The sequence below is a fragment of the Cheilinus undulatus genome, linkage group 15 (genome assembly GCF_018320785.1).
Source record: "Cheilinus undulatus linkage group 15, ASM1832078v1, whole genome shotgun sequence".
NCBI lineage: Eukaryota > Metazoa > Chordata > Actinopteri > Labriformes > Labridae > Cheilinus > Cheilinus undulatus.
The window spans coordinates 37,923,881-37,995,969 of record NC_054879.1 but is presented as its reverse complement, the minus strand read 5'-3'; the positions used below and the strand labels follow the sequence as shown (position 1 = coordinate 37,995,969).

The 72,089-nt window shown below is 40.7% G+C and overlaps 1 protein-coding gene across 1 annotated transcript; it reads right to left on the bottom strand.

Moving 5' to 3' along the window:
- Positions 1–35,287: 35,287 nt before the first annotated feature.
- Positions 35,288–53,432, bottom strand: irs2b (insulin receptor substrate 2b). The gene is made up of 2 exons (XM_041806725.1): positions 49,886–53,432; positions 35,288–37,697 (listed from the first exon to the last, which is right to left on the bottom strand). Exons 1-2 carry the CDS (start codon positions 53,211–53,213, stop codon positions 37,693–37,695), a joined length of 3,333 nt encoding a protein of 1,110 aa, XP_041662659.1. The 5' UTR covers positions 53,214–53,432; the 3' UTR covers positions 35,288–37,692.
- Between the last annotated feature and the right edge of the window lie 18,657 nt (positions 53,433–72,089).

Sequence of the window (72,089 nt, the reverse complement as noted above, 5' to 3'; positions counted from 1 at the left end):
GTAGCTAGTGTAGCTATGTAGCAAATGGAGATAAAGCTAAGCTAAGTTAGCTGATGCTACATTTGGGAAAGCTTGCATTTCTAAAACTAAACCATAGATAATGTAGCTTCATAGCTTACACACCTATATAGCTAGGGATGCTAAAGTTAATCCACAAAGCAGGTATTTAAGCTATGTAGATAGAAGATCTATGTTGCTACATTAGCTTTAGCTACATTTGCTAAAACTCATATTGCTTATGCTTAACGCGCTAAAGCTTACTTAGCTACACTGGCTTATGTAGTAACATTCATTAAGTAGCTAATGCCGCTATGTTAGCTTTGGCTTATGCTAATGAAGCTCACTTTGTGTAGCTACATCTATAACATGGGCCTGCACATAATTTAATCCTCTGTTTTATTTATGAAATGTTGCTTGGTCTGTAATGTTTGCAATGTGGTTATTTCATGAATGAGACTGCCAACCTTTGTTCATGAACAAAGTTGAATTAAAAAAAAAAAAGTCTAAAAAATATGTTGTTTAGGCAAATTACGGCATTTCCTCCCTGAGATATACGGTGTTTCAAATGAACATTCTGGCTGTTTTCGAATTCACCTACTATACTAGCAGAGCGTACTGATTTGCCCAAAATGTAGTATGCAGTATGCTAACACATGCGAAAGTTGCAGTATGCCAAAATACCCAGATGAGGTACTGATTCAGGAAAATTTCACAGTATGTATTGGACCAGTCTGCTTCGCCTACTGTTACCCACAATGCAAAGCTCCAGGTCAGAGTTCGTAATAGCGGAGAATGGCGGAAGTTTCACCGGAGTGGCTGACGGTTACAAAAAGTGCCATTAGCTTTTATCGTTACCTTTTTAACATGTACTATAGCGAAATAAGTTGTAATAAGGTCACTGTTGTTTTGTGTTTGTTGAAAAGCATTACCTTTTTAACATGTACTATAGCGAAATAAGTTGTAATAGGGTCACTGTTGTTTTTGTTTTGCCGTTATGGCTCGTAACAGCCAGAAAGGTGCTGTCAAGTGTGTCCTTTCACTGCACTATACATGCTAAGCTAAAAACAATGGATATAAAAATCCCAAAAAATCAAATAAAAACACTTCCCAGATTTTTTCTGTACATAAATGGATGGAAAACACTGTAGCGTCGTTTAATATTGACCAGGGTATGACATACTTCTGTACACCAGAAACCAGCTAAACCGGGCCAAGCGTACTACACAATAACGTACGACTGGCAGTCATACTGCATACTACTGTCAAACCCAGTATGCAGTGCGTTTGGCAGGAGTATGCAGTAGGCCAATTCGAAAACAGCCTCTGTGTGAGTGGCTGTCAGAAATGTACAGTCTGCAGACAGAACTCTCCCTTCTTAAATCCCTCCAGGATCATTATTTTAATGCTAAATAGCATCAAAAGGTGTTACACAGCACTAACAGCACTTTAGCACGCTTGAGTCTGATAGCACAGAAAATCAATGTTTTTTTAGAGTTCAAAAACATTTACATATCTTATTAGCTGAGAAACTTGTACCATTTTCTTTAGAAGTGTTAGCATCCGTACGTCATCCTCTACACTCTTGCTGACCGAATGGCTGACGTGAAACTCACAGGTCACCTTGCTCTCTTTGGATAAGGTGTTGGGAAGCTCTCGAACTCATGACTGCCATTGTAACGGGGGCCTCGCTGTTCCAAGGTTGGGAACAGAACGTAACGCAGCTAAAGACGGGTTTAATTTGGACTGTTTAGCACCCTGCATACCCCAGAGGTGTCACAGCAGTGTGGAGAACACACCTCTCTCTCAGTCATCTGAAGTGCAAAGAGTGAAAAGCATTTGCCACTCTCTCTCTCTCACACACACACACACTCACTCAGAGAGATTAAGCATAGACAGATTGTCCCTCCCTCAGTGCAAATACCAGCTCAAATTTAACAGGAAAGTCTTTGTCTTCAAGCAGAGACGTTTTTATTTTAGAACATTGACCTCTTACATCAGGCGACTGTGAGCTCAGTAACGTTTGTATTTCTCGTTGTATGATGTCCTTTTTTAATCTTTTGGAATTCTATTCATGCAGCCGATGACGCTGCTACCATTTACACTCAGATATAAAAGTACCCGTAATCACAGTCACATGTGTGCAAATACACGCGAAACCCAATTGTGGTACAACGCGTGCTCCTGTGCTTTCCAAAGCTGAGGGGAATGATAACGCACAAGCTTATCTGTTACCATGACAACACACTGTATCTTCAGTGGGCCCTCTGACGCCTGTTCTGAATGAGCAGAGTGTTGTGAATGGTGTCCAGATAGGAAAGGAAGCCTGCTGCTGTGGGAAAACTGGGAGATAGCAAGACCCTTGGTAATTCAGGAGATTTCTCGGTGCACTTTGTGATGACCTTGGATTGTAATGTTCCGGATGAATACCTTAAAAACATTTAAAAGGCAAAAATAAAGGCTGCATTCGTGATATGCAGCTGTCTGGCAGAGGCTGATTATGATTCATTTCTAGTGGCTTCATAGTCATAAAATAAATGTTTGGACCCTAAACAGTGTGGGTTTTTTTCAAGTGTGCCATAACAAGAAGAAAAATCCAACCCCCCACCGTCTGCCGTCCTCTACAGACTAAAAGGTCAGCCGGAGAGCACCATAAAGAGGAGCGGAGCGTGGTCATTGAGTTCCTCTAAAGTTCAATCAGATTCAACGGAGGTCCGCCCCTCTCCCTCCGTCTTCTCCTGCTCGGTCGTTATGTGTGTAAGAGAGGGAGAAAGAGGGGGAGCTAAAACAATCTCTAAGATTTTAAGATTGTGTTTGATAAGCAAAAGGGGGAGGGAGGTGACCCTGAGGCAGAGTGACCCCAGGGTCAAAACAACAGGAAGGAAGTCACATAAGCCATTCAAATAGAGAGAGTAGGGGGTTGTAGATTGAGAAACAGAGAGGGGAGACACATGCATAGAGGCAGAGAGGGATGAAGGGGTGGGATCTGTTTTTTTTCACTCTTGTTTTTGTCTGCTGGTCTGACGCAGGTGTCTGCAGACATGCTTGGCGCCTGTCCAGGTGTGGATTACAACATCAAGACCACTACAGGGAAAACAAGGAGCAGAGACCGAACAGGAGCGAGTAAAAGAGACAGAAAGAAGAGCATGATAGGGTTTGATGCCTCTATCATTACTCAAGTCTATTTTATTATTCGTTGTCATCATGAAATAGCAGTGTTTGCTACCAGGACAACTGGCACCATCAACAAAAATGAAGAGATGCTGCCTAGAGACGCTCCATAAACAAAAGAGTCTGAATGAATGTGTGGTGAAGCTCAGAAAAGGAAAAGAAGCTTGAAGCTGGTCCAGGAGTTGGTTGAAAAGGGAGGAAAATGGGTGGAGTTCAGTTTTTATCTCCCCCCTTTTACAAGAAATGTCCAGGTCAAGAGGCAGGATAAGCAGCGGACATTAATGACACAAGTTATTGGTCCCTAAAGTCCTAACAAAGTGGTGGCGGGATATTGGGTCATATGAAAGCAGGGTGTAAGGACTACTGGTTTATTGGTGGGTGGTTAAACTTTGGCCTTTTGATGTTTCCTGGGTGGGATGACCTCCATGAGAACACTTACAACTGGACAAGGGTAGTTCAAGACTTCTCAGTGTGTTTAACAGTTTATTATGTAAAACAAAATACTAAATTATGGTCAATCATTGGTCTTACTGAAAACATAAATGGTGTTTGCATATACAGTTCCAAAAAGAATTCAGCCCCTTGGATGTGTTTGTAAATCAAACATGGTCAATATAATTTGGCTTTTATGGCAAAAAAAAAACTCTTTAATGTCAAAGTGAACACAGATATCTACAAAATAATGTCAATTAAATAAAAATATGTAAGGTTAAACAGGTGATGACGGGGATATTCACCCCGTCAAGTCAGTATTTAATAGATGTCTGTGTGGATACTGTAGGTTTCAATCCGGCTTGCAATCTTGACGCTTCAATTTTACTCCATTCTTCTATGCAAAACTACTCAAGCTCTGTCAGTTTGCACAGGGATCGGACAAGAACAGCCCTTTTCAAGCCCAGCCACAAATTCTGTATTGGACTGGGGTCTGGGCTTTAACTCAGCCCCTCCAGAACATTCACCTTGTTGCCTTTAAACCATTTCTGTGTAGCTTTCTCCGTACGCTTCGAGTCATTGTCTTGCTGGAAAGTAAATCTCCTCCTAAGCAGTAGTTCTCTTGCAGACTAAAAAAGATTCTCCAGGATTTTCCTATATTTTGCCACATTCATTTTAGCCTCTACTTTTATGAGCCTTCCAGGGCCTGCTAGTGAGAGGCATCCCCACAGCATGATGCTGTCCACTGTTCTATTGAGTGGAGATGGTGTGTTTGTGTTGATCTGCAGTGTTTGGTGTCGTCAAAACATAGCCAGCGTCTTGTCTGATGGCCAAATACACCATTTTGGTCTCACCAGACCAAAGAACTTTCTCCCCCTTGACCATGGAGTCTCCCACATGCCTTTTGGAGAATTCTAGTCAAGATTTAAAGTAAGATTTCTTCTCTTTGCCACTCTCCCATAAACCAACAGTTGGTTTATGCAGAGTCACTCCCATCTCTGCTGCTGAAGCTTGTAACTCCTTCAGAGAAGTCATAGGTGTCTTGGTGACCTCTCTCACTAGTCTCCTTCTTCAATGGTCACTCAGTTTGTGAGGACAGCTTGCTCTAGGCAGATTTACATGTGTGCATACTCTTTCCATTTCTGATGATAAATTTAACTGTACTCCAGGGGGTGTTCAGGGCCTCAGAATTGTTTTTGTATCCATCCATCTTATACTTTTCCTTCACCTTTTTTCTGAGTTGCTTGGAGCGTTCTTTTGTCTTCATGGTGTAATGGTAGTCAGGAATACTGATCAACCAGTGACTGGAACTCCCAGACACCTTATACTACTATCACTTGAGACACATTCCCTGTTCTCAGGTGATCCCCATTTTACTAATTTTGAGACTACTAGCACTAATTGGCTGGACTTTTGTTGAATTAGGTCAGTCATTTTCAAGGGGCTGAATATTTGTGTATTTACTTACATTACCTTTTTTTATTTTTGTTTAATTGACTTTACTTTGTAGAAATCTGTTTTTACTTTAACATTAATGATTTTTTTTGCATATTTTTTGTTTACAAAAGCAAAATTATGTTGACCATGACTGATTTTTAAAATCAATAAAAAATTGTAAAACATCCAAGGGGTGAAAACTTTTAAGCCACTACATGTTAATATGGTTTTATGACTGAAAGTGCCTGTTACCCCAAGGTCATGAAAGTTAAACCTCTGTGTTGGGTCCCACCAGTTACTGTGTGTAATAAGGACCCAAGCTAACTCTCTCTCTTTCTCTCTCTTTACCAACTATGTAGGACAGACAGGGCCAACCAGCACTGCACTAGTGAATGGTCCCAGTGCAGAAAAACACGTCAGTCAAAACATGTTTTCCTTCAGTAGTATATAAATGTCCATTTGAATGGAAACTAAATCAGCACTTCAAGAAAAGATCAAGCATCTACTGCTAATGAAAAACCTCATGAGGCCAACACATTAAGCCAGTTTTAATCATTAAAACCTGTTGAAGGCAAATGTTGTTATCAAGCCAGCTGTAGTGCCCACATTCCTTAAAACTGTTCCCAAAAAAGGTCCCTCAAAATGGTCTTTTCCTAAGAAAAATGCCTCAGAAAGCCTTCAGGGAAGTTTTGACTCTACATGACCAAAACAGTTGCCATGGTTTCCTGTTCACAAAAAAAGCTAGGACAGTCTGGCAGTAGACTGTTCTGCTCTGACAGCCACTCTCACAGAATGTTATTCTGAGATGCTGTTTGATTTAAGATCGAGATACATGCTTAAAAGTTGAAAACCTGTCCAGCAAAACCTGATTACAAAACACTGAATAAAGCCGAGTAAGCAGTCTGCTTAAAGGAAAAAGAGAGTTCTCATGAAAACATTCCAACACAGCAAGCATAGCTTACGTTTCTCCTAAACTGCCTAAGCGAAGAAAATGTAGCTACATAGCTAACATAGTTATGTAGCTAAATATAGCTACATAATTAATACAAGATAAGCCAATGTAGCTCAATTAGCTTTAGCAGTATGAGCTTTAGCAAAGTAGGCTTTAATAAACATAAAGCTGACTTCGCTACATAGATACATAGCTTATGTAGCTTCTTTGTGAGCTCAGCTTTAGCTACATAGGCTGCGTAGCTACATTATCTACATAGCTTACACACGGAGCTACATGGCTTTTGTCTTGTGTACAGAAAAAAGCTTGTCTATAAAAAAACACAAAGCGTGGCTTACATAGCTGTGTAAGCTACATAGGTAACATAGCTTTGTAGCTAGCATAGCTAAAGCTAAACTTACAAAGCAGGTATGTAAGCTATGTAGATACAATAGCTACATAGCTACGTTTGTTTTAGCTATGTTTGTTAAAGCTCACCTTGTTAGAGCTAACCTAGCTACATTTTCTTATGTAGTAACTTTAATTATGTAGCTTGCATGGTTATGTTAGCTTTAGCTACAGCTAACAAAGCTGAAGCTATGAATAGTCTGTGAGAGTGGCCGACAGAGATGTATGGTGTGCAGCTAGAACCTGTTTCAAAATAGCAGGAAATGTGGCAGCAGGACCATAAACTGGCATAAAAATCATACTGCTGGGTAGCATTCGTGCAAAATATTGCAGTGCAATACAGACACATCGGCACTCAAGTATGTGGTTGTCTAGACTCCTACCATCCCCTTGGCAGGCTTGTTTGAAATAAGATGATACAGTTGGACCTGAAGAGAAACACAGCTTTGTGCCTTGACTAATAATTAAAGATTCTGCCTTCTGTACTACTTTTCGATTCTTCAGAAACCACAAAAAATGGCAGCTCACAAGGGGGGATAAAGGGAAGAGCTCCCTGGGGCCCAGCTAAACTGGAGGGGGGTGATGGAGGTCAGAAAAACCATGGTGACATGATCACCTTTTTTGGTTATGCTAATGTTGATGAGAACAGTGAAGTGAGAGATTAGAAAAGTAATGTCAGACACCACAGCTAAGCAAAATGGCTTAAAAAGGCAAATAGAAGAGGCAAAAATGTGGAGAAAAAAAGGTTAAAAGTGGCAAAAAAGAGGCAAACAAGGGTATTAAGTGACAAATATTGGTTAAAAGTGGCAAAAAGGTGAAGAAAAGTTGGTGAAACGTGTTTAAAGAATAAATAATGGACTTACTTTTCAGCACCAAAATGAGGAAACTGCAACAATACTACTGATCCAACACACTTGCACTGATATCATCAATAAATCACAACAGATCATGGCTAAGCCATGCTGTACACATACATTAGGATGCCAGATCATAAGGGAGAAAACATTGAGACAATTTTAAGTGTGAAAAGGGACCAAAAAAAAAGTGGTTGAAAAGTGGCAATAATGGGTTAAAGTGGCAAAATAGTACTAAAAATAGGTTAAAAAGTGGCAAAATAAGTGGGAAGAATGGGCAACAATGGGCAAAGAAGTGGCAAAAGTGGGTGAAGGAGGGCAAAAATGGTTTAAATGTGGCAAACACAGTGGCATTGTGGCAAAAGTGGCAATGTAATTTTAGTGTGGGGCAAATAAAAGGGGCAAAATGAGTAAAAGCTGCAAAAATGACCTAAAAGTGGCAAAAAGACTAAGGAGGAGAAATAAGGAGAGTCTAACAGGGGAAAAAGCAGCATTAATCAACTATTTCAATGTCAGAACCCAATAATTGTTTGACACACTTTTCAGCTCCAAAATGAGGTAACTGTTAGCCAGGATGCTAGCACCAATGCTACTGATCCAACACACACGCATTGATATCATAAAGCACCACTGGGATGGGCCCAACCATCTCTGTAGGCAGGCCTGATGGGAGCAGCATAAGATCTTTTCAGAGAAAATGGGCTATTGAAAGGACAAGCTGCTTTCAGTGACAGAGGGTCAAAAAGAGTGGAGTTAATTTGTTATAATACACCTGAAGGACAAATAGGATGAGAGGAAGAAGCTCATTTTCCACTTTCACTTTGTGGTGTTTCGTTTTTGCTTGTTTCAGCACATGCTCACATATACACACATGCACATGAGCTGGAGTATACACACATGCACAGACGAGCTCCGCCGGCCAGCACTTGAAACACAGGAAGGACATTATTAGCTTCCTGAGGAGGTGATGGGACTGGCGGTGGGTTAAGCAATAGACATGGTAGAGGACAGGATGAGGTCAGCAGTGCTATGGATTGGCTGGTCGGAAGCTCTCAGTATCAGCTATCACGAGACCTGAGGAGATTTCGAAAATGAGGGTTTGGGGAGGTTGTGACAAATGTAGTGGACAGGATGGATTAAGAGACAAAAATAGCAATGAATGATGGGAAGCGTCAAAAGCAGTCTCAGTTATGCTGGGAGAGTGATGGCTCGGTTAGAGGGAAGCGGGTGAAAGTGATATTGTTCTGGGCAGGATGTGGAGGTCAAGAGCGCTCTCTGACCAAGGATACACTACGGCCAAAACACTCCATTAAAATCAGGCTAGCCCTCAGCTTAACACTGTGTGTGCTTTAGTTGTACGCTCTGTGTCCCAAAAAAGGTCACTTATCATGAGAGCTGGAACAGCATACAGATGAGAGAGCAGAAAAATATAATAGCCAGCCAGACTGGATTGCAATTATGAGCAAACCAGAGTGTGTTTTCCATGTGTTTTACCCTCCTCACATTTGTATTTAAGTGTAGAGGAAAGTGGTCAGAGGATGTGCCGTGCATCGGTGATGGATTGGTAAGCACGTCACGCTGTCATTACCACAGGGAAAAACATGCACACAGATCAGTGGAAAACACACAAACACATCCCTCTCGCCGTCTCTTTCTCTTATGCACAAACACATTTGCCCAATCCTGCTCTCAGAGCAGCTTTGTTCCCGTGAGCAAGTGGGTTTAAAAACAAATGACGTGCTTGGCCTTTTATTATGTTCCGGACACTGTTTTTCCTGAGGCTGGAATGTAGAGAGGAATGTGTTGTTGCTCTGTTAGCGCTCAGAGGGAGAAAAACCTATCATGCTTGAAGGAAAAAAAAAAAGACAGATGTAAAGTAATGGAGAAGATAAAAAAGAAAGATGGGGAGAAAAAATATGTTGGAAAAAAAGGAGGGAAACAGTGCAAATTGAAAGCACTTGGTGAAAACAGCCCCTTCTCACTGATAGTAGTTTTTCTTCTTCTCACTAGCTTGCTCCGTCTCCTCTCCATCCCTGGCTTTCTTTACAGCTGTTATGATGCTCTGTGCTCAGGCCAGGCCAACGCTTGCATAACAGCCTGCCTGTTATTGGCCTGTCAGTATAAACTGTGCTGCTGCCAGCTTCTTTTTTCTTGTACAGTTCCAGTGTACTACTTACCCAGGCCTGGAAGTCAGCTGGAAGAAATGCTCAATTGCAGGTGCAAGAAGCATGCAGTCACAGACAGCTCAAGAGCTCGAGAGTGTGTTGCAACGTGTGTTTACAAAAAAGTGGGCTAAGAAACAACTAAACCTTGGTGGATCAGAGGAGAAGAAGTTAATATTCATCAGCAGCCTACATATGATATACTGTATGTCTGGCATGCATACTGATACAGACAGAGCCTTCTGCCTGAACTCTGAATTCATTTCATACATATCTCTCCACTTTTTCTGAAGCCTTACAGATAAATAATCTCAGATTGTACACGACCTGTTACCACAGGTGTACAAAATCTGGCACCTAGCCGTGAGTCTCCATTTGCAAACATTTGTGATACAAAATTAGTCATTCTGAGGATCTTAGTGATTTCAGAGATGCGACCTTTGCAATAAGATGGTTTGTGAAATTCATACCTGCAGGATATTCCACAATCAACTGTAAGTGATATTATTTGGAAGTGGAAGCCTTTAGTAACAACAGCAACTCTGCCATGAATCGAAAGACCATCGCAGGACTATGGTGCGTAAAAGTCACCAGCGCTCTGCTGATTCCATTGCTGAGGAGTTCTGACCTTCCACTGGCATTAATGTAAGCATTAAAACAGCATGTTGGCAGCTGAATGGAATGGCTTTCTATAGCTGACCAGCTGCATGCAAGCCTCACATCACTAAGTCTAATACCAAGCTTTCACATGGAGTGGTGTAAAGTACGCCAACACTGGACTGTGGAGTGGTCGAAACATGTTCCGGGGAGTGACAAATCACACCTCTGTTAATTCAGGTGGGTGAGTCTTGGTTTGGCAGATGCTAGGAGAATGTGCCTGAATGCATTGTGCCAACTGTGAAGTTTGGTGGAGGAGGGATAATAGTATGGGGCTGTTTTCCAAGGTTTGGGCTAGGCCCCTTATCTCCAGTAAGGGGGCTCGGACAATTTTAATGACCTGACACGCCAGATGGATGTATTTCACGCATCTATCTAGAAAACCTTCCATAGACAGTGTTTGGAAAAGGGCAGAGGCTTGGAAAAGAAAAACGCAGAGGGTGATTGGATGAAAGTTCTGTCTCGTATCTTTATGGGCCAGTCAGAGAAACAAAACGTGACGTCGTTGGTATGTGCTGCTACCAAGGAGTAAACTCCATAGAGAACTGCATTACGCAAACCATGGCGACTGTAGACATGTCAGTACACGACTTTTGTCGTTTTTGAAAAGAAAACAACTCACTGCTGTTCTTTGTTCTGCTTTTAACGAAGAAATGTCGTCAATTCTGATAAAACTTATGCTATTGCTAAAGAGATGCTGCATCCATGCAAATCTCTTCCTTCATAATTGCACCGGCCTCTTGTTGCTGCTTGCTTACGTCAGTCCGTCACGCTGGGAAGTACTGCATCTTACTCTTCAAACCATGCTGATTTGTCCTGTCACTTTTTTGCAGGGCTCAATCAGTTCAGACTGGAGATTTGCCAGTGAGAAACATGGAAATGGGCGAATCCATCTGCTTTGTAAGGTTACAATCTTAATGCTTCAGTATTCCAAGGCATTTTGGACAATGTTATGCTTCCAACTCTGTGGTAACACTTTTGGGAAGGCCCTTTTTTATTCTAACATGAATGTGACCTTGTGTACAAAGCATGGGCTATGAAGACATGGTTTGATGAAGAACTTGACTGGCTCACACAGAGCCCTGACCTCAATACCAGCTAGCACTTTGAGCCGAACTGGAACTTAGATTGCAATCCAGGTCTTTTCGTCCAACATTAGTGCCTGACCCCATAAGTGCTCTACAGAATGAATGATCACAATTAAACCAAAAAAAAAAAACACTCCAAAATCCTGAGGGAAGTCTTCCAATAAGAGTAGAATTTGTTAAAGCTGCTAACATGGGGTCCAACTCCATATCTAAGTAAATACTATATTAATATAGTCCCCAATGGTGTACTGGTCAGGCATATCAGCACCAGTGTTTGGTGGCCTTACTTTTAAAGCTAACTTGTTACATTACTCAGTTGCATACTGAGAAAAGAAAGCCAATGTTGCTGAGCTGCTGAAGCTTGTAACTCCTTCAGAGCAGTCATAGGTGTCATGGTGACCTCCCCTACTAGTCTCCTTCTTGCACGGTCACTCAGTTTGTGAGGACAGCCTGACCTGGGCAGATTTACACATGTCCCATGCACTTTCCATTTCTTGATGATGGATTTAACTGAATTGCTCATGGCTTTGTAAACTTTTCCATATCCATCCTCTGACTTATATTTTCAATAACCTTTTCTATAATTGCTGGGAGTGTTCCTTTGTCTTTGGGGTGTAATGGTAGCCAGGAATACTGATTAACCAGTGACTGGACCTTTCAGACACATGTGTCTTGAGACACATTCAGTGCACTCAGCTGACCCCTAGTTCACTAATTGTGAGACTACTAGCACCAATTGGCTTGACCGCTTAAAGAGTCATATTTGGGTTTTTTGCCAACATATATTGACCATGTTTAATTTCTAGAAATCAGTAAAAGGGTAAGACAAAAAAAGGTCTTTGACTAATTTGGTTTCTAATTTGACCTCTTTTAGCGCCTTGTTCTTCCAAAAATCTATACAAGTGCAGGTGCAGAACATGCATGCAGGCATTCAGCTGTTCGCTTTAAAAGAATTAAGTCTTTGGAGACAATGTCAGTACATACTGGCGACCCATTTAAGTAGAAATTAATTGGCCTGGGAAAACAGAGTCGTTTGCATGTCACATATCCTGCTTCATAAAGTAAACAGCAAACAAGGTCATGGTAGAACACAGTCTGAACACTTTGTTTTGTCACGGATGAAAAGCATTACTCACTCCACGTAGTGTCCATGTGCAGGTGGGATAAATTGTGTCGTGCATGTTTAACTAAAATATGCACATTTGTGTAGAAAATTGGAGGTATCCAAATACATGAGCGCATGCATGAGAGAGCAAGACACAAGAATTAGCAAGAAAAAAGGCAGATATGTGTGTAACAGGCTCATCCTTCAGCTGGGCCGCTCAGGGACCTATTTGTCCCTGCAGAGAGCGGCGGGTGAGGGATGAGGTCTAGAGCCCCTCAGCCTGTCTGGATCTCAGTGCAGGGCAGGAACACCCAAGATGGATGAGAGGGGGGCTAAACGAGAAAAGGTGGATCAAGGAGTGGGAGAAAACGGGAGGAAAGGAGAGCTGGGAGAAGAGAAGATGAACGATGGATGGACTGTCTTTCTTTTGATCCATCATTGAGTGACGCTCCATTCAATGTGTTGACTGAGACCACCTGGGGGACACCGGGGGAGGCTGTGTGTTTGTTTATTAGCGCTCGGGGGGGAGGGGTATCACTGGCGTATAGATGGCTGTCAGCCTCACAGCTCTTCACATTAGGGTGATTGAAGGAAACGGATGGCCCACTTCCAGACAGTGTCAGTGTCTTTGGAGCTCACAGTGAACCTGCTGTGTGATCTCCATGATGGAAAACAGCTTTCATTACGCTGATACAGAAGAAGCCAAACAAGGGAATCTTTTGTATCACCAATCCCATTTTGTTATTGTTGTCACTGAATAAATAGATGAGTCGAGGAGTCAATCCAGGCCTCTGTTTCCTGAATGTTTTTCTTACTTTGAGGAAGCCTTGTGTGGTTCCCTAATTATTTATTTATCTTCACTTCACCACTGCCAGCATCCATCATTCATATAATAATGTGGTAATTCCCAAATGAAACCCCCTTCCCCCCAAATGCTCCACCCACTCTTCACAAACTCCGCTTTCTACATCCCTCTTATCCAGCTTATGTATTTTTGTATGAGACGTGACCTCACATAGGGGTCAGCGCACAGACTGAATATGTCTTTTGTGACCGGAGGTGGTATAACTCCAAATGTAAATGTAAACACTGGCGGCTCCGTCCTTCAGGCCCCCCTCCACCATCCCTCGCTCTCAAATATAGAAACATTCTGAAAGACTGTGGAGTCAATCCGAGATTCAAGATACGAGGACATTGTCTCAGTGCTGCATAGAAAAAGCATGTCCTTGCCCAGCAATGTGCGTCATATGGAGAGCAGCCGAGATAAGGCACGAGCCCCCAGTATTCAGAGCTTTTATCAGCGATAAAGAAAAATGGCGACAGAGGCGACAGGGATTGGAGAAAGTGAAACATTCGTGGTCATCAGTCAGGATGACAATACATTATGAGAGCAGTGGCGAATAGCAAGAATATGGTTCATGATTAATGAGTGGAACACATTTATCAATATTCATTCTGAGTAAAAAAGAAAATCAACTGAGGAATAAATTCATAAAACTCATTACCAAAGACACATTTTTGTCTCCAAGATTACTTTGTTTGGTAGCTAAATTCCTAAGAGTGGTTTGGCTGCAGCTGTACATTTCTGACAGACACTCTCACAGACTGTTCATTTGAGACACCATCAATCTCAGAAAGAAAGAGCTGTAATTTGCTGGAACAAAATATGTCCAGTTTTAGATTTTTTTTGTAAAATTCAGCTTTATTCATAAACAAAGTCTGACAGTTACATTCATGAAATAAACACATTGTAAACAATATAGATCAAGCAACATTTCAGAATAAAATAGAAAAAAGGTCATAGGTCTAGTCTGGGATTAAATTATATGCCGTAGCTTTAGCTACAGCTAACATAGCTACACTATCTCATTAACTTTTTTATATAATTCAAAATAGCTCAATTAACTTTAGCAATGTGAGTTTGAGCAATTGAAGCTAAAGTAAATGTAGCTAAAGCTAATATAGCTATGTACGTATCTAAGTAGCTTACATGGTTGCTTTGTGAGGTAGCTTTAGCTACCTTTTTAAATGATGCCACATTTGTAAGGATCATGCATTTGTGGGATGAGCAGCAGAGCTGAGTATGTGGGTTGCACCCATGAAAAATGTGCCAAATCTTCTCTGCCAATGCCAAACAGCTTATTCTGCCATTGACTCTTGTTGGGTGTTTGGTGGATTGGATTATTGATGTTTGAAGAAACAAGACATACTGACAATTTAACAATTCATTAATTTAACAAACAGGAGCCTCAATAGTGTGTGGAAGAACCATATACAGCCACAACAGCCTGGCACTTCCTCCTCATGCTGGTCACCAGCCTGGTCACACACTGCTGTGGGATGGCATCCCATTCTTCACTTAGCATTTGTCGCAAGTCAGCCAAGTTAGTGGCTGTGTTGGTCACTCTGGCACGAACAGCACACCCAAGCTGATCCCACAAGTGTTCAATGGGGTTAAGGTCAGGACTGCTGGCAGGCCATTCCATCCTCTCCACTCCCAAATTCTGGAGGTAGTCTCTGATAAACCCCGCTCTGTGGGGGCGAGTGTTGTCATCTTGGAGGATAGAGTTCTTGCTGACAGGGTGAGAAAACAGTATTCTTAGGGTGTTGTCTTCTTGGGACACCTTCTTTGCGGCCTGTCTCTGACACTCCCCATTATATGGAACTTGGCCTTCAGTTTGGAGCTGGTTCTAGGGTTCACTCCAAACAATGCTGCAACTTGGTTTGCGGAACGCCAGCTTGAAGTTGCCCAACTGACAGGCCCTATCCAGATCAGTCAAACGTGGCATGCCGATTCTTGAAGCAGACATCTACTGACCACTGTAGCAGGGCCCATGCTCACAGATGATTGGCAGCACCTGGAGGTACCAGAAGCTCAAAACAAGAGTCAATAGCAACAGCAAAATAAGCTGTTTGGAATTGGCAGAGAAGATTTGGCACATTTTTCATGGGCGCAACCCACATACTCAGCTCTGCTGCTCATCCCACAAATGCATGATCCTTACAAATGTGGCATCATTAAAAGGGTAATAAACAGGCTTTCCAATGGTATAAGATTTATTACCAAGAAGCATTGTTACAACACAGAAATAATGTACCAAACTCAAATTGCCTTACTTTTTGTTTTAAGTTTATATTGTGGTGTTAACATCATTATACTTTTAGCTTTAATTTGAAGAACAATATAACCTATTGATAGAAGGAGGACAAAGGAACAAACATGGAATTGTGGTCAACATAATTCTGCCTTTAAACAAACACTGGAGTAACAGCGTTAGATTTTAGATGTAACAGTGGAGATGTACAGACAGTTAGCAAGTAGCATATAGTGTACAAACATTTAAGAGATCTGAAGAGACCCAAAGTCTCTAGGAGCTCTGCTATCTCTCTAGCAAGCATTATTTATCACAAAAGGTGAGAATCATTATTCAGGTTTAAGAAGCAATCTAGCTGCCTGACATGTGTTTGTCACAGTAGATGGATGCGTCACACGCTATGCTAACTTTCTAATGAAGAAACCTGAGTCTTTCTGTCAGAGTTGAAGAGTTAGATTAAAAAAAAAATGAAGAATTTATCCTCTTGAACCTCTCTGAGCAGCTTAGCAACTATGAGTTGCTGGTAGCTGATAGTGACTTTTTATTAGCTTTTGAGTAAGGTTGTACAACCTCTATGCTAATATGTGTGGTTACACTCTTCATCTACAGCCATGTACATAAGGTTTAGGACTGTGGGGCTCTAAGGATTCAATACAGGGCCTGATATACCACAAACCAGGCCAAGCTTGATGGCATTGCTTGTGTCCGGGCCTTTTCACCCATGGTAATAAGCCTAGAGACTGCCAATGGTTGTCGGGACCTTGGGACATCCACAGCACAACCAGGGACTTATGGCAACCATACTACCCTCCCGGACAGTACCCTAGGCCCTTGGTGCCCAACCTGGGGTTCCGGACCCACTTAGGGGGGTGCCAGAGATCTCGAGGGGGGGCAGGAGGCTCTGTCTGCCCTGAGATTGTTAAAATTAGATTTGCACATATTAACAGAAATCATGGTATAACACATAAATAATTCATACAATGGTTATTGGGTAAGATAATTTGTGTTTCGGGCTACTTTGTTTGGATTTACACAAAACTAATTTGAATTAATGTTAATTTTGGCCACAAAGTATCACTATTATTTTCTGTGTCGGCCCTGGGAGGGCTCAAGTTTTCTTAGACACAAGTCGGAGGGGCTCAAAGGAAAAAAAGTTGGGAACCAATGCTCTGGTCAGTGCTTACTATCACACCCACCCTTTACTCCCCTCTAAAGGTGTGGAAGTTTTTTTATATATTTGGACAGAATATTTTCCCATGTCCCTGGTAACACACAAGGACATCCAGAGCAAACTTAAGGTTGTGTCAATCCTGCATTCTACCTGGTGGTGCCCTCAAGCAACTTATCTACACCTTACTTCAAGATTTTATGGCCCAAATGTGCTTGAACGTTCTGCACAGTACTGTACACCCCACATCTTTGTTAGAGTGATATTCTAAGAAAGCTTTTATATATTAATAATGTATTATTATCATATAATTCTTTGCAGTATGTGACAGTTCTCTGGTAAATAGCTGGTATTTTAGCCCTCTCCCTAAGCCTGTAATATTGTGGAGATTATCTGGTATTTGCGTGGTATTTTACCAAGTAATTTCTCAGAAATAAGAAAATATTTTTCTAAACATGTTGTTTGGTAATTTATGGGTAATTTATTTATTTCAGCGGCTTTTGGTGGTTAGAGTAAGGGGATACAGGGTTAGAGTAGGGTTAGGGTTACTACCAAGGCAATGCCACGATATCGAATAACTCACTAAGGAATAACTTGATAATTGATCATTTATTACTTGGCAAATCCTTCCATAATATTACCATATTTCTGAGTTGTTACTTGCTAAAATGCTTGCTTAAGACAAGGTAAATGCCACCTTATTCTGGAGAAATTACTAGATAATTACACCTATTAGATAATTAGCACACACTAAAATAAACCTTGCTGTCCTGCTATGGTAGTTTAACCTTGATGCACAAAGTAGAAGGTCATTAATAAGAATTTAAAAAGATAATGAGGTAATTTTTAACCTTTATCTCATTACAATGAATGTGTTAACACTGATGGCAGTTCTTATGTTTTAGACATTGCACTATTTGTACACAGAATTATCTACATGGGTTCAACTATGCAGTGTTGGATATAAAAGCCAAAACTTTCTCCACATTTGACAGCATGTCCTGTTCTTTAAATTAGATGTTTAGGAACAGAACACTCCAAACTCAGGCCTCTCGTCCCTGCATTATTGCATTAGTGCTGTTAGGCAATCACCAGTGTTCCAAATCACTGAAATGTTGTTCTTGAGTAAGTCCAAGGGATATTGTGTACACACTAATTTGACCTTTTGTCCTCTGCAGTGTAGGCGACTTTAAAAAAACACCAACAAAGACATTTCCAGACTGACAGCCATTCAGAGTAAAATGCAAAAGAGGCTTGTAAAAGTTGGAATTACCACAATGTCTGTCAACTGGAATTTCACCAAGGCTGACCTTGTGCTGAAAGGGTGGATCGAGGGCAGGTTGGGATATCTGTGACAGAGTGTACTTTTTTAAAACCGTGGAAACAGTGCTGTTGTTAAATCTCTTGTAGTGTTTTATTAATATGGAGACCATTAGCTCTTTATAAAAAAACAAATTTCTCAGCTCATGCATCATTTGCATTAACACCCTTTTACTATCTTAAACACATGCACACAAAATAAAATACAAACAGATGCTCATCTGCACTCAGCTGCCAAAAAAGGCAGATGGCGTTTCCTTCTAAGGAGCTTGCGGCCGTCTGCAAGTCATGTGCCGTCTCCACTGGCCACATCCATCACTTTGAGGCGAAAGCAGGAGAACGGAGGACTTGCAGCAGTGAGGATGTGGTTACTTTCAAGGGAATGCAAACTCCAGAGTTTCCAAATATGTCCCCCTTACATCATTTGCTCAGCAGGGGCTACTGTTTGGGAATTTCACTCCCCAGAAAATGTGTTTCCAGAGGCCTTTCTTTGTTGCTCTAAAGCTCAGTGATGTGGTAATAAAAACTGTCGTAACTGTGTGATGAATAGCTCTACCTGTGCTTGAGGAAACATGTTCCCAAGCGGTGTTAATGGTGACACACCCTGAGCTGACCTGCAGCTGTAAACACACATGCAGACGCACCTGCAAAGCATGAGTCACGCAAAGTGGGCAGGGCTTAGGGGAGAGCATGATCTCATCCTGTAGGTTCCTGCACGTTCCCACAATCACCCCTTCATCCCTTGTTCTCCTTGTTTTTTCTCTCACTCTTTCTTGCCTGCTTCTTCCTGTTTCTCGCTCATTGTGTTTGTTTGTGATGGTGCTTATTTTCCTCTCTCATCTTTGTTGTGGCTGACTCTGTCATCAGAAGCAGGAAGGGGTGTGTGAGAGTTGGTGTGTAAAGGTGGGTTTTTGTTCATCTGGTGGCCAGGTAAGAAGGTGGGGCAGTGGGTACGTGCTGTGAGAGTTGAATGTGTGTGTGTGTGTGTTTTGGTAAGGATTACAGTCAAAAGGAGCCAGCGTGAGAAACAGGAGATGCACAAGAAGCGTGAGAACTCTACCTGGAAAACAGCTGGGAATGCCTTCCTCACAGAGCTACCAAACACACATGCATGCACTTAAACACACACACTGAGACATGCAAGTGAGCCACAGGCACTCCTACACTCACATTCCTGTAAAATACATGCTGGGTCAGACCCAACTGGGACTTGACTCATTCCTGAAGAATCATCATTGAACACTAGAAGCACTGTGGTAGCCATTCTAACTGTTTGTATTTCAGACAGTACAACTTTGCTGAATCAAAGTTAAAATGCTACTGGTTAACTGATGTTTCCTTTAAATCTCTGTATTTGACCTGGAAAGATCAACGGCAGTCATTCTGACTGAAAAGGAATTGATTAATTTTTCTTCAGTGGCAGCCGCATCTTTGATGCTTGACAGCATTCATTGTTTAGCACAGAGTAAGCTGCCTATTGGACCACTTTTGAATGTCCATCCATCCATCCATCCATCCATCCATCCATCCGTTCATCCATCCATAATATGTAATTAGCACACAAAGAAAAGTGATTGTCAAACAATAACAACAAAAAGCTATATTTGGAGCTCTGAACTTGGGCTGGCTGTTACAACATTCTAGAATGCCTATGGTTTCAAGTGGAGCTACAGGACAGATTTGAGCCCTATGAGGGAATTTGCTGTGTAATTTTCAGATTTCGGATGAGTTATATTATATATAGTATGGGCCTCCTGCCCTCCATTTAGGTTGTGACGCAGGGCTGCACAATTTTTGGAAGAGCGTCTGGTTGCAGTTTTTCTGACGACCTTTGCGAGTGCGATTCGATTTGTGATTTGTGTTTTGATGACAGTATTGTCTTCGAGATTCATATGTTGAACACGTCCAGAGAATTAACATTTGAGGGAGGACTGAGGTCTGAACTGTTTGGAGCATGTTTGTGGAGGTCTGAACTGCAGAATTTGTGCAGAAGGATACAGGATGGTTTGTTGTTTGCAAATGAAGTTATAATGCAGTTTGCTGGTTTTGATCATGAGGGGTTGCAATTATGACTCGATTACAATTTATTGTGCAGCCTTAGAGTGGCGTCCTGGGCTTCTAGACCATAAACGCAATCTATCCCCATCCCCCCTCCTCATTATTGTCTACGTTGTTTTGTTTTGTTTTTTGTTTGTTTTTTTTGTCTGTGTCAATGTGTATTTTTATTTATGTATCTATTGTGTTATGGTCTTGTCCAATGTCTTTTTATTATCTTGTGTATTAAAGGAAAAAAAAAATCCATACATCCATACATCCATCCATCTATCCATCTTCTGCTCCGTGGTCAGGTTGCAGTGGCAGCAGATGAAGCAAGTCAACCCAGACGTCCCTCTTCCACGCAATACTTTCCAGTTCCTCTTGAGGGATTCTAAGGCGCTCCCAGGCCAGATGGGATACATCCCCCAGCCAGTTCTGGGTCTGCCTCGGAGTCTCCTCTCAGTAGGGAGTGCCTGGAAGACCTCAACAGGAGGGTGTCCAGGAGGCATCCTGATTAGGTGCCTGAACCACCTCAACTGGCTTCTTTCAACGTGAAGGAGCAGCGGTTCTACTTCAAGATCCTTCCGGATCTCCGAGCTCCTCACCCTATCCAGTTTTGAATTTTAAGCATGTTAAGTATTATATAAGTTTAATTAAACCAGGCTGAGGAGGTTTTAGGCTGTTACTATCCAGGATAAATGTGCCACTCTGTGGTGCCGATCAAAGGCTATGCATGATCATTTCAGGGAGAACCATACTAAGACTTCCCCAGGCGTAGAAAAAGTACAATGCACTCCAGTGAGAGTACACTTACTTTGGTTAAATTATGTTGTTTTATACATTTAATCAAGTAAAAGTAAATTGTATTTCTTTTAAAATGTACTCAAAGTACTGATTGGCTAATGAGGAGTTTCCATTAGCCGGCATTTACTAGTCCTTGGCCAGTTTCACAGGCAAAGGTCCAACAGATAAAAATCTTAATGGCAGGTTCAGCTTTTAGATCATGCCGGATAAAACTAAAGTTATTTGCTCTCAGTGTCGGCGTGAACTGAGTCACCCAGAGTTTGAAGAGTTTTAAATAGCCCGTACCACTCGCTGGCCAAGGAGTGGCTTGTTGGGCATGTTTTGCTCTCAGCATGTTTTTGGAGCATTCAGTATCTTTGAACTTAAACTAGAGATCTTTTGGACATTATCTGTCATTGTTTTGGGTTGTTGCCATGAACAAACATTTGAATAAAGAAAGCATTTTTCCCCACTCTTGTTGATTAAATCTTGAGAAATATTCCTGTTTGGCATATTTAGAACAGATGAAAATGGTGCATTTAATTTGCGATTAATCGTGAGTTAACTATGAAAGTTGTAAGATGAATTGCAGTTAAAAATTTTAATCTATTAACAGCCCTACATATTATATATTGTGTTATCTAGAACAATGGCTTTTAACCTTTTCTTTCCCAAGGCAAACCTAAGATCAAGCCAAATCCATTTCCATTCAAACATATTATAGTATCTTCAGTTCAGACAGGCCCACTTAGTCACAAAACACACACAGCTTGCTGTTATGTTTTAGTTTTATTAGCAGCTATTATTATGCATATTATGCATTTATTGTTGTATTTTGGTGATATGGCTGTTCTGGGATCTCCCTGTCCTCCCACCGCCTTCACTGAAAGCATTATGCTCATGCCTTTCCTGTGTAGACAAGGAAAGCCTAAGGGAAGAGAAACAAACATCAAAAACCCAGAGCAGAGTTGGCATCACTGACAACAGAGTGACACTGATTGATTCAGATGTAGCATAATGGAGGAGCTGGGGTGGAGGAGGGTGGCACAAGCAGCTTGCAGAGGGAGTAGCACTGCTGGCAGTCAGGTGATGAGGGCTTGAGTGAGATGAGTAGGCAACACTTGCCACTGCGATCTGCCATAAGTAAAGCTGCATGCTAAATTTATTGTATAGTTTTAGTAATAACATGATTTTACAAAACACTTGCTTGTAGGCACGCCACACCATTTGAGAAACACTGACCTAGAAGATAATCCTCTTATATAAACTCAAAGTAATATAAAGCCAAGTAATTTTACTACAACCCACTTCCTGTTTGGTGCTGGGGTTGTTTATCCATGTAACGCGGCACATGGATCATTTAGGCCAGTGATACTCAACATGTGGCTCTTGAGCCACACGTGGCTCTTTTATGTCTCAATTTGAAATGTTGTTCACCCCAAAAACCATAAAAAAGGGAAAGTGAGACTGCAGAAATTATCCATTGCAAGTCACATTAATCAGTTTGTTTCTCATAATTACAAGGTGGGCTTTAATTGTCCACTAATTTTTCACCTTTTTTCATTTTTTGCCACTTTTAATCCAGTTTTACTGATTTAAGCCCACTTTGGCCACTTCTTTTTGCCACCTTTATCCCTTTTTTGCCCTTTATCACCAGTGCAATTGTTTCCTCTTTTCTGTGCCCCCCCCCACTTTTCACTCATTTAAGCTGCCTTTTGCCATTAAATGCCACTTTTTCCCTAGTTTTTGCCACTTAACACCACTTTGCCCACCTATTTTGCTGCTTTTTGCCTATTTTGGTTACTTTTCACTCATTTTTGCCATATTTTTGCTGCTTTTTGATCTTTTTTGCCACCTTCATCTAATTTTTTGTCAATATCCACCCATTTTTGCCACTTCCCTCCAATTTTTCCCACTTTTATGCATATTTTGCCACCTTTTGATCATTTTTCCACCTTTAACTAATTTTTATTGCCACTTTTACCCTAGATTGTGGCTCTTGCAAAGGCATTTTTCAACAATGTGGCTTTTTGGTGGAGCAGGGTTGAGTAACACTGATTTAGGTTGTGAATAATCATGGGATCAACATGGCAGATGTCAAACAGAATTTATCTCAGTGGGACTTTAGAGCTTCTGAAAACAATGCAGGAGCTCAAAAGTATGGAAGAAAGTCATTGCTGCAGGTAGTAAAGGAGAAAGAGAAATGGATTTTCACTTAAATCTTTTTTTTTTCTCTAAATCAAACAAATATAGTTATATTTAATTTCTATTAAGAAGAGGAAATTCACATTTATTGCCCTTTGCAGGCAGATTATGCAGCACTGGCAAGATGACACAAATGCGTTTCAGCGTTCAGTGTGTGCAGCAGTGCGTGTACAAGTCGACAAAAAGACAGCAATATAGATGAGCTGATAGACTGTGCATACAGGAAATACTATTTGAATATTTCCCTGCAGTCAAAGAAGGCTCTGTTGCAAACCAACACAAGAGTAAAATGGCTTTGCCTAAGGGTCTGCTCTCTCTCTTCCTCTCCTGTGGACTCATCATCTTTTCTTCCCATGCTGCTTATATACAAATATGGTGAAATCATTCTCGTACGCACAAGTGTTTGCATTCCTGCTTGTTGGATCTGTGGGAAATTTCTGGGAATCTGAATATAAATGAGTCCATGCAGCACCAGATCACATCTGCAGGCAGACTCCACAGGGACTGATGATGAAATCTAAATATGTCATCCTATTTCCTCCTGCACAGGTGTGGTGTCACCAGTATGGACTGAAGCCAAAGCCTACCCAATTAAATCAAGATTCCAATTTTGTCATGTCATTTCAAAATCAAGATTGATCTTCAAAGACGAGCTGAACAAGATACTGAGAGCATTAATTCAATATTTCAAATTTCATTTGTAAATACTTAATTGTTCCTGAGGGGAAACTCACTTTGCATCCTGGAAGAATTAGATAGCATTGAACACATTGGCACTTCAAAATACATATATATAGAAGAATACCTTTAGAGACTGCTGAAAGCAAAACTGGCCTAAAGCTTGGCAAGGCCAGTGCCAAAGTGCCTAATAGTCAGCTGGGGGTGACTCCACAAGCGACATAAGGAGGCCTACTTTTTAAAAACAGAACGAAAAATGACCATACTTGCAAACCCTGTGATTGGTTCACTGGTTAGCACTGGTGACTTCCAATCTTTAATGTCCACAAAAATATGTGCTCCCAAGTGTGAGTTAAATTGCTGCAGATGGAAATTAAAAGCTGCCAGATCTACACATCAGTATCTGAAATATCCAATGTTTTGTCATCCATGTCTCAATGGATGAATAAGCACAAAAAATGTCTTCATCCTCCAACCAGGCTTGGAATGGTTTATCTGGAGAACTGGGAGAATTCCCGCTGGGTAGGGATGGTTTTAGGGCCACAAGGGCCAGTGTACAGTGGCAGTAAATATATCATACAGGCTGGCCTCACAACTCATTTTCTCTTTGTGCATCTCCCTTTTCCTGGTTAAACGTTTAATTAGTTTATCAAATTAGCTGGTGTGAGATTTGTGAGTCTGTTAAACTAATTACCTGTCATTTTTTATAAACTAGGGCTTGAAATCCCAGGCTATAATGCTCGTTTAAACTGTAATGAACATCGTGCCACTAGAGGCCGCTGTGGTTGCAGTTAATAGTCGCCCCCTTTGCCCCGGCACTTCACTGGATGTAAATATGAGAAGCTTAGCAGTAGCTTAGCAATTAATGTATAGTAGAAACAGCACCATATGACAGTGTTTTAAGCAGTAAATGGAAATAAAGTGGTTTGTTGGCTGTCAAGGGCTGAACTCACATATAACTACCCAACCAAAGTGAAAACAGGCCACATATCAGGGCACGATATTAATCTGAAAAGAGGACCGAAGGCTGGTGGAGCTAGCTGCTGATGTTAGCTACACCCTACAGAGTATATCAGGCTCATGCTCACTGACACCCTGGGAGGAATTTGACAGTTTTCTGAGTATTTTTCCTCTTTAGACCAGTCAGTTAAACGTAGTAGGCCTAAGAACATCCTTACTTAGGGTGCGTTCACACCAGAGCTGTTAGGTCCGCTTTAACCAAACTCTGGTCCGTTTTCCCGGATAGTCCAGTTCGTTTCAAGTGGTGTGAATGCTCACACGAACTCTGGTGCGGACCAAACAAGCGGACTCTGGACTGCCTGAAACAGGTGGTCTCGGTCCGCTCCCTAACGAACCCTGGTACGGTTCGTTGGAGGTGTGAATGCAAAGCAGACCAACTTGTGAACCAAAGGCAGGATGAGTCATAAACCGTGATGATATATGGATTCGAATACATGTCGGTACCTCCCTTGGTGTCCGGGTAGCCATGGCAACACGTCGTAGTCTGTGCCGATTTATTTGTCTCGTGTAAAGGATGACTTGCTGGACAGCTCACCACCTTGCTGGCTGTTCATGATGGTGAAATGCAAGAGCAGAAACCACAAGACAGCGTAAATTCTGTGATTTCCATTGTTTATGTAGAAGAAAAGACTGGCGGAAGGAGTTTCGTCTTCTTCTACGCCTTCTTTTCTTCTTGGTCACCATTTGTTTGTGGTGACAGCGCCCCTAGCGGGCAGAGGTTGTAGGTGTTCAGACGGTTTGGTCCACTTGACCAAGAGAGCAGTGTGAATGCGAACCAAACCAAAGTGCAACAATGTTGCCATTTCTGTTCCAAAACGGACCGAGTCCCCGGACTATCAGGTGTGAACACGACCTTACTTACTATATAGACTACAATAGGAATAAGTTCTGTGCAAATAGTATAGAGAGTGAAGAGAAGCCACCAGTGCCAAGCAAAACCACCAGTGGGCAGGTAGGATTCAGTCAATGCAAGTATTAAAAAATGTACAATCTGAAGGCCTAGCTACTCTATTTGAAAAGAAAATGTTAGTGAAGGTTGTGAACTAAAGTGTCACAAGGTCTGATCCATGACACTGAAACTGATGACACTGAAAGAGGAAATTCACTCCAACCCTAGGCTCAACTAAATCAGGGGCTTTCTATCATCTCTGATGCCTCTTCTCTTTTGTCTTTGCAGTAGCTCCATCTCAAACATAATAAACTTAGATCCATGGTTTCCTGTACAGAGATAAGCTGACAACAGCACCAGGAACTGGCATAAAAATTGCTCTGCCAAGTAGCATGTGCGACTATCGCAACACACACACCAGCACACAACTATGTGATTATTCACAACAGCTTTGGCCACTATTGTGAATAAATGGCATAGATTCTTCACAGAAGTATAATAAGGTCTAAAAATACCACATTCAGCTGTACTGGTCTGTGGTTTCTCATTGCATTACAGGCACTACAGAGAGTAGCACTCCACATATACTGAACATACTCAACCATTCATCCCCTCTCATCTGACCTCTGATACCACCCTCAAATCCAGCACAAAGGTGGGATCACTTTGCCCCACTTTACGCCTCTGTGACACTCATAATGTTGGTAAGACGTCACAGGAGATAATATCACACCTTAAAATGGCAGGCTGAATAGGGCCTTGATTGACAAGTAGCTCCTTTCGCAACCTGTAAGACAGAAATTAAGTGATTATAACATAGGTTGAGGGGATAAGGACCACCCTTTCTCACTAATTCAATCACTTGTGTCTTATTATTCTTTTCACTGGAGGTACTTGTGTGTCATATTATATATGATGTGCCCAAACCCTTGTCCTCTATTCGCCTCAACTCTCAAGGACTCTCCAAACCTCATTTCTTCTCCTTCCTGGATGCAGGAGTCGCTCTGTACATTTACATGCACAGTTAATGGTTACAGCACAATAAGGCCCTTTAGCTGGATTATTGTCCTTGTCCCATTTTACAAACACATATAGAAGAGTTGTATTGATGGAAGTATGTCCAACTCAGCTTCTGCAGATGGGAATATGCTCCTATTCAGCTAGTTACTATTTGACCCTCTAGGTGTCCTGATATGCTACATACACAATCAACAAACATTTTATGCCATGTTTGGAATCTTGTGTTGTTTTCTACGTATTATGCTGGTGGACTTCCTGGTCAAAGCCTGTGACCTGTGGAGCCTGGGGCTCAAGACTTGCAGAATGCTGAAGCTAGCTTGGAGTCGACTGAGATGTATACATGCTAAAGTAAAATTAATCCCATATATATTATCTTGGTGTCTGACTTTGAGAAATTTGACTTATTATGATTTCTCCCTGTCCACCATCGCCAAAGAATGAACTGGTTTGTATTTTGAGGGGTCAAACAGCAAGGTCACTGGTTCATGTTCACCCTTTGCTTGTGAATGGGATATATGATAGACAATATACAACAGATCATTAAGGTTCAGTCTCATGGTCATCCCTTGCCTGTGCATGAAATAATTCAAGAACTCTATGTGGGATTTTCTTCAAACTTTGCACAATTGCTCAACCTAACTCAGGAAAGTACTGGTTAGATTTTGGTGAACATAGGTCAAAGATTTTGGTGCATTTCTTGCTTTTGAACAAGATATCTCTTGAATGTTAGGAGAGATTCTCTTCTTATTTAGCACAAATATATACTTTGGCTAAAAAATGAAACAGTATCATTTTGGGTGTCAAAGGTCAAAATCATTGGGCCTTAGGTTCATCCCTTGTTTGAGCATGAAATATTTCAAGAGCACTTTAGGGACACTGACTCAAGAGTAAAACAACTAGATTTTGGAGATCACAATTCAAGACCATTGGTCCCCAGGTTCATACTTTTCTAGTACTATTTCAACTATTTCAATAAACTTTTGAAGGACTTTTGTTTTAACTTTGTACAAATTTCCACTAAAACTGTTAGATTTTGGAGGTTGAGGGCGGGGTCATTTACACCCCATTGCTTGTGAATGAGAGCAAATCTCTTTCTGCTCGGATATGGGCCAAACAAACAGAAAAGATGTGACCCACATTTAGAAAGTGAATGATTGCCCAAATCTGGCCCAAGTGTGCGACATAACAAAGTCAAATTTATTATCAACTTTTGTGTCAGTCTGTTCAAAGTCTCGATCAGCTTCTGCATCTGTTTTTGGATCACTTTTGTCTAAACTCTGCCAGGTAAAGCCACACCATCACCATTTCCACCTTGTTACCCAAAACGGTTGCTGCCCTCCAGTGAAGGTGAAGTTTAAGGTGTGGCTAAACACATGTGGTTATGGCTTGGCCCCGAAGTACTCTGTTTGCCAATTACATATCAGACATGGCCAAAAAGTCACAAGTAATATTTGGGCTGGTTGCTCCAATTAGTTTCCCAGAGGAGAAATTCCCTCAAAGTTTGAAGGTATGGTAAAGCGCAAGTGGTTAAAAAAGACTCTAAATGGGTTAAGCTTGAGGAAAATGTTTCAAAAACTGCTGGCTAAATGGCTAAAAGTGTCAGAATAGGTTAGAGGTGGCTAAAATGTTGAGAAAATGGCCAGAGATAGTAGAAAACATCAGCTTAAGAGTGGCAAAAATGGGCAACAAGTGGCAATTTTTTTTGCAACAGCCTGGTAAAGAAATGAAAAATTGGTTAAGTGGCAGAAATGGGCAAAATTTGGCAAAATGGTTCAAAAGGGGCAAAATGTGGCAAAAATGGGCAAAAAAAGTCTCAAAAATTGGTTAAGAGTGTCAAATGTTGCAAAAATGCTGGATTATAAAAAGAAAATGGGATCAAGATTGTTAAAATGGGTAAAAAAGTTTCAAAAACAGGTTAAGGGTGACAAAAATGTTGCAAAAATGCTGGATTAATTGGAGAAAATGAGTTCAAGATTTATTAAAATGAGATAAAATGTCTCAGAAATGTGTTAAGAGTGACACAAATGTTGCAAAAATCCTGGCTCTATAAGAGAAAATGGGTTTAAGATTGTTAAAATGGGTAAAAAAAAAGTCCCAAAAATAGGGTTAGAGTACAAAAATGTTGCAGAAATGCTTGATTTAAAAGAGAAAATGGGTGCAAGAGATTTAAAACAGGCAAAAAGTCTCAAACAGGTTGAGTGACAAAAATGTTCCAAAAATGACAGGATAGAGTAGTGAAAATGGGTTAAGCATGGCAAAAATGAGCAAAACATGGAAAAATTGTTAAAAGGGGCAGAAAGTAATTTAAATTGAAAAAAAAAGTTGTTAAAAATGAGTGAAAATTGGTCAAATGTTGCAAAAATGGCTTTATTAAGTACTGAAAAGGGTTAAATAAGTGAGCTGAACATGGTGAAAGGGGCAAAAGGGAACTAAAAAGGGTTAAGAGTGGCAAAAATGTTGTAAAATGATCATATTAAGAAGAGAGAGAGTGGAAAAACTGGTTAAAAGTGGAAAAACAGGCATAAATGAGCAAAACAATTGTGGAAAGGGGGTTAAAAATGGATTCTAATCCTAAATTTCAACATCAGAACTAAAGAACCTCTTGACACACTTTTCAACTCCAAGGATAAGTAACTGTTTGCCAGGGTGCTGACACAAATGCTGATCCAACACACATGCATTACTTTCATTTCTAAATCACATGTGGGGAGGGCCCATTAACTGGGGTTTTCAGGGGCCCTCTGAAGACAGGCCTGCCACATCTTAGCCAAAAGGTGCCTGATAAATGCCACATTCAGCCCAGAAGTTAATGCGATCGGGGGTAGAATAACCCAAGGATGCTGTGAGTGATTTTCTTCCTACTTTGATTTAAGGATGAACTGAGTAGATTTTGGAGGCCACTGAACCTCATGTTTACTCCTGCTTATAAGATTTCTACCAATCACATTACAGCAGAAACCACCAGCCCTTCTTGACCAACCACTACACTCCCAGTCTTGTGATTGTATACCTCACAGAGGCATATAACCCCCAGGTGGTAGTTGTGTTAATGTTATAACACCAACCATTCATCACATAATCTGACATGACTCACACCTGATATTGTACTGGTCTCATAGATTGCAACCCAGATCTTATAAAACCAATCCCACACCGTGTGACATGCAGTGAACCTGTGAAGATAACAGTTATCACACAGGATGTAGTTCCCCCTTCAGGATGATCACAATCATAATGTAATTTTTTATTTCCACTTATCTAAGAAAGGAAAGGTTTGTGTTACTGCATTCTCTGTCTCTGTCGGTTTGCTTTCAAGGTAACCTCCTCCACTCTGAGGCATCCACCCTACCGCGTGGACACTTTAATGCAGAAAATATGTTGCATGCCGGCCGCGGCTGGTCACAGAAAACCAACTGAAGAGTGATTGCTGTGTGGGGGACATCCATAAATGGCCACAGAGTGTACTCGATTTTAAAAGCACGCATACACACATAGACACACACAGTGCCTCTAATGTAGCAGCGGTGTCCCAGACAGCTTTCCGGAAGCATGCCATTTCCTGTGAAGCTGCTGCAGGTCTCTGTCCATACGGCTGATGACTCCCTGGGGCAATCGGCTACTTTACGCTGCCTGTATAGACCTATCTACTGTTACCCAACCAACCCCCCACGCCCCCAAAACACACTTCATCACATGCACTCACTCACCAGCTGACATGCAGACAACATCCACAGGCAGACTAGTTCATTGACTTTGCATTATCTCACTGTAATAGTGATTTGCATGATTCTATCTGGAATGCATTTGTCTATTTCACACTTTATGCCTCAGCTACTACATTCAGTACAATACTTCTAAAGTCCCCCTCTTTTGATTTGTCTTTTAATTATGAGTTGTAAAGAGAAAGAAGAGAAACACGGACACACAACGGGGCCTGCAGCTTACTCCCTATCCCTTACGTTTTAACAAGATAAATTAGAGTCTTTAATTAAACTTAAGAAGCAAGATGGAGGACGGGAGGGCAGAGGAGAACAGTGATGCATGAGAGTTGCTTTGCAGAGAATACGTCACACTTTGCTCCCTCATTAGCCCTCTTGTTTCTTGGGACAAACCCGCCAAATGAAGAAGATCTACCTCCAGGCTATCATTCCGTCTGTCGGTCAACCTGCATATTTCCCTCGACCCTGCCCCCTTTCTTTCCAGCTGTTCTCCTCCACCCCTTTACAGCTCACATAGCTTAAATACAAATATGTGCAGGCCCCTCCCCCCCATCCAAACACAAGTATAATAATAAACAATTAGACCTATTCCTCTGCATTGATTAGCATTTTAATTAGCAAGGCTGTGAGAATGAATAATCTAGCAACATATGGCTAAGGGTGAAAAATCATAATCCTATCACAGTGTTATTTATTCCCTCCCAGTAGCAGAGGCTGTTTCAACACGCCAGTCTAATTACTATTGCTGGGGGTGGGGACGGGGAGACGAGCGCAGACAAACAATAACAATGCTAATGCTGGAGGCTATGCTGGGTTAGGCCTACACCCAATTTCTGATGCTCTCTTTCTCATTGTAAAAGAAACTCTTAGAGAAAACAAGAAGGGACATGGGGAATAAAAGACAACCACTTGCTTTCCCAGCAGCTTTTTCATAATAGTATTTTCTCAATGAAAGGAGCAAGCACCCTCTCAAATGTAAAGTGAATCACGTTTGTAAAAACAAATTTGAGACTTTCAAAGATCATCTTAAGACCTGGCCTGAGACGTTTTTTTGTTTTACAAACTGTATATTAAGGTATATTAAGTATGTTTTACACAAATGATCAAAAATGAAAGGTATGTTAGATTTCTCAGCAGGACTTAGACATTCATTTACGCCTGTACATTTCATTCGTCTGTTTTTTTAAACTCAAGTCTTTTCATTGAAACTGGAGTCCATATAGTGAAAGTACTATACAGTGAACAATGTTTCATTTTCGTGTATAAATTTCACATATTGAGAGAGAAAATTTGTTCAGAAGTGCCAACATGCTGGCCTTGTGCTGCATCAAAATGCTTTGCATGTGGCTTCCATCTGCTGAAAGCACAAGCCGGGATACGTCAGCACTTTTAACAGTTTTTCTCCATCAATGAGGAAAATCTATCCACGAAAATGAAACACTTGTTTGTCCAACTTATGAAATTCAGTTTTTAATTAAAAGAGATGGTTTAAAAAAGATTGCAGGCAACACATAAGGGTGAATCACCAGTTGTAGATCATCACTCAAAAGTCTTCAGTAAGGCCATAGATTACGGATTAAAAACGCTAAACAAAAAAAAGATAAGTGATGTTTGTGTGAAAGAATCTACGAATGTTCAAGTGTGCATGTCTTCATGGATGTCTAATGTCTGCAGCTCGGTGCCTCTCAGACAGCAGCTCTCAGACACTCCTTCTTGTAGACCATTACAGCATCTGTCAGAACGGAAATACATGCAAAACTTTCAAAATGAAACTGGATTAAACTTATGTTTAGGGTAGGGTTTAGGAAAGGGGTTCTCAACTGGTCTAACCTCAGGACCAACCATTATCATATCAAAAATTTTCAACAATGCACATTTAGTAAAAAAAAATGTTGCACTTAAGATCTTGGATGGAACAGAATTAATGACAGGACCAAAAGACAGGGCAAAACTGGCATGTTTTACACCCCTCTTTCTACAATACAATACAACACAAGAACTTTATTTATCCCCGAAGGGAAATTCAATAAATTCATAATTATAATAATTCATAATTCAATAAAATTCAAAATTTCCATTAGATGACGTATACATTTCATTACATTTCTTATTGCAAGAAAAGAGGATAAATGAGTTGAAATATTGATAATACATTCAAACTAACCCATTATCACAATAAAACAGTAAAATAAACAGTATAATTGTATGTTCTTCATAGACTTTTGCCACCTTTAATTTCCAGACACACATTCGCGACTCACTGAAAACTGCTCCGTGACCCACTTTGGGTCGTGACCCACCAGTTGAGAACCACTGGTTTAGGATACCAAAAGTTAAAAAGTAAACTTGACCTGCAAAACTGGATTACAAAATGTTTAATTAAGTCGTCTAAGCAGTCTAGTTAGAGGAAAAGAGCTTGTCCTCAATGCAAACACTGACACAGCTAACACAGCTAAGGCTAAAGCTAACAAGCTACGTTACTTATGTAGTTGCGTCACCTACATAGCATATGTAGCTACATTAGCTTTAGCCATGTTTGCTAAAGCTCACACTGCTAAACTTAAAGCTAGCTTAACTAAAACAGGTCTATACACCAATTTCCTAGCACCCATGCTTGAAATGTGGGCGTGACTTCCGTTCCTGTCCGTCTAAATGAAGCTTTGCTTAGTAATAAGATGCTAATCCTGTTTATGAGATTGATTAATATAAAATATGTAAACATCATCTCTAATCTGAACCGAATAATATGATCCTTCCATCTTCTACTGAGGACAAAAAAATGAAGAAATTCCCTCAGATAACGCACACAAACATATTCAGCTAACTTTATTAGCTTCATATCAGTATTTGCATGGTAATAGGGATGATCATGTGATAGTGATATTTAAAGGAGCTGGACATGACCGTATTTACCCAAAAGAAGATGTATTTCACCTACTAGTTCCTCTTTAAATTGATTGAATTATATGAAAGTGAATTATATTAATATCCATGCATTACTTGTCCACTTTTCAGTAAAATTTCATATTAAAATTAATATCAAAAGAATCGCATCAGATGTTGAACAGGTTGTTTAAAACAGGGGCTCTAAACTTTTCAGTCTGTGACCCCCAAAATAATGGCATCAGAGATCAGGGACCCCCACCTTCCCTTAGGGGGATAAACATCACAGTGACATTTGTGACATTTAATCACAAATGTCACTAGATTATTACATTTTATTTTAAATTGAAATCATTTTAACAATCTTTTTTTCAATAAATAATAACATTTATGATTTTGAAACATAACATTTTTCATTGTTTTTTGGAAAGCATCCCGCAGCCCCCCTTCACTGTCCCGTGATCCCCCTGGGGGTCCCGACTCCCATTTTGGGAACCACTGATTTAAATACTGTTGTTAGAGACACACATTCAACTTTGTCTCATTATTTCTACCACAAACAGGGTGACCGGTACCAGGCGTTACAGATAATATAGCATAGCTTATAACATTTGGGTACCTGACTTAAAAAATGAAACAGTAATGACCATATTTAAGATTTACTTCTTTCAAAACAACCTTTGTTTCCTGAGTCACTTTAGTCAATTATTGGAACAAATGTGTTTGTGCCATCATCATTACTGTACCAGAAGTTCCACCTGTGTTCATAGCAGTGTGGTTATTTCATGAATGTATCTGCCATACTCTGCATATGCTGCAGAAGTGGCGTCTCATTGTCGTAGTCTACAGGAGTGTGAGATCTGCAGATGGAGCATTTTTTAAAGTTCTCATTTATTTAAGAAATACCAAATTATTTAGGTGAAACATTTTTTTGCCAAAAATGCCCAAATTTAGTGACCTGACACACCATATACTGTTTCACAGACCCTTTGAATTGGATATATTTTCAAATCCATACAGTGGGTGGTGTTTGGGAAGGGCAGAAGTGTTAATTTGCTTGAATGTTCATTTTCCATGGCTATTTTAAAACTGAGTAACTGCATGCAGAGGTGGAAAAGGTTCCTATTCTACTAGGGCAAAAGTAAAGTAACTTTGGTTAAAATCTACTGAAGTAGAAGTAAAAGTACTGCTCTATAAATCTACTCAAGTAAAAGTTTACTCAAAATATTGAGTAATTAATTTTGATACCATAAGAGCTTGTTGAACTTAATGTGCAATAATTACAAGAGAACATGATTCTCCAACAAGGTTGTCTATGAAAATGTTTGAATTAACTGGAAGTAAAATACAACCACTTTTTTGGGAGGAAATGTGGGATCATTCTCTCCCTATATGCAACAACTTAAACCTAAGACCTCTCAGAGGAAAAAATAAAACTTTTTAAGACTTGTTGAATATATACAGCAGGGGTGTCAAACACAATAAAACCTTTAACAGGATTCTGGATTCAGGTCTAACCTGAGGGCCTAACAGGGTCACATTTTTAACCAGAAACTGTCAACCTCATTTCACCAGTAATAAATCATGAATAATGATAATAATAAAACACTTAGCTCTGATAATAAATGATTTTGACATTTAAAAAGTTAAAAAGATAAGTTTAAAGGCTCACAAACTGAGAAAAGTAAATGTATTCATTCATAAAGGTCAAAACATGAAATTGAAATTGAAAAATAATGTTCTTAAAGGCAAATATATTATAAAGAAAGTCAAAATGAGTTTAAAAGGTAAAAATTTGAAATAAAATTTGTAATCGAAGTTAAAAGTCGAAATATGATTTAAAATTTTAAATTGAGACGAAAAGGTCAAACTATGGGATTACTTGTGAGATGCAAAATTGAACATGTGAAATTAAAACACAAATTAATTTCTTTTCCCACATTTCTGACTTCTTGTCTAAATATTTTTACTCCTTACTTTCTCAGATTTTATAACAAGGATATCTTAAGTTCACATTTTTATACGTAAGGAAATCTGCAGACCTCATTCTGATGGGCCAGTTATAACAGAAATATGAGACCATCTTGCAGGCCAGATTTAAGTGTACAGTGGGCCAGATTTGGCCCCCAGGCCTTGAGTTTGACACCCCTGATATACAGGAACCCTGGATGAAAAGCATATTTATTGTGATGTATTTGAAGATAAAACAGAGACAAGGCAGTTTGCTTTCTTAAATAACATTATTTATTGCATGTGTCTATAAAGAATCAATACAATCTAAAGCAATGAACTAAGTTTAAATTATCGTCTCTTAGTAGCATCACAATATGCAAGATATGAAATATTTACAATGAAAAGACACAGCAAGAGAAGCCCATATCGTAACCTTTAGATGCTGAATAAAAACTCGAAAAAACATTATTCCAAATGCAAAAAACACTGCTCAAAACATCAAGAGGCTCGATTAGCAAAAAACACACAGAATAAAAGGTTTTCATTTCAAATTTGGAGAGAGAAAAAAAAAACGTACAAACAGCAGAAATCTGATCATTCTCATGTTAACAAACATTATGAACATTATTTATACATTTGGTACGTCTTTGTAAACTAATTTTCAAAAGTGTAAATATTGCATATATGCCATTTATGCTGTACCTAAGATTTAATTATTATGTCAAGTATTAATGATTTCTCTTAAAATCTTTAAAATCTTTTTGTCAGAATTACAGCATTAGAAAAATGTCCTCATAGTGGCATTTATTTCACAAGACTATCCCATGACAGTTTAATAAAAAAAGAAAATCAAAGCCAAACCATACTGGTTAGCATATAACTTAATTAGTGCTTTTGTTGTATCAGAAAATTCACTCAAACACGTAGTATGTACAGCACAAACAACATAAGTTATTTAACTTAACATCTCTCAAATTTTCTCAGCATCTGCTCTTCTGTAATTCTCTGCAGCACTGTTCTATTTACAGTATATAGGCAAAGGTTAAGTACCAGTGAATTCAGATAAATAAAGAGATACTTCCCCTGCTTTGTTTCTTTTATTCCACTTGTATGTGTCATAGTTTCCTTTCAGTACCTCTGCGTGTTGTTTTTGCAGTTTGTTGTGGTGTTTGTTGGGTTGTGTGTCCCCAAGCTCAGAACACAGCGTGTACTACATTCAATGTGTCTTGTGTTTACAATCTAGAAAGTTTGTAAGTGCAAGACCATGCATTTAGCTCCGCCAATCAGGAGCTTAAGAACGGTTCATTGAAGAACAGCTGCTCAGAACGTGTATTCGCCACATTGCTTGGTGCTGCTTGCGCCTGCCAGGCCCCCCCCCCCCCAAAAAAAAATGTGGTGCGACTTAGCGCGGCAACGAGGCATCAGGTGAGAAAATGTAAGATTCTGAGCTGTCGAGATATAAGTAACATTCAGGTTCCCGTCCTTTTACTTTGACAGGTTGTAACTTCCTGTAGAAAGCGTGTTTACAGGATATCACAGGTGAAGAGTAGCGGCGTGCATGACATGTGTAAAGGTGCTGAGGCTTGGGCTCAGACAGGCCACAGATCGGGTTCATGCTGTTTGGATGTGTGGCACCTGCATGCATGTGAGATGCAAGGCGATGTCAAGTATTCCTCTGTTAGTGTTTTTATGAATCCTCCATCTCTGCTATAATAATAAATATATTACTCTGGATCTTTAATAGATTATGTTGCATTGTGGGGAGAGAGGGGTAATATTAGAGAGGCAGTCACTCTCACTTGGCTCTGCTGAACATTCAGTCGATAAAATGATCGCTAAATCTTTGATATACTGCGTGTTTATAGGTCCAAACTTAAAAAACAGTCCATCCAGTCTGATGGACAGAGTAAGGCTTTGGATTGGTGATCTTTAAAAAACATTCACCTCTGAAAATAAATATTTTTATATATTTCTACTGTGTGAATTGGTACCAACCTGGTTTTTGCTGAGGTAGGGTTTCTCTTTAAGCAAATGGTTACTTTAATTTTTAAATATGCTCATAAATGCCACCTCATGTGTTTTTTTGCAGAACAATCTGTATACAAATTCACACACACACCTCACTGAATGCATACATACATGATAAATAAATAAATATATGTAATCTGTATGCATGAAAGGGTTTTTTTTGTGTGTATGTGTGCACACACAATGCTCTCCAGGTTTGGTTCACAGGTTTTTATAGATCAGAGAGTCTGGTAACTATCGGCTGAGCCAGAAGAAAACCAGCTGAAAGTGTATTAACAACAATAATAATATTAATAAACAGAACAATATGCTGCAGAATTATTTTGCAGGCCTATGCAAAGAGATAAATAGGTACCTATCTATAGTTAGAGTCAGTTTGTCCTTTGTCTAAGTCGTCAGTACAGCAGCAGCGATGGCGCCTCAATGTTTTGGTGCCGAGAAAAGTGGAGGGAAGATTTGGGGCAAGGGTCAAGTGTCCGTGTTGCCATGGCGATGGCCGTTCCCGTGACCCTCAAAGGCGGCAAAGAGGTCAAAGGACATCGACATCGGCGCATGGTCCAGCTGTCGCTGTGGCGACCCCCGTCACTTCGCTTCAGCAAAATCCTACGTTCACAGGAAGAAGGAGGGAGAGGAGCGGGAGCGGGGCCAGGGTTCATTCTGAAAAAAAAGAAGAAGAAGAAAAACAGTGAGTGTGTTGTGATGTGATTCACAGACATGAAGTCAAACGGCACTGAATAAGATTTACTCGGCAAATCTGGCTCCTGAAATTGAATTCAAGTGTGTTTTACAGTAAATGTGATTTATTACAGAGAAATAAAGGAGACAGAAGGTCAAACAGATACCCCTCTCTGACCAAGTAAGGAATAAATGTTCTTCAAAGGGCCTATTTTCACCCACTTTGCCACTTTCAACCAGATCCAACAACTTATCAACCCATTTTTACAACTTTTAACCCCTATTTGCCTCTTTTTAACTTTCTTTCACCACCATTTATGCCCACTTTTTGTCCCTTTGAACACAAATATAACAGAATTTGCCACATTTCTCTCATTTTTGCCCATCAACCCTTTTTTTGCCACTTTTTATCCCTTTTTCACAACAATTTCTGCCCATTATGCCATGTTTAACCAATTTTTGCTGCTTTTTAACCAATTTCTGCAACTTATTTACCCATTTTTGTAACTTTGAACCCATTGTTGCCACTTTTCTTTACCTCTGTTGACATATGTTTTCATCCATTTTTGCCCCTTTCAACTCACATATCACCAATATTGCCACTTTCATTTATTTTACCACTTTTTAACCCCTTTTTACCTCTTTTTCTCCCCATTTTGCCAGTGTTAACCAATTTCTGCAACTCATTATCCCATTTTTGCAACTTTAAAACTGTTCTTGCCCTATTTATTACCTCTTTTGACTGCTATTTCTGTCCATCTTTGCCTGTTTCAACCCACATTTAACCAATTTTGCCACTTTCCAGTCATTTTTGCCCCTTAAAACCAATTTTTGCCATTTTTTAATGCCTTTTCATCACAATTTCTGCCCACTTTTGCCAATTTCAACCAATTTTTGCCACCTTTTAACCCATTTTACCACCTTTTCCACCCACTAATGCCACTCACAACCAATTATTGCTACTTTTTAACTGATTTCTCCAACTTATTTACCCATTTTTGTAACTTTGAACCCATTATTGCCACTTTTTTAACCTCTGTTCATGCATATTTCAGTCATCTTTGCCCCTTTCAACCCACATTCAATCAATTTTGCCACTTTCATTTATTTTTGCCCCTTTTAACTAATTTTTGCCACTTTTAACCTCCTTTCACAACTATTTCTGTCCATTCTGACACTTTAAACCAACATCCGTGTGCCATGTGCCACTCAGTCTTGCCTTTTTTTAACCCATTTTGACAAAAGGAGAAGGAGAAAAAGAGTGAGTTTGTTGTGATGTGATTCACAGAGATGAAGTTAAACAGCACTGAATGAGATTTACTCTGCAAATCTGGCTCCTGAAATTAAATTCAAGGGTGTTTTTACAGTAAATATGATTTATTACAGAGAAATAAAGGAGAGGGGAGGTCAAACAGATACCCCCGCTCTGTGACCAAGTAAGGAATAAGTGCTCTTCAAACAGTCTGCCTTTGTGTGCGTGTGTATTCCTCAGCTGGTGGACACTGAAGTGGCAGGTGCTTTCACGGCAGGGGAAAAACAGAGTGGCATTTAGCATGGTGCAGCTGACACAGAGACAGTCTCCAGTGACAGAAGAAAAAAGAAAGCAACAAAACTCCCAAACATTAACGAACACACACCCAGGTACTTTTTGATTCCACACCTTCTGCTGTCAAAAAAAGCTAACAAAAAATGAAACCGGCTCCCACACAGCTGTGTACTTTCAGATACTATAAACCCCTGAGTGTCGTTTTTCTCCCAGTGGAAAGCAGCGCGACCCTTGCCCCTGTGTACTTGTTTGTGAGGTTTCATTTGCATGCAGAGCTATCAAATGGGAGCGGAAGTCTTGCTTGACACACACATTAACACAAAAACACACACACATAACCCCTCTCTGTGGCTGCATTTCTCCCTTCGTTCGCTGTCTCCTTTCCCTCTTCCTCGAGCCGGGGACAAGAGCTGTTTTCACAAAGCTGGATGTGATCGTCATTCTCTAAAACAAACCTTTCATTCAAAGCCCCCCCCCCCTTAACTACTCCCACCATGAACACATGTCTGTTCTGTCTTTAGCCTATACATAAACTATAGAAGGAGAAACCAGAGGCTTACACATGAGGACTAAATTATTAACCACCCTAGAAAAAAATGCAGTTTGAACACAGCTTCTCCAAACATCCTAGTTCTACTTTGGATGCTTACATTATTCTACTCAGCACATCTGTGTGTCAGATATTGAGCTTAAAGATAAAGCAATCACTGCTGAAAAAGCATCAAAGAGGGAAAATATACACTCCGAACAAGTTCATGCATTTCCGCAGATGTTCAGGGATGCAGAAATGTGACACTTTAGAACTAATATGAGTAATTAAATGATTGATTTCCCTCCTGAGGCCACCTGTGCTGGCAGAGCTCTCCCTCTTTATTGCCGCGGGTGTCAAAGAGAGCGAGAAAAATAGAAACAGTGGGGTGGGAAGTGGTGGAAAAACCACAGTAACAGAATCAACCTGACAGAGAGGAACGGGAATGCAGTGAGGTCATGGGACCGACGGTCTGTAACAATCCGAGTGTGTATGTGTCAGTGTGTGTTTCTAAAGTGGCTGGGCCAGTCGGCGGCCTGTAGAGGCAGACACTTGGGTGAGAATGACTGAGGTCTGCCGGGAAGAGGAGTTGAATCACAACACAGCTCTCAGATTAGCAACCAGGTGTGGAGCCATGAACATAAACATTCCTGATAGTGTGTAAAATAATGGCGCAATGTGGCGTTCAGGGACTCGCCACACACATGGCATTTCAAACACAAGCTGATCGGAGAAAAGTGTGGGTGGGCAGGGAGATTTAGGAGTGACATAGCGAAGGGGGGGGTTATTGAGAGAAGGGGACAGAGGTCCAGCAGGGGGAATGAACCCAATGCCTCCTACCCCTCCTCTTTTTGAAGCACTAATCAACCCCTCCCCTCTCATGTCTGTGCCCCCTGTCCCACACACATACACACAGCCGGGCTCTGTTCATTATTTATTTAGTTCTCACAGGCTAAATATAGTCCATGCTCCATTCAGGGCTAGGACACACACTCATACAGGCATGTTTTAGCAGCCTGCTCTCCAGTGCTCTAGAAGCAGAGTAAACACATCCTCGTGCATGTGTCTGTCATCGCCTGCTGCAGTAGAGCTAAAATAACCCAATGAGCTTAAAGAGGAAACTGTATTACAGAACAGTGAGGAAAAAGGAAGACAATCATCGTAAATGAGCTTCCGCAAACAACCGGCCGGTCGTTTTTGTCTCCTGCAGACAGGCAGAGATCAGCAGGCTCAGATCTGCTCTGTTTACATTCCTGCCTCCCCGGCTCCTCCCTGATCTACAGCAGCGCGCCGCCAAACAAACACTGACTGACTCCTCACCTTTGACCTCACACACCTCCGCCAGACCAGCGAAAACAAAAACAAGTGCTGTTAGCTCTGTTTTCCCCCTGGCTCAATACCACATGAACGGATGATAACACATTTAATTATTTACTTCAACATAGCACGATCATAACATGTTTACCAATACTAATAAGATGTTTGTGGAGCGATGGTGTGACCTTTAACAGTAAGTGCTGAAGTATTAACAGCAATTATTAAACATTTTTCTTGCTGAGCAGAAGTACGTGCTCTACAAATGTTCTACAAACTCCAAGCAAGGACTGCCCACAGAATAAGCTTTATCCACGATATCACTGCATGTGTGTTGGATCAGCCACATTGGTGCTAGCATGCATCCCATCTACCTGTTACCTCAATTTAGATTTGAAAAGTATGTTAAACTGTTACTGGGCTTTGATGCTAAAACTCAACAATTTCAACCCATTCTTTCAACTTATTGACTCCTACGTGCCCCTTAATAACCCCTTTTCACCACTATTTACATTCATTTTTGCCACTTTCAACCCACATTTAGCCAGTTTTGCTACTTTCACTAATTCTTATCTCTTTTATTCCATTTTTGCCACCCTAATCCCCTTTTCACTAGTATTTCCACCCACATCTTTACCCCACTTTCACCACTGGTAATGTCCATTTTTGCCACTTTTATCTAACATTTACCCAATTTGCCACTTTCACTTATTCTTTCCTTCTTGAACCCATTTTGCCACTTTTTAACCCCCTTTCACCACTATTTCTGCCCATATTTTCCAATTTCAACCCATCTGTGCCACTGTTAACCACTTTCTGCAGCTAATTAACCAATTTCTGCTAATTCTACACATTCTTGCCACTTTTTCCCCACTGCTTATGTCCCTTTTTGTCACCTTTTCCCTGTTTCACTTGTTCTTGCTAATTGCTAACACAAATTAGCTAATTGTCTATTGTCTGTTTTACCAATCCCTGAGTTCATGCCTTTGCTATGTTTTAAAGAACTTTGACAGAAATGTGTTTTTAAATGTTGTAAATACATAAAGCTATTACTTTTATCATTATTGTTATCGTTGCCTCTTTCATCCAATTTTGCCACTTTTCACCCAATTCACCACTATTTACATATATTTTTGCTACTGTAAACCAATTCCTGAAACTCATAAACCAATTCATGCCAATTTAACTCAGTTATTTCCCTTTTTAACCCCATTTCACAACAATTTCCATCCATTTTTGCTACTGTAAACCAATTTCTGTAACTCATAAACTAATTTATGCCAATTTAAACCAGTTATTTCCTCTTTTAACCCCATTTCACAACTATTTCCATCCATTTTACCACTTTCAACCAAAATGTAATTAAGTTTTGCCACTTTCCTCTCATTCTTGCCCTTTTTTAACCAATTTTTGACACTTTTAAACCAATTTTAATGACCTTTTCACCCATTTTGCTACTTTTTGCCCATTCTGCCACTTTAAACCATATTTTCCAAATACTGTACGAACCTGTACTGAAGTATTGATTCACCCAAGTACACCACTTTTTCACTGGAAGATTTCAAAAATAATTTTCCTCCAGGACTCCTCATTGATAAAGCTAGCATACCTGCTAGCATTAGCCATCATTAGCTTTTGGTTAGTTAGTTAGCTTGCCATTATTAGCCACCGTTAGCCCCCATGCAATTTTATCTTTTCCTGAAGCTGCTCCAAGTGGGGAGAGATGGAAAAAGCAGCCTGTGGGTACTTGGAGGGCAACTTCAAAAACTGGCATAAATATGATGTGCATATGATATGGAAACATCACTTACAAGGTTCTCTCTCCAGAGTTATGTTTTTAAGCCAAGGCAGTAGTGGCAAAAAAGATGAAATATGAAATGGTGATATTCATAGAAATCACATTTTAGAATTCCAATTTCAATCAAATTGGCACCAAAAAATAGTGATAAAATCAAAGAGGGACAATGGCATCTTAGCCAGCCCTACTTGTCACACACTCAAGAGGCTTTATCTCTTCTTTTTCTTCTACCTCTAGACAAAACAAGCCACTCGACAATGTCTAATCCTGAAGTCAATGTAATCCTTCTTACCTCCAAGCTAAATTGAGGATACGGTAGGTTGAGTTTGTTTTTATCTAGCGCTGGAACATCCCGTCCTACTTTGGTCAAAGAGTTATGTATCAGACAGCCAGGAGTACAGTGTACAGTGTGAGCGTCTGAGGGAGGGGCAGCGAGGGGTCAGGTCAGGACAAAAGACTGTATGTTCCCAAAAGTACTGTATGTGATCACATAATGAAGAAGAGGTATTGTTGGGAGAAGTGCAATTTGGGGTTTTGAAATGGCTCCAAAATTGACAATGTGTGAGCATGGTGGTTGACAACAAAGGCCCACTTTCTATAATGAATACAAAGTCAATAAATAGTCAAAAAAATGGTCGAAATCAGTGGAACCATGGGAAAACATTCGTATTGGCTGTCATCACATGTTAAGCTTGACATTTTGGATTCAATTATGCTCCCATTCATCATGTTCTTGATGAGTTGTACTCATATTTATTCTTTTTGGTCAGTTTGTGTTGGTCACATGGAAAAGTAAGGTTATTGTAAATGCACTATATAACAGAAATACACCAGGCTTCATCCAACATTTAAGATGTTCTTGTTTTGGAGCCATGATTGATTTTCACATGCTGAACTGTCCAATCAAATGCATTTTTGGCCAACTACTACAACCATTTTCATTCTTGGTCATTATTTTATTGGTTACTATCTTGTTAAAAAATCGAACAGATGCTCATTACACATTGGTCAGTGGTCTTATACATTAGCATTAGCTTTGGGTTCAGGTTAGGGTCTGGTTAAGGTTTAGGATACTGTTTAAGCATTTCAAATCAATCCTCCTTCAGTTGTATGTTATTTGCAGTGTGAGATAAACTCAGCGTCAGGAGGAGTCTTATTACAGCCTCTAATCAGATATGATGAGCTAATTGTTTAATACATCGTTAGACAATCCTCTATTGACCTCCAGTGTGAAAAGCCAATCAAAGGGAGTCCGAGGTCAGAGCGCTGCGGGAACGATGAAACAAGACTCAAACACACCGGGGTGGAAAGGTGAGTAGGTCTGTGTGTACAGCAGGGTCGACTCATGTGATTTCTGTTAAAGGAAAACAGAAACCAAAGAGAGGACGAGGAGAAACAGTGAAGGAAGATGAGAAGAACACTGGGTTTTAGGTTTTGGTGTGTAGCTCCTTGGAGCAGCCTGGCCACACCCCCGTCCACCTTCTCCTCCCCGTGGTTGTTGTGGCAGATGGCGGCCGGTCATTAGCGTATTGTCACTCTCCTCTGACAGGCCAGATAACCAGTGAGCAGTGAGCTTGGCGGGGCAGGTGCAAAAAAAGAAAAAAAAAAAAAACGTACCCCACCCCCACCCCACCTACACCATCTGCTAATGGCTGTGTATGTGTACACACAGTGGGGAGAAAGACAGTGGAGAAGTGTGCGTGTGTGGAGGGCATTTAGGGACAACAAATGAAAGCCATGGAGAGGGTTAACATTTAATTTTGACCAAGGAAAGAAAAGGCAAGAGACCCAGGAGTCAAATAATCTCAAATAATCCTTTATAGTAATCTGACTTCCATCTTTCTTATGGAAAAAAGATAGCCAACAAACATTTTTAGTCAGTTTAAGTCAACCAGATTTCTTGAAAGCCCCTGTACCCCTCTCTCAGCTGGTTCAAAGTCTAGAAACAGACATTATGGGCAAGGCCAGAAGGCATGAACTGAAAGCTAAACATCCCCTCCCCTCTCTCTGCGTGTGACGTCAGAGCCCAAACCCAAACAACAACACTGGAAACCTATCACCTAACGGACTCAACCTTTCCTCAGCCTGCCACATGAAAACCTCTATACACACAGACGGGCAGGATACGCTTACACATTTGCATATTAGTCAAGCAGATGAGCAAAGTCTCCCTCTCTCTCTGTCCCTCTGCAATGCTGAATTAGCCTCACATGCCAAATGAGGACAGGTGATTTCCTAATCCACCTGTTCCAATTGTCGTTGAGCAGGGAATGCAAATGGTTCACTCGCCCTATGATAACAAGAGAATGTGGTCCAGCCTGTCATTTCGTAGTAAACACTCATGCCCTCTTTTTTCTCTCTCTCTCACACATATGCAACAGACGTGGGTTTAATGACAATATCCATGGCTTGCTGGTCTCATCCCTCATCAGAGCTGAGTCACTCACTATTATGTGCGAGGACGTATGTTTGTTTGTTAGGAGGGGCTTACATAACTAAGATACAGTAGCAAAGACAAACTCTTACCGGAACGACACTGATCTCATTCCTTTTCTGTGTCTCTTTTCTTCCTCCACTCCCCCTCACTCTCACTCCCTCCCTTCAGCAAACTGCTCAATTGTCTGTTTTGCTCTACATGAAAACAAAGCAAGTCATCCATTCCCCTTTTCTTTATTCATCCACCTTTCTTCCTCCTCCTCCCCCTGCTCTCATAGCTCAAAATTCAATATTTGGGCATGTCCTCTGGCCAAACAAAAGCATGGGGGCACAGTGAAGTGGTGGGACAAACACTGTTAGACTCACAGAAGGTGTGAGGGTTCATACATAGTCAGAATTTTCAATACTTTGATGCTATATGTTCTAAAACAACACAGTATCTATTATTGCAAGGTAAATTAAAAATCGTCATTTATTTCATGGGACAGATGCGTAGGAGAGGTATGGATCCACTGAAAAATCCCATTCTAACTTGTGTATATATTCAGGTACTGAAATTTTGCCCATGTTTTCAAACTACTTTGACAATAAATGAGTTTGCCAGTAGTTTTGATAACAGTGAACAAAAAAAGACCTAATTTCAGATGCCCAGAACTACATATTTTCCCATATCAAATTAGACATTGATATTATTTGTTTTTTAATAGTACCTAGGGATTCAGGATTTTATTGTCATATCTATATCGGCAGACACAAAACAATGATACATTGGCTGTAGATCTGCCTTTATCAGCTATAAATATCAGCCTATATTTGCTGTAAATATCTGATTGTATCAGCTTTAAATTTCAGCATACATCAGCAGTAAATATTGTCTTAGATTGGCTATAAACAGCAGCCTTTATCAGCTGTACATATCAGCCTCTTAGGCGTAAATATCTGCCTTTATGCTATGTAATTTTGGCCTATATTGGCTATACATATTGGCCTGTACTAGTTGTAAATATCGACCTATTTTAGCTGTAAATATCCAGCTATATCATCTTTAAATACAGGCTTATAGTAGCTGTAATAAGCATTGTTTGGCTGTAAATATCTGCCTTTGTCAGCTGTAAAGATCTGTGTAATCAGCTGCAATTATTGGTTAATAATGGCTCTAAATTAAGTCTGTTATTGGCTGGAAATAGCAGCCTTTATCTGCAGTGAATGTCAACTTTTATCAGCTGTAAATGTTGGCCTGTACTAGTTGTAAAAATCAGCCTATTTTGGCTGTAAATATCCACCTAAAACATCTTTAAACACTGGCTTAGAGTGGCTGTAATTAGCCTTTTTCAGCTGTAAATATCCTTCTTTGTCAGCTGTAAATATTCATCTAATCGACTGTAAGTACTGGCTTATAATAGCTCTAAATTTAGTTGTTTTCAGCTGCAAATATCAGCCTCTATTGTCCAGAAAAATTGGCTGTAAATACCAACCTTTATCTGCAGTGAATATCAGCTTATATTGGCTGTAAATAATGGCCTATACCTGCAGTAAATATCCGACTTCATCATCTGTGAAAAACAACCTATATTTACTGTAAATAACTGTATCCTTTATCTATGTAATTTGGGCAAATACTAGCTATAAATAGGTCTGTTTTGGCTGTAAATATCCGCCTATATTGTCTGTAAATACTGGCTTACTATGGCTGTAAATAGCCTTTTTGGGCTGTAAATATCTGCCTTTGTCATGTAAATGTAATTTTCATCAGCTGTAAGTACTGGCTTTTAATGGCTCTTAATTTAGCCTTTTATGTGCTGAAAATATCTGCCTTTGTTGACTGTATATATTGGCTGTAAATATCAACCTTTATTAGCTGTAAATATCGAATTGTATTCACTGTAAATATCAACCTTTATCAGCAGAAAATATTGGCTTATATTCACTGTAAATATCAACCTTTATCAGCAGAAAATATCAGCTCATGTTGGCCTTTATTCTACACAATTTGGGCATGTATTGGCAATAAAAATTGGCCTATGCTAGATGAAAGCATCAGTCTATTTTGACTGTAAATATCCACCTATTTATATTATATCATATAATTATATATATTGGCTTAGAGTGCCTGTTAATTTAAGCTGTTTTTGGCTGAAAATGTCTGCCTTTGCCAGCTATAAATACCTGTAAGGTATTGGCTGTAAGTATTGGCTTATAATGGCTCTAAATTTAGTCCTTTATCAGCTGTAAATATCAGTCTTTATTGGCTGTAAACATGAGCCATTATCAGTTGTAAATATCAATCTATTAGCTGTAAATTTGGGGATTTTAAATGTCAGCCTATATAGTTAATATAACCCATATGTACAAACTAGTTTGTGGAGTTTTAGGTAGGATCAACAGACCAATGTCAGCTGATCTTCTTCTCTGTTTATCCTCAAATTCTTATGTTTAAAGTTCCATAAGGACAGAAGTTTGTTTCTTTGTTCATCCCTAAATTCTAAATTGTATTACAAGGACTGAAGTTTTAGGTCTGATTTATTGTGATCAATTAAAATTAATTAATAAATGGGCAAAAATCCAATGCTGTACCTCCCACTAGTATCACACTGAACATACAGTATGTGTGCACACTTGGGGGACACAGCAAAGATAAGCGAGCACACACTCTTCTATAAATCTGTCTCTTTGTTTTGTTTGTGAAGTTACTCTCAGTTAATAAAAAAGAATCCCCGAACCCCCCCCTTTTAGCCCATCCCACCAGGTTAGAAAAACAAGTGAGCATTCACCTCTCCCAGCAACCTTTGCACACTGCCCGCATTCCAGTCCTGAAACCCAGTACCTGACAATTGATAAACAACTGACTCACTTGTTTTTCTGGGGAACTCGATGACTTGCACCAAGCCCCACGCTTGCTGCGCTCGCAGCGTGAGATCCACCAGAAACTAAGGAGAGACGACTCTCTTGTGAAACCACAAACAGCAATTAACTCTTGTATTTCCCCATCAGGGACGCTACAACTCCTGACTCATGATGATCCCAACAGTGCTTTCTTTACAAACAGCAACTTCTAACCCCTGTAAATAATCCCTGCCATTAAGAGAAGCATGAAAAGCCACTGATGCAACAGAGAACAAAATGAGGTGAAAGGTAATATTCCGATGGCAACTGATCTTCCCGACAAAGACGCTCAGTGAACAAGATTTCACGGCTTTTTCCACACACATACCAGCCTTTAAAAAGCAACATTTCACTGTTACAAAACAATACATCTTGTGTACAGCTGCATGCGTCACTAGATCAACCTAGATCTCTGTTTTTTCAAAAAAGATACTGACGTGTATAAAACTGCGTCACTGAGGGAAGACCAGAGGAGACCATTCACACAAACACAGAGCAGCAGCATCAAGCCAGCTGGAGTAGGAAAGAGCCAATCAAGGCAAAGTTTCAAAATAAAAGGGGTTCAGAACATGGTGCCACAAAATCTATTCAAGACGAGTGAATATTGAGGCTGGGTGTCCTTATCATGACATCTAAAAACTGCTTTCAGTTTTGTTTTGTTTTTTTTAATCAAGAAAACATCATACAGTTTTAAAATGTCCAATATTTTTAAACTCTCTGGTATCATATGCTTTACAATAACAGAATCTTTGTTATTTAAGTGACTGGTAGTGTCCACAGAAATGTTTTGCTACTGAAATGCTGCAAATGCATTCATGCACATCAGATTTATGTTGAATAAAAACAACATTCATCCAGTAAATGGCACAGTCGACTTTAATTTTTGTTGCCATTTTATCGAAATATTTTACAGTAATTTTTTATTTTTACTAGTATTGAATAAAAGTTTAAAATTCTGGCATTGTCAGCCTTAGCAACACTCATATCCTGGTGCTGTTTCTATATATCTGTCATCAAATAGCATGGTCGCAGCTCTCCACTGCATCAAGCAGCATTAAGATATGTCCATGTGTGATGGGTGTGACGAGTAGGTGACTAATCCTATCTAAACATCACAGCCTACACCCAACAGCAACTTTCATAACAACTTCACTTCCCTCTGCTACTGCCGCCCTGCATTTACACACTGACAACTGCAGTAGCCTTCTGACATATGTCAGAATGTAGCCACTGTTTATGCAATTAAGATAGATTTTTATTAATTAACCTGGAAAGCATTTTTTGACCCTTAAGGTTCTTTAACAATATGTTGAGGTTAGTCAGTGGTTTTATTGTGAAAGGCAGAAACAAAGACTTGGGAGAAATAGAGTAAGATCCAGGCTAATATGAAACTACAAAGCTGTAATACAGAGATCCCAGAGAAAGAGCAAAGAGCCTCAACTACTACCACACAAATTGAGCTGTTTTCTAGTGTCTTCAAACATTTCCCACTTTGGAATGAAAACCAGCTCAGTCCTGCTGCTTAGCAACCAGTGGCCTATCTCTGCAGAGTATACAACAGCCCTGAGGCGGATCTCTATCCTACTCAAGCACCACTCCCTTCATGAATGAAAAGCTGAATGAATGAGTACCTGTATGTGTGTTATGTGCATGACAACACTCACCTTTGACAGCAGCAGCAGTCTCCTTGAATCCCAGGCTAGCATAGGGGCTCGTGTTAAAACCATTCATGCCCCCTTTACAGCCGCAGGCAGTCTTGAACCTCAGAAGTCCATCGGAGTCTCCTAATCTGAGGTTTCCCTCCATCAAGTTTAAGGCAATGTAGTTAAGTCCGTTTTGATAACCAGCTGACATCTCCCTGCACATGGGGCTGTTGCTGCTGTAGTCCTCGTCAGGTCCCTCTGAGCTGCAAACAGTGCGGGAAACGTTCTCCACAGAGGCCGAGCTGTGCCGTTTGGTGTTGTGTGCAAAGGATGGGCACACGGGGGTGACAGTGGTGGTGGAGGAAAAGGTCTCAGAGCTGTGCCGCCGCCGGCCCTGAGGGTCAGCTCGAATCACTTTGGCCCCTCTGTGTGGGTCTAAGAGGGTGACTGATAATGAAGGTCCCCCCAGAAGGAAAGAGTCCAATGGCACAGGGGGAACCCCATCCATGATGCTGCTCTCCAAGCTGAGTCTCTTGACACCCGTGGTGGGGCTGGTGGGAAGGGGGGCAGCATTAGTGGTGCAGAGAGCAGGTAGAGGTGCAGAAGGACTGAAAGTCATCTCAGTGTAGTCATCCTTGACTAGAGCCGGCTGACACACCAGGCTCACCTGCTGTTGGGGGGGATATTCCTCTACCATCCCCCTCTCCTCTGAATCCTCCTCCTTCATTCTCTCCTCTTCCCTCGCTCCCTGCATGTTCTGCTCAGCATTCACCAGACTTGTAAAGACTTCAGGTGTGAGGTTAAGGCCCCCTGCAGAGGGGGAACCCCCTGTTTTGTGAGAGCTGACATCAACATTAGCATAGTCTGAGAGTGGTGAGGATGTCCTCTCTGCACACACTGAGGACTCAGAGCTCTCTGTAACTGCAGATGACAGCTGGCCATGGGTAGCACTACTAAAGTCTATGTTGATGTACTCTCCAGGACTGCGTGGCTCTGATGGGAGAGGGTGTTCACTCATACATGGTAGAGTCCTTAAAGATTCTAAAGCCAAGCGGGTGGGCCGACCCACCCTATTACGATGTACCAGACCTCCATCTATCCGTGTCACTCTGTGGGGAAATGGTGCAGATGAAGGGGTGCCTGGTGTCACTGGAGATTTGTTGGCCTCTGAGTCTCCTGGAGAAAGAGGACAATAGTTGGACTCCTCTTCTATCCGCTGTCTCTGTAAACTCATCACCACATACTGGTCTGAGTCCGAAGACCCGTTGCGCTGCAACTGGCCTTTAAGTGATCGTGGTAGAGAACTGTAAGAGTAAGGCTGTCTGTGAGATTGCTGGGGGTGGGGGTCTCCGCCTGGTGGGCTTAGGATGAAGTCTGGGGGTGTGATGGACACAAGAGAGTCAACAGGAGACATGTTCAGATAATCTCCATTAGTGAGCTTTCCATCAGTGCTCTCCACTGACATCTTATTCCCACACCACATCCGCATATAACCGCTGTCCTCCAAAGAAACACTTCCAGGGGAGTCAGTGCGTGGGGCCAGCCCAGCTGAAGAGGAGTGTGATCGGGGGTTGATGATCTGCTTCGGAGCAGAAACACACATTGGGCTCATGGGCATGTAGGGGTCGTCCTTAGATCCTGGTGTCAGAGGTGCCACACCTGGCATCATGGGCATGTAGCCACTGTCTCCTTGGGCACTGCCGGCACTGATGTGAACATCCCTGTAGTCCTCAGGATAGGTCCCTTTAGGGGAGGCGGTGTGACACCTGCGAGAAGAGTGGCTCCCACTGTTATAGGTGGCTCGCATAAGAGTGTACTCATCTAGGGAGGCTGATGATACTTGTGGGGGGCCTCTCTGCTGCCGGGGAGTAGTCAGGGAGTATGTTCGCTTCCGGTAAGCCTTGTCTAGCTCTGATAACCTTCTGTAACCATTCTGCTTCTGCCGCTCCATCACCATGTAGCCGTCAAGCTCGCTGCCATCCCGTGAGGGTGGGGTGTCAGCTTTGAGAGACTCAGGTGTGTTGCTCCGCATGGTGAGTGGTAGTCTCAGCTCCCGTGCATCAGCAGGGCTGGAGCCGTACTCCTCACATGATATAAACCCAGCATCACTGGGGGAGCCGGAAAAGGAGGCACTGCAGCTGGAGGGGCGAGGGGCTGTGCTGTCAGGACATGAGGACAGATTCCCCAGGCTAGGGGTAGCCATAGGCGGGGAGTTAGATAGAGACATAGACATGGACTTACTGTGCTGGAGGGAAGAAGATTCAAATGTCCGACAAGGGCGTGCTGTAATTGTGTGAGACCTGCTCAGAAGGGTCCTGTGGACCCCCGGGCTTATGGGGCTGCCAGTCACTGACATGGGGCGTGTCATGGTTCCGTCTCCCTCGCTGGCTGTGCGTATTCGACAGGAGGAGAATTTACTCACAGGAGAGGTCGCTGCCATGCTGTCAGTGCGAGACCGCCGGGGAAGCCCTGTCTGACTTGGGGGGAGATTGTTCAGGTGCCTCCGTGTGGGCACAGAGATGGGGTTGGTACCGGATGACTGGCTTTTGCTGCGCGGACGGAATTCCGACAGCTCCTTCATGGCTTTCATCGCCTCCAAGATAGTTTCGTGAATATTTTGCGCCACTACAGAGTCATCAGCCTGCATCCATAACTCTCCTGGTCCCGTGGCTGCGGATCGACCAACCTCGATGAAGAAAAAGCTGTCAGAGTGGCCGCACCTCCGGATATTCATCAGCTGCAAAATTACAGAGGCAGTCTCCGTGTTTAGCTTCACGAAGCTGATAGTCCGACTGGAAAGACACAGCCTGTACACTCCGGTTAGATTCCTGCTTTGCCCCAAGCCTTTAGATTTCAAGTTGACTTGCCATACCTCCTTGTAAGCAGCTGAAACCGGCGTTATTACGCCGTAGCTCGCCTCGTCGAAGCCAACCAGCGAGGACGCTGAGTTGGACGCTGAGCCGTCGTATACTTTCCCCTCTGACATTAAATCCGTCAGCACCCGGTACCAACTCTCCTGTTCCTGTTCGTTTTCTGCCGCAACGGCGAAATACTCGTCCTTGGTGTAAAGAGCGATAAGATATTTGTGTTTGGCGTCCGCTCTCTTGTTGATATTGAGGCAGCAGTCCAGAGGTATAACTCTCTTCGCGGCGGATTTGTTTTTCCATTTCTTCTCGCTCTCATAGTACTCCAACCGGGCAGGGAATCCCTCGCTCTGCTCCTTTAGAACGAAAAAGCGCTTGTGTCCGTGTTTCTGCTTCTTTAGGTATCCACATTTCTTGATATTGTTGCTAACGCTCGTATTGCTGGGTATTATCGGCTGCTCTCCCGTGTTTGGCGGACTCGCCATTCTCCGCTCTCAGACACAATGCTTCCTTTCCCCTCGAGTTGCTGAAGAAAACGACGCGCTTGATTTTAGTCCTCTGTTTCCAGAGCCGGCTGAAGGTGCGTTCGTCTTCTCCCAAAGCTGAGCAATAAATAACACATGTCTGCTTTAGTGTCCGGACCGAGGAGAGGGGAACAACATGTGACGATCTACACATCCAGAGCTGGTTTAAAAAAAAAACGAGGGGGAAAGGAGAAGAAAAAAATACACACACCGACAGTGGGCGGTGCGCACTCAGCTCATTGGGCTTATTGGTGGAAACGGGATGAATGCTGGAGTGAGATAGCCCTGTTCAAAGGAGAGAGAGAAGGAGAAAGCCCTCCTACTATCACTCTGCCCTCTTCCGTCTCATTTGAGCGTAGTCAGCCAGGACTGGAGCTTTATTTAGAGCAACATAAGAGAATATTTCATTATCTAAATATACCAAACGAGATATTACTGACCTAGAGAGGCTGAATTTGCGTCATTTAAGAAGTTAAGGTGGATTATAAAACATTATATTAAAAGCAGCATGAACTTAAGTGGTCAAATGAGGCGTTTGCTGATTCCTAAACTTATTTCCCTCCTTTTTCTTAATCTTACGACTGTTTTCCACAACCCACTCGCTGAATTAAAGCATGTCTATAGAGGGAGTCCTCCCCTCTATCTGGTAAACAAGCATCACCTCTCCTAGTCGAGACTGCAGCTCTGTGACAGCAATTTAATATTCCCTCAGCGTCGACTTACAGGAATAGGCTACGTTCACGGTTTCATCTTGATACCCTAGTTGCTTTCCTTTTCGGTTTCTATTGAAAGTACCTAACTATTCATGATAAACAAGCAGTTAAAAACTGGAGAAGGGCATATATAGTGCAGTGTGCTTTATTGCGTAACACAGTCGCCTACTGCTTTATTCATGTTTGCCTAGAGCTCCTGGGATAGCTGCTCAGCTCCAGTCTGTTTCCGACTATATTTGTCTTCCCATTCAGAAACAGCACGACGCATATAATTCACTATGACAATTTTTAAGCATTAAGCATAAGGTAGAAAACAAAACCCACCCCCTCTCTTTCAGCAAAACAGGAATGACCCATATATGGCAATATTGAAGAAAAAAAAAATTCTGATCATGATGACGTAAAAAATTCTCCTGATCTGGATGCGTCAATGGTTGGCAGTGTGCGTAATGATGAAACGTCGGAGCCAGCTGGGTACTGTTGTGTGTGGAAGATGAAAGTGAGTAAACTGACTGCAGATAGCCTGAATCCCACTTCCTGAGGGGAATATGGGGATTCACCTCCTCTTGCTTAACAGGAAAAGGAGGTCAGATGTAGACACAGTAAACAGATGCTGCCAAGAAATTACGTTTTGTCATCACTGGTAATTAATTAAGGATTCATATGAATTCCCAAAGCCTTTCTATTTCAACATACTTACCCAGCACCCACTTTCAGCTTCACATTCAGGGTGAGGTATTCAAATACTAAGAGTGTTCCACTGTTGGCTGAAGTGATGTTTAAGTCCTTTACAGCTAACTTGTGACTTCCTCTTGATAAATGAGTATGTGATGGTCAAACTGGAGTGGTACGGTGTCCATTTTAGGACACCCTGAAGTCTCAAAGTCAGGTGTCAGATCTTAGATGAAAATGAAACAGGTCTCAGGGAAACATCTGTGATGTGTCAGACCATATGAAAGGTCTCAAGAAAAAAAGGTGTCACACCTTAGATATAAAAGGAAAAACAGCATCAGACTCCAGATACAACAGTCTCAGGGAATAAGACATCAGACGAAAAGGTCTAGAAAAAGATGTCAGATGAAAAAAAAAGTTCAGACTTCAGATGAAAAGGTTTCAAGAAAAAAGGCTTCAGAATTCAGATGAAAAGATCTCAGGAACAACAGTGAAGTCTCAAAAAGTCTAAGGAAAAGATGATGTTAGACTTCAGCCAAAATGTCTAAGAAATAGGCGTAGGACAAAAAAAGTCTCAGGAATTGATAGTGTTGGGCTTCAGAAGAAAAGGTCTCAGAATATAGGCATGGGATGGAGGCCTTTGGAAAAATGACCTCAGACATTATACAAAAATGTCTGATAGAGGTTATCAGACTTTAGATGAAACAGGAGAAAAGGCATCAGACTTAAAATGAAATGGTCCCAGAAAAAAAGTGGTCAGACTTCAGAATAAAAGTTCTTAATAAGGACGCCTGACTTCAAATGAAAAGGTTCCTGGGGAAAAGGTATTAGATGAAAAAGCCTCAGGAATAGATGGTGTTATTTTTCAGACAAAAAGCTCTCAGGAAATAGGGATCCCATAGAAAAGTCTCAGGTAAAAAGACATCAGATTTCAGACAAAAACTCGCAGGAAAAGGGCGTCTCCAAAAAGTCTCCAGAAAAAGGGACAGACCAGTCACAAATAGATGGTGTTAGACTTCAGACTAAAAGGTCTCAGAAAATAGATATTGGACAGAAAGGTCACCGAAACAAATGCACCAGATGAAACCACCAAAGGAAAAGATGGTGTTAGAATTCAGACAAAAGGTCTCAGAAATAGGCATCAGACAAAAAAGTCTCAGAAAAAAGGTGTCAGACATAATACAAAATGTCTCAAGAAAAAGGTATTAAACTTAAGATAAAAGAAGAAAAAAGGTGTCGGACTTCAAATGAAAGCATCTCAGGAAAAGGGCGTCAAATGAATAAGTCTCAGGAAAAAAGACATCAGACTGCATAAGTAAAGGTCTCAGGAAAAAAGGCGTCAGACTTCAGACAAAATGTCACAAGAAAAAGGTATCAAACTTTAGATGATAAAAGAAAAAAAAGTGTCAGATTTCAAATGAAAACGTCTCAGGAAAAAGACTTTAAATGAAGAAGTCTCAGAAAAAAAAAATACATCAGACTGCAGATGAATAGGTCTCAGGAAGATAGGCATCAGACTTCAGACAAAAGGGTCCAAGGAACAGGGCATCAAACGATAAAGTCTCCAAAAAAGACATCAGACTTAAGATGAAGAAGTCTCAGGATAAAAGGCGAATGACAAAAAAAGTCTCAGGAATAGCCGTTGTTGGACTTCAGACAAAAAGTCCTCAAGAAAAAGGCATCAGGTAAAAAAAAGCCTCAGGAATATATGATGTTGGATTTTGGAAAGAATTCTCAGGATATCGGCATCAGACAAAAGTCCATCCATCTATTTTCTTCCACTTATCCGGGGTCGCAGTGGCAGTAGGATAAGTAAGTCAGCCCAGACTTCTTTCTTCCCATTGACATTTTCCATGTCTTACCAGATAGGATATATAATCCCTCCAGTGAGTCCTCAGTTTACCTGGGGGACTCAACTTAGTTGGATTCCACAGGCAAGTGACCAGGAGTCATCCCGATCAGATGCCTGAACCACCCCAACTGACTCAAGCTCCCTTTGGATGTCTGAACTCCTCACTCTGTCTCTAAGGCTAAGCCCAGCTACCCTCCTGAGGAATCTTATTTTGACTGCTTGAACCCACAGTCTCATTCTTTCGGTCTTTACGCAAAGCTCATCGATCGACTGGTGAATTGAGAGATTTGCCTTCTGGCTCAGCTCTCTCGACACCACAGGGGTCCCATACAATGCCCACAATACTTCCGATGATGAAAAAATCTCAGGAAAAAAGGTGTCAGACTTCAGATGAAAGGGTCTCAGGACAAAATGGCATCAGAAAGAAAAAGAAAAATTGTATGAATGTGGTCACTTTAACTGTCCTCCTGCCTTAATGCTGGATTCTAATACTCATTTCTCCTATAAACAGGTTGAAACCACCCCCTACCATGGCTGTGGATCCTCTTTCTTAAGGTCCCAAAGTGCTGGCTCAGCATCAACCCATCTCAGCAGCAAGGTCAATTACCATACCCTCTGCAGGTCAATTATGCCACCAGAAGCAATGATTTGACTACTGCCACTGAGGAGAAGAAATCAAATCAGGTAACAGCCTCACCCGACCTGTCCCTCACATAACCTTTAGCATACTGATTCAGCCCAGGGGCAAGGATGAGTAGATTTTGTGTTCTGTGCAGTTGTTTTCTTTTCATTATTTCAGGGAGCCTTGCCTTAAGTGCTATAAAGGCATATTGATAAAAATAGAGCAGGCTGCCTAAACCTCCTCGGCTCGGATATCTCCCTGTAGGATAAGGAGGGTTCCCTGTCTGTTGATATTATGTTTCCTGCAGGACAGACATGAGCTTGGATTTGAACTTTCACTCTGTGATAACAAACAGCAACTGCAGAATGATTTTTACAGTGAAAGTGCATATCTGTATGGAGAATGTACACGACTTAAACCTGGAGTATGTGATATAGACTCCTGCTTAAAAAGCATTTTCTATCCATGACGACTGGCCTTGTATAATACCACGACCTGACTCCTGCAAGATGAGTGAGTGGGGGTGGTGTGAAGCAGAAGCAGGGGCTGAGGAGTGACTCTTTCTTTTTTGCATAACCCATGAAGCATAAAAATATGCAAATCAGCTGTCTATAAAATACCAATAAGGTGGGCGATTGTCCCATAAACTGTGCTGCTTGCAAACCCAATCTGCCCATGTCTGTGATGCGTCCTTGTCCTTTTCTTAGGTAACTACATGAATATTTATCACCCTGCGATTCACTCAGCAGGGTGCATTAATTTACAAGTTAATTAAACGGCCAGCTGATCCTGATTTACTAGGCTTTAAATGGGCTCTCTCATCGTCTCCTGGTATGCACCCATTAGGCCTTTATAGGTTTATTTATTTAGGGAAGGAGAGGGGTGTTCCTTTAAGGGTGCGTTGTTTCAAAGCAGACTTGTCCAACTCACTCTTGATTTATTTCCTTTTCTAGTAAAGTCAAAGTAGGGCTACAATCTTACATGGGAGCAAATAATAAATCAGGGTTAAAAAAGCAAACTATAGTAGATAGTCTAAGTTCCCTCAGTAGCTTGTTGCTTTGAATGCTTAATCTCATTTAGGCTCTTAAGGCTGGCCTTTAAATACAAACAGCCTCACTTGCCCCATTTGCTGAGTCACAAGCACATAATGCCTCAGTCACCCACTGCACTGTCACTGTGTTAGTTTCATAAGCTTTCATAAAGCAGATTAGAATAGCCGATTTGATGAGATAAGATTAGGGACAAGCAGGAGGAGGGGGGTAAAGATTAGGCTCAGTCATACTCCATGAGGCCCCATCAAAAGAACAGCACAAACATATATTGTCAGTGACCAAACATCACACACGCTCTTCATCCAACCTCCGCTTCATCTCATTAGCGGAAAGAAAAACAGATTATAGCTGAAGCCTGGGGTGTCCTAGTCATATTTTAGTAGCGCTGTTGTTTTTATGTTTTGGATCTGATATCATCCTGTGATGTTAATATTGTGGGCAGGGGTTATGTATGTGTGTTTTGTTTTGTTGTTGTCAGGATGTTGTGTTAGAGACCGGTAGACTGGATGGATTAACCTGGCAACTTATCCATTTAACCCTATTGTTGTGTTTGGTGTCCTCTTTAACAGCACAAAGAGTATAAATCACATTGTTTGGTCAACCTGATCCTCTATTACTATCACTAACTAAATGAAAATATGCCCTAAACATAGTTTTGAACTTATTTTGGTCCTTACAGAAAAACTGACAACTGTATGGGATGCTTTTAGATAAACAGGATTTTAAAAATATGTGTTTAATGAGTGCTTGTGTTTGTTTTGAAACAGCAGTGACCTTAAAAATCAAGAATCAGTTTAATTGGATTTCACTTGTTTTTTAAACATTTTCACATATGCACTCCTGGAATTTTCTGGAGTATTGGAAAGTAATTCTGTTTGATTATTCATGTTGAAAATGGGTTAACAGAAGCAAAAGTAGGCAGAAAGTGGCAAAATTTGTTTAAAAGTGGCAAAATTTGGTGTGAAAAATTGTGAAATGCAGTTGAAATTGGCAAAAATGGGAATAAAAAGTGCTGAAAAGGGGATAATAGGGGCAAAAATGGGTTAACAAGGGTAAAATACAAGAAGAAGAAGAAGATATCAATATTGTTGTTATCCATGAATTTTCAAATTTACTGATTTACAAAAAACTGAAAAAATAGTAAAGCACATTAATATTTCTTGATTAATATGTCAAATTCTAGTTATTTACTTGCATTCCTGAACAGAAAAACGAGGTTTAGTGGTTGAATGTTATGCTTGATTAATTTCTGACTTCTCAGAGAAGCCCAGTGAGCCGGCTTAAATTTGAGTGAATTCAGTTTGAAATCCCTCATTCCTGTTCAAAATGGTAAAATGTGGAGAGCTCACTGAAAATGAAAGAGTCCGCATTAAAGCACTTCATGATGCTGGATGGTCTTTGAGACAAATATGACAGGTGGTCTAATAAATTTGTTAAGCACTGTATATACACAGAAATAAGGCACAAAAGAAGAAACTTTCCAGGCCTGTTGCCACAGGTGTATAAAATCAAGCACCTAGCCATGCAATCTCCATTTGCACATTTGTGATCCATAATGGGTAGTGTTGTACTGTGATGGATGCCACCTTTGCAATAAGAGTGTTCATGAAATCTGATCCCTGCTTGATATTCCACAGTCAACTATAAGTGATGTTATTAGAAAGTGGAAGTGTTCAGGAACAACAACAACTCAGCCACAAAGCGAGAGACCATGTAAAAACACAGAGCAGATTCAACAAGTGCTAAGGCGCATGGTGTGCTAATTCCATAGCTGAAAACTTCTGAACTTCCACTGGCATTAATAAGCAACAAAAAACAGCTTTGTGGAATGGGCTCCATGGCCAAGCAGCTTCATGTAAGCTTCACATCACCAAGTCCAACACTAAGCGTCAGATGGAGGGGTGTAAAGCAAACTTACACTGGACTATGAGATCGTGAAACTGTGTTCTGTGGAGTGATGAATTGCTTCTCTGATTGACAGTCAGATGGGCAAGTCTGGGTTTGGCAGATGATGGGAGAACTTTACCTGCCTGACTACATTGGGCTATCTGTGAAGTTTGGTGGAGGAGGGATAATGGCATGGGGCTGCTTTTGCAGGGTCACTTATACCCAGTTAAGGACAATCTTAATATTCAGCATAGCAAGACATTTTGGACAATGCTATGCTTCCAACTTTGTGGCAACAGTTTGGGGAAGACCCTTACTCAAACATGACTGTTCCACAGTGCACAAAGCAAGGACTATAAGAACATGGTTTGATGAGTTCTGTGTGGAAGAACTTGACTGACCCACACAGAGCCCTGGCTGTGAACACATCAAGCACCTTTTGGATGAACTGGAACAGAGATTGCAAGCCAGGGCTTCTCATCAAACATCAGCGGCTGACCTTATAAACGCTTTACAGAATGAATGGGCCCAAAGTCCCACAGAAATGCTCCAGAATCTTGTGAAAAGCCTTCCAAGAAGAGTGGAAGCTGTTATTGCTGCAAAAGAGCGAGCAACTCCCTACTGAAGTACATGTATTTGAACACAGTGATTACAACAGTCCCTGTTGGTGTGATGGTCAAGCGGCCGAATACTTTAGTCCATATACTGTATATTAGTAGGGTATTTGAGCACTGGCCATGGAGAAAGTCAAGCTACTGTGAGCTTTAAACTACACTGTGTGCATCATATGGTTTATTACAATTAGTGGCATCACTCTGCTCTGTCAGTTGGGATTTCTTATCAAAGCAGGAAGCACTGAAGGGTTTCTTTTAGGCTTGTCCTTTATAAAACATTGTTCCCTACAAACCGTGTAATTTCTTCAGCCCAGTCTTGTATCCAGGTAATGATAATGGAGGCTGTTTTCTGAGCTCTTGAGCACATACGATATAGATCGCGCTTCAATCTCATGTTGTCACCCATAATTGACTCGATTCTCTAATCAATACTGCAAACGTGAAATTGAAATTTCTCTACCAGTTAATTTTTGAGCTGATTGATCCTGGGGCAGGCAGAGCGGGAGGAAGGACGTCATGTGCCGATGGAGATCTTTGTATTATTGAACATGACTGCATGTGCCTGTATTGAGCCACAGAACGAGTGATTACAGTTTTGATTACTCCAGTTAACCAATTCATCAAGATTGATGTAATCTACATTTGATTAATCTGCAAATTGGAGACAGGGGCTGCTATGTTGCATCAAATGGCACTAGAAAGTCAATTATAGTGGTTGTAGTGTTGTGTTCAGGGCCCTTCTTACACCATGTAATAATGGGTATAGAATTAGATTACAGTTTTTATCATTGTTTCTATAATAGCTCTGCCCTGGGCGGTTATTTTGACATAATAACCACAATACTACTACTACTACTAACAATTATTATTATTATTATTATTATTATTATAACAAAGATAATAATAATAATGATCATAAAAATAAACTTAATTTGTACAGCACCTTCAATAAAAGAGGTTTACAGATAAAGAGGCAATACAAATAAAATCAAGGCATAAAGTACAGAACAGAGCAGAGTACACTTAAGATAAAATTAGAGTACGAAGGAAAACTGGAAGCAGAAAAATTAAAAGGCAGAAAACTGACCAAAAGAGGGAGGAGACAGTAAAAGACAGGGGACAATATCACATAAATGCAAATGTATAAAAATGAGTTTTAAAATGGGATATGAAAGGAGATGACTAATTCTGCGTGCTTTTTCTCTTCTGACAGGTTGTTCCAAAGTTCAGTTGTCCTGATGGAGAAGGCCCTATCACCTTTAGTTTTAAGTTTACTTAACTTAACTTTGGAACAACCAGGAGGCCCCCACCTGGGGATCTAAGGCTGGCCCGTAGCCAGGTAAAAGCTCTGTTAAGTAGCTTGGAGCCAAGCCCTAAAGTGCTTTAAAAGTGATGAATAAAATCTTAATTCAATTCTAAAACTTACCCCAATGTGGGCTTGTGATGTCACGAGCACAAATATTTGCTCCGCCCAAATTAAACCAAGCCAGGAAGGAGGTGAAAAACTTTCTAATGGTCTAAATCCGAAATTCAGTCACATGTAGATCTCAGTGTTTTCACATGTTTACAGCAACCATATTCCAGCATATCTAGTGTGTTAAGACACAAATTTTGGATTTCACTTTACAGCGTCTCTAAATGCTTTAAAAGTGATGAGTCAAATCTTAAAATCAGTTCTTAAACTTGCAGGGAGCCAATGTAGGGATTCTATTTTGAGTGTACTTATTAGCAGCCGCTGCCATCGTTGGAGTAGAAACACAGAGGAAATTCTGCTGGAGTAAAACTTTAACCACACCCACTTAAGTTTTAACTCAGCTGCCATCACTCATGAACAGTCACGGCTGCAGCTCGTTAGGTGTCCCAGCTGCAGCTAATCCTTGGCAATCAAGATCTCCTCACCTGGTGTTGAACTTTCAGACACCTGTGTACTACAGCTTCTTCTCAGGTAACCTGGCTCCTCTTCAACTCTTAAATCAAGTAAATGTTTAGTTTTTTGCCTTGTCTAACTCCATTTTATCTTGTTTTTTTTTTTTTTTTTTTTGCAGAGACTCCATTTCTCTTCCAGCGATTCTTCCAACCACCAGCCAGGACACCATCAGATCCACAATTGTTGTGTAATAAACTTCTTTAATCTTACTGCCTCGTCTCGCGCTATGCTCCTGGGTTATTGCCATATGTTCATCACAATTGTTTCTTTAGTATTAGATTAACATTTATAATACTGATATATATAGGCAAAAGCCCGTTTTTGTAGTTCCTCCATTTATAGGTTGAAATGCAGCAGAATTACCTTTTAAGAGGAAAATGAAGCCCTATATAAGGAGGGACATCAGTCTACTTAGGGTGAGCATTGCCCAATTCTATATGGAGAAGAAATTGTTCCATAATGAGAGCAGTATTTCTATAAGGAATGAAAAACAGCTCTGAAAGGACTAAATACAACACTATATTGAGTCAATTGCTGTGGAGTTGTTTTTATTTCGTTCACCATGGAGTACAGCAGTGATCATCAACTGGAGGCCCAGGGACCACATCAGGCCCACCACAGCTTCCCATCTGGCCCCCAGAAGATTTTTAAAATCAAAAAATGTGCAGAGGAAAAATATGTTGTGGTATTTAGGATATGTTATTTCAAAAAATCCCAATAGGCTCTAAATGTTGGCTTAATTTTTGATCCATTTTACAGAAATCAAACCATCAATCAATATTAGCGAATATGATGCATGATAAAGACATACTCATGACTTTGTTCTTGGTTTAAGCAGCTATTTTCCCTGTCAAACTTTCCACTTTAGGCACTTTGGGTTCAATTTTCCTGCCACAAATCCACCACAAACTGGTTTACTGACTGTTTTCCCACCAGTCACAACACAGCATTTTAGCATTAAACCCAGTGATGACAACATGTCACCCCTGGGAATATACAGCTGAAATATCTGCAGCTGCAGTTTATATAAAATGTGGTTATCACAGCTTAACTTTATAATGGGTCATGATTTTGTTGACCTCCAGGGACCCCCAGTTTGGCTCAGTGCCAGAAAGCTCTCCCATATATCCCCTCTTATGGACAGCCTTGTCTGCACATGACTATTCTTGTGCATGGCCATGTTCAACCACCTTCAGGTACAGTGGGGGTCCCAGGTCTCTGGCGCCTTTGTTTTGGGGGTCATGGGCTGCAAATGTTGAGAACCCCTGGTTTAGGGGATTTGCGCTGATCTCACTGCCAGAGGCAAGAAATAATTTACATTTTTGAAGGAATAAAATAAAGAACCAAACACTTATATGTTAAGTGGGACAACATGTTTAGTTAAATTTAGTTTTTGGGAAGTCTGGCCCCTTCAGTGTCTTCCAAGTAAAAAGTGGCCCTTGTACAAATGTAGTTGATGACCCATGGAGTACATAATCATCATTTAGAGAACAATAAAAACACTTTTTAGAGTAAAACAACTCTGCAAATATTACTCTGCAAGCAGAGAGAATTTTACTCCAAATAGACTGGGACCAAATGTTCTGTTTTTTTGGGGTAAAATTTTATTCAACTTGAGTAAAATGTACTCAGGTAAATTTACTGTTCAACAATATTATTCTAGGGCTTCAGTTTTTAATTATGGAGTATTTCAATGGGTGCCAAATGAAGGGTTAATATTAACACTTTGAGCAAGTTTGAGCTATTTTTGTTCATTTTTGTTTCTTCTTTAGGTCGGTTTTAAAAGTGCTGTAGTCATGTTTTTAATGTAGACGCCGGTTGAGTTGAGTAATTGTGCATGTATGATAAAGAAATAGAGGGCAGGTGCTTTTTACATCGCTACATGACATTTCACAAGACCTTTTTGTACCGTATAAATTCCCCCTCTTTACTGTCATCCCCGCCTTATTCCCTCATAATGTTGCCACGTCTTTTTAATAATTTGTTGCCCAGGCACTCAAAATGCCTGGGGTTTTCTCATTTCACAGGTCACTGAGACAGATATTTATTTGATATACTCATTAGAAGGGACAGGAAGCATCAGACAGACACAGCCCCCGTGCAGCATGCTCATATGACCGGAAGAGAAACCAATGATAATATGTTTATGTAAGCTGGAGACATACACAGACAACATATTTATTCATGAGCATGTCTCGATTCAGCGGTCTGCCATGTGAAATCTTAGCTCTCTGTAGCTGTGATTAAAAACACTGAATGCATATGATATTCAGGCTCCATAATACCATCATCAGTCATTTGTCATAATTATGCGTTATGTGAAGGAGGGGTGGGGGACAAAATTTCTTATAAATGATGGTGATTCATGAGCGCCGTCTCTGCTTTGGTCAGAACATGACTGTGACAGGAAGATGCATGAAATATGAGTATTTCAAGCAGAATAATATATTTTTACATTTGAAAAAAACATCCAGATGACTGGCATCTTTTTTATTGTGGGGGAAATCATGTGTTATGTCTGTATCACTGCAGTCAGAGTGGTATTTTAGGCCACTGCTGCATAGTAATAATCAATGCGTAGATGTTGTTTCCTCAGAGTAATTCACGGTCCACACAGCGGAAGGAAGATTAAAGGAAGGTGGGTGGCATCTGCAGTATTTAAATTGGTTCTGATCTAAGTAGGAGTGTGTAGGAAGTTACCCATTCTGGCTTGTTTATGAGTGAGCGAGCATGTGTATGTGCGTGTGAGTGGTTTAAGCATGCATCGATTGCTACTGTGACTTAGCCTCAACTGACCTGCTGATCTAATATTCCTTCCCTCCTCCAAAACACACTCATTCTATCCTTCTCTTGTTCTATTTTTCTCACACAAACAGGAAACGCAGTAGTACTCATCACATTTTGTGCTTAGTGTCCACAGTGCTGATAATGGAACAAATTATTTCAAGGAGGGTAAGTGAGGTTAACACAAACAATGTACAGTCTATTTGAAAAGAAACATTTTATCCTTGTTTTTCCACTACATTCCAGCAGTTCTTGATAAATAACTTTTCTGGGTGGAAATACCAGAAACAGATTTACAAAGGAATAACTTGTAGGGGTAAAAAAAACCTCAGGAACAGGAATGTGCAGATTATTTAACATCATAAGCCTATTTGGCCCCTGATTTCAGTTACAGTCGACCAGACTGCACAATTGTTTCCATCTTAACCGTTAAAACTAGAAAACCAGAAGGTATGAGAACACAAAGGCATACAGTACATTCAGGACAGAAGCCTTCCCTCAGTGAAAGCCTGCTTGGAGTTTGTAAAAAAGAAACCAAAGGACTCTCAGACTGTGAGAAACAAGATTCTCTAGTCTGATGAAACCAAGATTGAACTGTTTAGCTTGATTCTAAACATTACGTCTGGAGGAATCAGGTACCGCTCATCAATACCATCCCAACAGTGAAGCATGGTGGTGGCAGCATCATGCTGTGGGGGTGTTTTTCAGCAGCACCCTCAATGAAAACATGTTCTGTAGCACTCAGGACCTCAGACTGGACAGAAGGTTCACCTTATAACAGAGGTTCTCAACTGGCGCGACCCACCAAATGAGACATTTTTGACTGCTTAGTATGTTTGGAAAAAAAATATGTGTCAACAACTCTATGATGTCCATTTCTTTAGGGTATGCCTTGTATGCTTGTATTTATTTAAAAGCAACTGACAAGTCCCTAGTTATTTTAAATATCTGAAAATGAGATGTTTATCTAGATTTGTCAGGTGAATGAGGCCCAAAGTAAGTGTTCAGAATATTTCTGACTAGAAATAAGATGTACTGATGTCTGAGTTTTTGCAGGTGTAGCTATTTGTTGTTTTAGCAAGTGCTGCTCCTTACTATCACATTAATGAAGTTGAAGAATAGCAGATCAGTGCTGGTCTCTATCGATCCTGATGGAAAATCCTGAGTCCAGCCAGTCCGAGATCTGAGACAAGACCGAGTAAAAGTGCTCTTGAGTCCGAGACAAGGCTAAAACATTCAAAATGTGGTCTTGAGACGATCTCAATACCAAGACCGTTCTTGAGTACTACTGCACTAATGGTGACATTTTCTCCAACATATTTGTCAAAACCTGAATATTTCATAATATGAAGTAAAACAGTCATTACTCAGTTAAAGAACATCATAGCCATTGATATGACATCTATACTGATAGCAAAATCATGGAACATCAGGAGACGGAGATGTTTTAAAGCTAAATGCAAAGCTGGAACTACACTCCAGACATGGCTGCTGCACTGTGTCACTCCACCCAGTGGTTTACTCAAGAAATAGTTCTGAGTATTTGCTTCATGTGTCGTAATGTTACATAATTATACGTTATTATTTCATAGTGTGGTGAATGTACAGGTCACAACTTGTCCACGAGAGCGTTTTGGAGTTGTTGGATTGTATATTTGACGAGTTTGATGAGGGAAAGCCGGAATACCATCTGCTTACATTGAGTTGGGACAGCATGTCCGAACTCGGAACCTGGCTCGGAAATAACTTGCACCGACAACTTAAGGTAACAAATCTATTAATAAGACTATAGGAATTATGGCAATGGACGAATTTGCCAAAATGTTGAAGTATCCCTTTAAAACACCTCTCCAAAAACCAAAGGCTGACATCACTGAGTCTACAGATTATTTTACAGTCTTTGGCTCAAACCTTCCCCCTGTTTATCTATAAAATAAAAGTGCAGTTACTTAAATTCAAAGTGATTGTTTTCAGAGTCCATAAAAAGCTAAGATTCTGACAGATTTCCTTCTCTAAAGGGCTGAAGGCAGCTCTGTATTTTTTCTTCTTTAGCAATAACTGCCCCAGTTTCCCACTGATAAAAATCAAGTGGGACCAGGGACACAAAATCCAATTACCAGTGGTCACTTGAGACACATTTGATATGCACCCAGCTTTCAGAATTGAACTAGAATCCACCTTGACTGGATGTGTAGAAAAATCTGAAAAATTACATTGGTTCAGGACACGAGCTCTGAAGGATTCACATAGAAAACTAGGATGTAGGTTTCACTGTTGAAAGCACCTAATTAGAGAGTATATTTCCTGTCCTGCCCTATACTTGTTGACATTTAAGTTAGATGGACTCAGATGGACACAGAAATGTAATAAGATAGGAAATATTGCTGGGATGTCACATGCTCCATGCTGATTATAGGCTTGAGCAGCTGCTTTGTGTGACGGCCACAGGTTAACCTCAGACTGAATGAAAGTCGCTTTAAAGGTCAAGGTTTTTAACCTCGTTAGATACATCACAATGGCGGTTCAGCAGTAGATATGTTAAGACTTCCTATGAGCGCCTGGACACATAACAGCACAGGAAATATTTTTCTTTATCAATGGAACAGGACCAGATGTAAAACAAGGACCATATTTGGCTAGCACACTCTCTTGGAATGATTTCATTTACTGTACAGCCAAAATTTGGTCTTTATTGTATAATAGCATTTGGAAAGTCTGACAAAGATATTATTTAATAATCTTACCCAATTTATGTAATTTTCCCTTTCCATTCATTTTTCATTTATCTTCCATTCACAGGAGTGAGCCACCTCTGCCAGCTAGTTTCCACTGGAAAAAAGCTTTAGTGTACATTTCCATCAGCCCAGACTATGGAACCTTAAGAAACCTTAAGATTTACCTGTAGAGCATTTTTAAAGGTAATGAATGTGGCACCATCTTTGATTCACTATTCTGTTATCTATGTTTTCTGTCAACCCACTTATTGAGCAATAACACAGAGAAAGAGCTACTAAAACAAACAACTCATCATTATTGTAATTGCATTGTGATTTGGTCATAGGCATTAGGATGCAGATGTGCTGTTACTGGGTACAATTGCACAGCCCTGAGTGCAATATAACTTTCATAACTACTTCTACAAATGGCACACTGTTGGAAGCAATATCAGCGTTTTCCCCTAAACTTGATGCCTAGAAGTTACAAGAGAGCATCTTTAGTTTGTACTTTATAACTTTTCATCAAACCTGTGAAGTCAATATCAGTTTCTAGGTGCTATGGTTGCCCATGTGATTATTGGTTGTTCTAAAAATACTGCGACTGTGATGGATGCCACCAAGGCTTGACATTTACACTGGCCAGCTAGCCAAATGTGGGTGGATTTCAGCTGTGGCAGGTACCAGATTGACTTCAACTAGCCACTTTGGCCAGTGGAATTTATCAGTGTCACAACCTCAGCATTCTCTGGTGGATCTTTGCCTGAGCGAGAATTAGATGAAACCAACTGCATTTCAGATTTTTTGAATAAAAATAATTAAAAGACAATGTTTTAATAATAGTATAAACTTAGTATCCATTAAAGAAGGAAATGGAGTATGTGTTTCATCTCATACCAGACATACCCAATTTGGCATGTAACATGTAGTTTCAACAAAATTGTGGCCAGTGGAAATGCTCAGTGGCTAGTAACTTTTCAAAAACAAGTAGCCAAGGTGGCCAGTGAGCAAAAAAGTTAACGTCAAGCCCTGGATGCCACCTTTGCAATAAGATGTTCTTTGGAATTTCGTCCCAGCTGGATATTCCACGGTCAACTGAAAGGGATCTCATCAAAAAGTGGAAGTGTTTAGGAACAACAGCAACAAAGTGGGGTCAATGATGCACTGCAAGCTTCAAGGAATCCAAGGCCAAGCAGCTGCATGTGAGACCATCATCACCAAATCCAACACTAAGCATCGGATGCAGTGTTGTAAAGTACACTGACACTGAACTGTGGAGGCAGTGTTCTTTTCGTCAACTAAAACTATGACTAGAAGTATTTGTCGAGAGCCTTTTTTCCATGACAAAAACTAGACAAAGACTAACAAAAATGGATCTGTGTTGACTAAAACTGACAAAAACTAAGGCCGGCCACACACTAGATGATTTTTTAATCTGAAACAATTTTAAAGCTGTGAGAGACCACAGACTTCAGGACAATTTCCAAAGATTTTTCATCTTTAATACTCTAAACCCACACACTGGACTCAGCCAGACTGTAAGATCACTGGAGACCATACACCTACCGACTTGCCTATGACCTCGCATGGTCACGTGACTACAGAAAACAAAAACAAACAAACAAAAAAAAACACGGATGTCTGTCGATACCGTCTTGCTCTCTCTCCACAACAGGCTACCCTGGCATGCGTTACAGGCGCAGCAAAAATCATAAAAAATGAGAAAGACTCGGGATGAAATCATGGCTGAAGTTAAGGTACAGTTGTGCTTAAGGTAGTGAGTGGTGAAAGTACGTATGATCTGGCTGTGACGCTACCCCATCTGCTCGCTCTCATTGGTTGTTGTGGGTACTCCACCAGAGGCACTATGACCTAGAATCGTAAAAATCAAACGTGTTTGATATCTGCAATTCAGGATTTTGGAGGCTACGACAAGATTTGGAGCAGTAAAACAATCGTGTTGACACCACACACATGAGGATTATTCAGACAAATAGTCGTTTGCGACGAGGCTCCTCCTGGGATACGCCCCCACGATCTTCGGGGGAGGCAAATTGGGCTTAAAATCCCGTAGTGTGTGGCCGGCCTAAGTTAAGTTTTTGTCAAGATGACTTAAACTACACTAAAATTTAATGTACTTTTCATCTGACATTCTAAATCCATGATATTTCTCTACTGGTGGTAAATCTGTCAAAAAACAATACAGCTGTATCTATTCTGCCTCTCAGCTGTAGAAAGCAGGGACCCCAGGTTTGGCTGAGTGCATAGAAAACACTACCCTGACTTGGTACCAGATTTAGGCAAGAGAATAAATGTTTGACTTTAAGTTAAGACTAAAATGAGGACTTTTTATGGACTAAAACTAGACTAAACGGTCTTGAGTTTTGTTGTCTAAAACTAGACTAGAACTAAAAAGGTCAGAAATGACTAAGATGGGACTAAAACTAAAAGACATTTTGCCTAAAGACTAAGACTAAAATTAAAAATAGCTGCCAAAATTAACACTGCTGTGGAGCAGTGGAAACATGTTCTGTGAAGTGATGAATCCCGCTTCTCTATTTGGCAGTCAGCTGGCCGAGTTTAGGTTCGGCAGGTTCCGGGTTTGCCGTTACCTGCCTGACTACATACTGCCAACTGTGAAGTTTGGTGGAGGAGGAACAATGGTATGGGGCCTGCTACCTTTGCATATGTGTTCTCTGTTTGTTTTGGTGTGTTTTTGTTTTAATCCCAACATTTGACACATGGTAACCAGCGAAATGAGTTTCCCCACTGGGGATCAATAAAGTTTTCTAATCTATTCTAATCTAATCTAAATAGTTTTGGTCCCAACAGTGACCCCTGGGGAACACCACACACAATTTCCTAACATTCTGACCCATATTCTCCCATATTCACAAATTGCTGCCTGTTTTATAAATAAATTTTAACCCAGGTCAAAACTACCCCCCCTAATCCCATGCTGTTCTAATTTGGAGGTTAATATTTTGAGGTTGATAGTAACCAATAGCTTTTTAAGATCAATAAAAATCCCATGCAGCATCAGACTGTGTCAGTTTTTTCCTCTGATTTTTAGGTGTGGAAGTAGCCTCTCTTTCATTTTGGCCTCATTGCTCTTTGTTTCTCTTGTTATTCTCACTTGTATCAGCCCACACATCCTCATATACCTGCAGACATGAGCTCATACACACTGTCAGTCAAACATCACTACAAACATCCAGGTGAAACCCCAGCAGCAGCAGTCAAAGTTAATTAAACCATTATTGTCAGTGTAATGATGAAGTTCAACCCGTGCATGAACTGTAATTGCTGCATGTCTGTGTTTGTGTGTGGCGGTTGCTATAATGGCGCTACTGTATCAATAATTGAGCTAATGGTATTACAGTGCAGCTAGTTCCAGAATGCATAAATGTAGGTGTAAGTGTGATTGTATATGTTTGTGTGTGGCGTTAATGTTAATGAAAACAGAGCCGGAGAGGTCGCACAGTTAAATTATGCATGTAGTGTAATTAGCCAATCAAGTGTTTAAATTAGATGTTGATGACTCTTTGCCACAAATGAGAAAATGACACTCCCTCAGGTCAGAGGGGGCTTTCCCCAGCGATAAAAGCAGCACCGATGACGAGAGACAATTATGGGTTCACTGTGTGCAGACGTGCAAATTCCAACAACAGCTCCCTGTTTATCTACATTATGAGTTATGTGTTTATGTGCTGATCTTATAGAACAATTATATTTATTTGTTTACAAATGATGCTATTAGTTGGTAATTAGCTTATCTGAAATACAGCTTTAATTACACCCTCATTGCATTTGGTGATGCTATTATTCCCTTTATTTCCAGCAATTTTAAACTCATTTACCACTGTCCCTATTTAAGTTGCATTAACACTAAAATACCACACATATGGCCTCTACATCTGTTGGTAGTCTACATATCTAAGATAATGCAAGTGAATCAAAGCAAGTTTGGTATTTTTCAAGCACTTTTCAACAGCAAAGC

Coding starts and splice junctions, on each gene's coding strand:
- irs2b (XM_041806725.1), bottom strand. CDS start 53,213: ATGGCGAGTCCGCCAAACACGGGAGAGCAGCCGATAATACCCAGCAAT.